The sequence below is a fragment of the Dermacentor andersoni genome, chromosome 7 (genome assembly GCF_023375885.2).
Source record: "Dermacentor andersoni chromosome 7, qqDerAnde1_hic_scaffold, whole genome shotgun sequence".
Taxonomy (NCBI): Eukaryota; Metazoa; Arthropoda; class Arachnida; order Ixodida; family Ixodidae; genus Dermacentor; species Dermacentor andersoni.
This window is the reverse complement of record NC_092820.1, coordinates 35,203,341-35,275,429: the sequence shown is the minus strand read 5'-3', so window position 1 is coordinate 35,275,429 and position 72,089 is coordinate 35,203,341. Positions and strand designations below refer to the sequence as shown.

The 72,089-nt window shown below is 44.9% G+C and overlaps 1 protein-coding gene across 1 annotated transcript; it reads right to left on the bottom strand.

The window, feature by feature from the left end:
- Nucleotides 1–28,812: 28,812 nt before the first annotated feature.
- LOC129385309 (uncharacterized) lies at nt 28,813–40,930 on the bottom strand. The gene is made up of 4 exons (XM_072289050.1): nt 40,542–40,930; nt 32,007–32,080; nt 30,760–30,901; nt 28,813–29,017 (listed from the first exon to the last, which is right to left on the bottom strand). The coding sequence occupies exons 1-3, from the start codon at nt 40,661–40,663 to the stop codon at nt 30,792–30,794; spliced, it is 306 nt and encodes a 101-aa protein (XP_072145151.1). The 5' UTR covers nt 40,664–40,930; the 3' UTR covers nt 28,813–29,017; nt 30,760–30,791.
- Nucleotides 40,931–72,089: the final 31,159 nt, after the last annotated feature.

Below are 72,089 nucleotides of genomic sequence, written 5' to 3'. Positions count from 1 at the left end.
GATATTTAACAGCACCGTGACGGTGCTTTTGCCGCCGGGGGGTAGTATTACGATATGCTCAAGCGATGCTCAAGAAATGAGCCGCCGCGAGAACGACGACGAGGTTGGTCGGTGCGCTTGGCGCGAGCGAGTGTCCGCCTGGCTCCAGTGTAAATGGCCTGTAAATAGCCTATTCTGTCTGTGTCTTTCCACACGCAACAATTAATATATATATATAAATATATATATATATATATATATATATATATATCGACTATATGAGGCACCAATATCTCCTTATGCACATTGCATAGGAAGCAAACGACATGCCAGGCTGATTGACTTATTCGCTAATTTGAACTGGTCGATTTTTTTTGTTGATTGATTTGATCGACTGAATAAATTATTTACTCTTTCGTATGGGAGGCCCCGGACTAAGCATTTCCCGAGACCTGAGCAAGGCCTTCGCAGTATTATTCATTAGGTGAGTCACGAACTAAACAAACAACTAAGAAATTTTTTTGGAAAGATAGTATAAAGGTACAAAAGTTACTTAGCAGGTCAAATTAGCGCTTGTTGGGCGTAATTAGTTCGCAAGCTTTGTCGTTCTACGTCATGACTAAATATTTTTGTCAGCAAGAATTCACTGATTGATCGATTGCTTGTATGATTCATTGGTTCATTGATTGACTGACTTACTGAATGGGTCTAACAGCCGGAAAGGACAACATGGCTATGATAGGCGCCTTAGTGACAAGAGCTCGCGGCTAACTCCGACAACCCTTGGCTATTCAACATTCCAAAACTAAGTGTGCGAGCACAATTTTCTATCCCTCTTCCAAAGATACCCAATGCAGCGGCTAATCTGAACCATGGCCTTGAGATTTGCGACAAGGCTCTGACCATTGGGTCACCGGGGCGGGTGACTCGGTGGTAATCCGAAACACTCGGTGTACTGAATCGTAGACGTCACTTCGAAGTACACCTCATACACCCCTACCTCTAGGTTTGCCTCTCTTCAGAGTGTCAAGCTAGTGATAATACTTATACCACGCCATTCTCAATTTAATAGGAGAAAGTTATTTCCCGACAACGAGCAGAACGTAAAGCGTCACTTCACCGACTCGGCGCTCGGGACGTCCGAGAAGTCGCAGCCGCTATTCGGCAACTTGCAGCTGCGCGAGTCCACGGAGCACACCATCCTAAACTGCCCGAAGTAGGGCCCCAAAAGAGCGCAGCTCTGAGCTCGGCGTCAGCGCGAACACCTACCTTAGGTGCGGATACAGAGTCTTCTCTCTCCTCTTTTTAAGCTACGGAGATTTTTTATCAATATCAATGTAGCGCCCTCTGCGTTTCTTTCCTCACATTTCCTAGGTCAGGCGCACATATTTGCCACTAATAATGTGACCGAAGGCTAATTAACGAATATTCTTGAACTTGTCATTTGAGGTTTGGGACCAGTTGTTTGTGTGACAAATTTATGAGGGAATAACATTTAAATGCAAACACATTTTTTAAAGCTTGACAATCGGACCTCATTCGATATATCTATCGTAGAATTGCAGCTCTGAGACATCGAAAGGCCCTCTTAGCACCAAAGGCCCTCCTAGCATCACACCAGACGGAAACGCCGGGTCACGACATTACGAACCGCGGGACGAATTTCGAAACTGAACGCCATGGCGAGTCGTGACAGATACTGATACGGCAAGTTTTCTCTAGAAAACGCGACACGCTATCATTGAAATGTTCTCACACTACTCGTCACGAGGCGCTCCTGTGTGGCGTAACGGAGGAGAGCGGTCTGTTTCGATAATAACCAATTTGGCGAGAGTTCCCCAGGATTTTATGAAAAAAAGTACGTTAGTGACTGAATATTAAATTATGGGGTTTTACATGTCAGAACCACGATCTAATTATGAGGCATGCCGCAGCGGGGGACAACGGAAATTTGACACGGCGACACGGCCAGTTTTCTCTAGCAAGCATCTGACACCAACACGCTATCCTTCAAACTTCGTGACACACCTCGTCACGAGGGGTTCCGTGTGGCGTAGCAGAGGGGAGCGTGCCGTTTCGATATTGCCCGATTTGTAGCCATTTTGTTGTCCAATTTTAAAAATAAAATGAGCATACATCAAAACGTCTTTGACTCCGTATTAAATTACGGGGTTTTAGGTGCCGAAACTACCATCTGATTATGAGACATACCGCAGTGGAGGATTCCGGAAATTTGGACCAGATGGGGTTCTTTAACGTCCGCCTAAGTCTAAGTACACTGGCGTTTTCGCAATTCGACCCATCGAAAGCAGCCGCCGTGACCGGAATTCAATCCCTCGACCTCGTGTTCACAGCCTAGCACCATAGTTGCTAAGTAACTACGATTTTAACAAAAAACCAAATACCAACTTTTTAAATTCCGAAACTCATTTGCAAAAACGCCATGTTCGTTACATCCACTGGCATTTTATAAAAGCAAGATACGTCTAGTCTATAATCTAAACTTATAAATTGAAAGCCGGAAACTTGGCGCGTGCCCTACAGTAGTGCTTTTCATAACCTTAAGCGTGTTTTCATTGATAGACACTTGAGCACGCCAATTACGATATGACAAATATGCTAATGAAGCTGAACTGAAGTACCATTTCATTAGTTTTTTAAGTACAAATGTGCTCTGTATGACTTCAAATGAAGGTGAACAAGTTGTTATAATTTTCCTTGACGGGAAATGGGTTCGACCGATTATACATTGTTAAGCGAACGTGAGCGTGACTATAGTGTGTGGTGACTCCTTTTTACTTCTGGGGAAGAAAGAAAAATTACCGACGCTTACGGTACTCCCAAGTGTGAAATGTGAGCGCAGCTCTTTATGTGTTTCCACCATTTATCGGCGGGGGCGGACAATATGTCCCGTACGGCGCCTTACAAACGGAGGGAATCGTTACAAAACAAGTGACACTCAAGCAAAAAGATGGCGGGGAGCCGAGTCGGCGATAATCGAAAATACGATATGCGAGTCAAGCGCTTCGGCTTTTCTACACGACTCGTCGAAGGTTCCAGAGTAATAGCTAGTTCCCGTCTGACAACAGGCAGCAGATAAAACTCTCGATAACATTCGAGAACTTTTTGTACACGCAAATATGCAAACAAATATTATATTGCGTTTTGGAAAGGTTAATAATACAACATCTTGTCATTCTTTGAAAGCTTCTTCGTCCCCAGGCTCTGAAGGTGGGAAGCGGCTATATTCGTGGAATTCTTTTCATCAAGGTTGTAGTGATGTGGCATTTCAAACGACCTCCGTTGTCCGTGATAGTTAACTCTGTATTAAGTACAAGCGTCTTCCTAATTATACCGAAATAAATATTGCTGCTGTAGAAATATATGTCTGTGTTTGTCTCTTGGGATCCATATTCCATAATTACTTTTCATGTACGAAGACGTCGGTATTTGATGGCGTTATTCTAATATTTAAATAGCTTATTACGACTGCGTAAATTTTTTGTTATCGTCAGATTCGAAATTTACAATTACAGCACGATCCAAAAGGACCCATTTGACGCACCTTTCTAAGCATTAAAATGTCCTTTGTCTACCTATTAACCCTTAGATTCATTGTAATGCGCTTGGCCACATGCTGGTAAGACGGTGATTACAATTGCCGGAACTTTGTAGAGGTATAAATACTACATTTTCGCCTTTGACCTAATTGAAAGCCACCATTAACTATTAATTGGGTCAAAAGCCGTGGCAAACGAAAGCGATTTGTTCAGTCATGCGCGGCCGAGATCAGCCGTTTCGATACTTATATCGACTGCGTAAAAAAGTCGTAAGAATTCCATAGCAATATGTTAGGGTATAACACGAAGCAACGTTTGCAACTTTAGTTGCACTATGTGTTGCAGTAAACATATGCTCGGAAAGTAAACACGTATGACGTGAAGTGCGCAGACGCACATGAACAGAAAGATGTCGATAAAGGCGAGCCATAACGGCTAGAAGTAGAGGGCCTTGTCGGTGTTGTAGCCTTTCGTCCGTCTCGTCGTCCTGTACAGCGGCATGCTCACGGCAGGCATGAAATCTATTTTGCGCTTTTGAACGACAGTGTTTTTCCAGCGGCGTAAGCCTCATGTTTCGGCAGCGTCACGTCCTGGGGCTTCCGGCGTTGAGCTCCAGCAAGCACCGCACATGCAGCAGCACGTTGTTCCTGCGTGCGAACGACATGCAGGGCGTTCTTGGCACGTATGCGGGCACTCCGTGCTACAGATGGATCAGCGTTTCACAGGAGCTTCTCGGCTAGCCTTTTGGCTATTAACACGTGGGGACATGTTTGCGCGATGTGAGAGACATGGTGCTTCCCTGCAGAAATACCCTACCGACTGGTGCTACTACACTGTAAGAAACGTTTACACCCTTTGGGGTGTATATTTGCCACGCAACAATAATCGTCATCTGTCCTGCCCGCATTTCCTTTCATGAAAACGTTGTGCTCGTTACTTTCCTGTCGACAATGATCTGTCACGCTGATGACGCGCATGCCGTCCGCTACTGGAAAGTACCGGGCTCGCAGCGTTAAGGAAAGGAAATGCGGACAAGACGAATGATGCTTATTCTTCTGTGGTAAGATGCGACTCAAATGGTGTAAACATTTGCTATAAGAAATGTTTACACCCTTTGAAAGAAAAGTTTACACTCTGAGCCGTATGTTGCCACAGAACAATAAACATCATCTGTTATGTCCACATTACCTTTCTTTAACGCTGCGAGCGTGGTACTTTCCAGTAGCGAATGGCATGCGCGTTATCAGCATGGCATAGCATTGCGGACAGGAAAGTAGGGGGCGTGGCGTTTTCAAGAAAGGAAACGCAAGCATGGCACAAAACAATTATTGTTGTGTTGCACATACACACCCCAAAGGGTGTAAACTTTTTTAGAGTGTAAGTGCACGAAGACGATGGCACAAGCTAGGGGCGTCTCTACGGCTGCGCTACAATTCATTCCAGCAAGCAACGCCGTTCTGCTTAAGGTCTTAGAGCACAGCTACTTCTGTGCACAAGTCTGTGCGATTGGAACGTGTACCACCTGGAGTTCAAACTCTGATTCAAAGAGAAAGCGTGCAGGTAATGTGAGTAAAGGTGTTTAGGAAATTCCGGTCTTCAAGATTAGTGCTAAACCAGCCCTGAAACTTGGCAAAAAAGCGCAGTCCTCGGCAAGTAGACGCCGCTGTGAACATTTTGGCCTAATTTTGCAGAGGCGGCGAGCTCGCAAGCGAAGTGCGAAGTTACATATTTCTCCAACGCTCCCTTTTAAACAGAACCCTGCTCCTCATTGTTTTCTGTACGCTTTATTTCTTAACATAGCAGGTTCACATACTCGTGCTATTGGCTAATAGCTGACATCATTCATGAATGGTGTTTGGATCAGTGCGCTTCTTCCTGCTGTTACAGTGCACATTTGTTGACGCAGTTTAATAAACAAGCTGATGTAAGCGAAAAGCTGCTTTCGAATTTCGATATTGGTTACAAACTCATAGAAGAAGCCGATTATCGTCTGCTCACGCACGGCCGTGGCCACTAGCTTAGGAATTAAACGTTGACCCCTCCCCACCCACTGACCGCGCACTGGTGTCGTAGCCATTGGATCTTGCTAATTTCGTTTAGTTGTGAACCCACCACTAGCCTCGAACCACGCGAAACATAAGGTGAGGCCACTTGCACGCTTGCCTGCGCTCGCTCGCTCCTGGCCTCTCCTTGGTCAAACTGGTGCGGGCCATTCACGGGTCAAACTGGTGCAAAACAAAGCCAGTCCACCCTACGTACCTGCACCCTACGTGACCTGCACACTCAGGCCTTGTCGTGCGGAAAGCAAATGCTGCGCTTAGGCAATACAATTGCATGTAGCTGTGGTCTCCTACGTAGACTACATACCGCGACCGCCGCGGGGTGCGGCGACGGGGCCACTGGCTAAGTGCACTGAGGCTCATTGAGGACAACTGCGTTTCGCACGCGGTAGGCGCCAAAACGAGTAGTAGTGTCAAAGCGGACATCCAAAATCAAACTTGAACTGTGCGCCACGGTGGCGTTCAGTAGCCGGAAGGTTGTGGGCACGGCCAGCTACGCCGTAGTCTTCGCAATGCGTTATCGAGTGAGCGGAAGCGCCGTGGAGGGATTTGTTATTGCTAATAACTGCCGTCATGCTGCACACTATTTATTTATTTATTTATTTATTTATTCATTTATTTATTTATACATACTGCAGCGCAATTTGCGCTATAGCAGGAGTGGGTTGAGAAAAGGTACAGAAAATGCATTGGAGTATACAGCGGTAAACACAAGTGAACACTTTTACAAAAGAGCACTGGTGAAAGGAAAACACACAACAACTTTTACAAATGCTGCGGGGCATGGGTGAGCACGATTATGCATCTAGGATGGCGGCTGCGAAAATTCGGGATGAGCATGAGCGAATGGACCCAGGTAATGAATTCCAGCCTTCGAGTGAGCGGGGAAAAAACCTGAGTTCGAACATGTTAGTACGTGCGTAGTAGGGTATCAAGTTTAGGTGAAGATGTCTTCTCGTTGATGATCCTGGTGCGAAGTTAATGTAATTATCATTCGAGAGCCTAACCGAAGAATGGACAATGCAATGCAAGAATTTTATTGATTCGACATGGTGACGAGAAGAGAGCTTGTTAAGGTTCAAGGAAGAAAGTGTTGAAGAGGGCGAAAAGTCGTGATAGTAACGATGACATATAAATCGCACAGCTTTCTTCTGTATTGCTTCTAGCTTATTAATCTCTAACTGCTCATGCAGGCTCCAAACTACAGATCCATAATCAAGAAGAGGGCGGATTAGAGACTTCGACATTAGTAACTTTGTGTCTTTAGGAGATCGAGTTAGCGTTCGCCTCAAGTAACCTAATTTTTTTAGTTCTTTACTACACATGAAATGAATGTGTTTAGACCATGACATGTTGTGCGTAAATATGACGCCAAGATACTTATACTCAGAAACTTTATCAACAGCACGGCCATTGAAATACTAACGAAAGAGGAAGGGGGAATATTTGTTGCAGAAAGAGATCAGAACGGTTTTATTGAAATTAATGTTCATTTGCCAACTATTACACCAATCGCAAAACCTAGAAAACGACTCTTGAAGGCGATAATGATCATTAGAGGAGTTAATCACTTCATATAGAACGCAGTCATCAGCATAAAGCCGGATGTTAGAAGAGCAGTGAAGTGACAAATCGTTTATATATAATAAAGAACGAAGCGGTCCAAGGCCGTAGTCTTGGGGCACACCTGATGTCACATTAGCAGTAGCGGAGTCAGTCGAACTGTAAGAGACGAACTGGGAGCGAAATGAGAGAAAGCTTAAAATCCAGTTCACGAAATGAGGATTATTCAGTACAGCATTAAGTTTAGCAATAAGTTTAGAATGTAAAACGGTGTGAAATGCTTTCGAGAAATCTATATAAATGTCATCAATCTGGTTGCCTACATCAAGATTAAATGAAATGTCATGCGTCAACTCAGCTAGCTGCGTTACCGTGCTAAAACCGCGCCTAAAGCCATGCTCCATGTTAGACAGTAAATTATTTCATTCCAGGAAGAGCATGATGTGCTTATGAATGACGTGTTCCAGCATTTTGCATGAATGTGACGTCAGTGAAATTCGCCCGTAGTTCGACAAACATTGCTTATTTCCAGATTTATAAAGAGGGAGCATTTTGGCTAACTTCCATGAAGAAGGTACAGTAGCGGATCATAAGGACTTTCTGAATATGACTGACAGATATTTCGATGACCACAACGAATAACCAACAAGGAACGCGTTGTGTATCCCGTGTGGACCGGGGCATTTCTTAACATCCAGGTTTATTATATGGTTGAGGATGCCTTCGCAGTTTATCTCAACGTCACTGATTGCTTCAGAAGAAACTATATTAGTAAGTGTCGGGATAAAGTGTGTATCGGAAACAAACACGGACTGGAAATACTTGTTGAAAGCATCGGATATCACCGCCGGGTCGTTGATGACGTCGCTATCTATTCTGAAAGAAGTGGATGAAGCATCGCGAGGTAAAATAGAAGACAAAAATTTTCGTGCGCTAGTTCTTAACAAATTGGGCAGGCGAATGCAAAAAAAGAAATCCTTGGCCTTCTGCAAATTAAGATTGAGTTCTTTCTTTGCCTTAACAAATCTATCCAACGCCATGGGATCACTGCCACTTCTGGAACCCCTTAACCTTCGAACGCGACGGGACAATTGCAAGATATCATGAGTCATCCATGGAATGTTAGAATTTTTTTTCTTAGTTTATGGGCACAACACATTCGATACATGATTTGATAAGACGCTCAAAGTAATTAGCAAGGCAGTTGACGAGCTGGTTATCTGAAAATGCACTAAAGGTATCGAAATGATCAGATAAGACATCAGTAATGAAGTTGTCGTCCGCACGAGTGAAATCAGGGAAACTACTATAAACGTGTAGGTGGATTTAGAAATTGGACAAGAGAGTGACAATAAAACGCCTTTATGGTCTGAAATAGCATCAATTACCTCGCAAGAAAAGTCACGTTCGGCTAGGTTATCGCTTAGAAAAACTAAGTCAAGGACGGAATTTAATCTAGTTGCGCTAGGAACAACCTGGGTGAGACCAAAGGACAAGGAAATGTTTATTAGTTCTTTACAAATAGCCGTGTCGCGACCGACTGCAGATAGTGATGGCCAGTGGATGCCAGGGGCGTTGAAGTCGCCCATACAGATAAAACTCGACGAAGCAATGTTAATCTCGCTCATGTAATTTGCAACAGCACGAAGGACTTCAGGAGTAGAGCCGGGGGGACGATATATAACACTAATCACAATACACCGATTATGTAAGTGAATTTTACGCCACAAGGATTATGTTTCTGGAGGAGAAGGCAACACTGAAAATCGTAGACCCGACCGGATAAGCAGTGCCAAGCCACCACCAGTACCACAATTCCTGTCTAAGCGCACGGCAACAAAACCGGGTGGAGGGAACTCAGATTCGTAAATACCGAATCAAGGTTTGAGTACGGCCTAGTTGGTATTCCATGGCATCAGTCGTCACTTACAACGCATACATAGGCGGAGGACAAAAAAAGACGACGTAGACAAGCGCTGACTTCCAACTGATTTTTATTTTCAGAAACAAACGTATATACCCAGAAACACCAAGACAAAAGCGCCTTCTATAAGCAGCGACTCGACATGAGAATGCATTCAGAATTTATTACCTAAGATGAACGAGAGCGCACGTGCGACCTCAGGAAAACCAGTTCTTTGTCGGTTAGTGCGATTGATGGCTTACTAACCGAGTCATCGGCAATCGCTGCTGCTACATTGATAATTCTGGTACTTTCATTGGAATGCCTAGCTAAGATAGTCGTCTCCTAAACAATTGGGATGCAGCCGCATTGTGCGCAGTGAACACCTAGGAAGCCTTCCCGCCCTTTGCGCACTTTATTGCTGTGTTCTTGTAACCTAACGTTAAGACATCTACACGTCTGTCCTACATAAGACCTACCACCTATCAGGGGTATCTTATACACTACACCTTCCGAACAACCCATAAACTTCTTCCTATGATCAATGCTGCAAATACTACGTTTCTTAACAGCAGGATTGGTTCTGACACAAAGCTGGGCAAGTTTTTTTCGAGCAGAGAAAACAACATTGATACCTGCTCTTTGTCCTATTTTCTTAAGTTTGTGGGATATCCCATGGATGTACGGGATAACAGCTGTTTTTTTACTTCGTTCATGTACCTGAGACTCAAAGCTGTGAGAATCGGTGCTAAACTTATTACGCAGGCTTTCCAAAACTGAGACCTGTCACAACATTCTGATGTCCCATTTAAGGCTATGTCCATAGATATAAAAGACTTGTTCTATTTTATCGAAGAAGCCATTAGTAGTTTTGGTGACATTGTGTTCCAGAATGAAAGTGGTGTGTCTGTTTCAGACTTTATTAAATTTCTTCAACTTTACCTTTCCTCAACTTTCGCCGAATGGAATGGAAATGTTTTCCTTCAAAAAAGTGGGATATGTATAGAGTCATGTATCGCCCCCTTGTTGAGCGATTTATTTTTGGCTTACCTAGGCAGGAACGTCATGTCACGGATGGGCAATATAAAAATCAAAACAGCCTTTCGCGATGTCGACGATTTTTTGGTTCTGTTTAATTGTAAGGAGAGCTGTGTAGCGGCCTGTGTTCGTCAAGTGTTAGACCTATTCGAAGGATGCTTATCTCCCCTCACACTCACTCATGAGCTTCAGGATACTGGGTCACTTAGGTGTTTCGATTTGAAGTTATCTTTTACCCGGCAACATGTATGCTGGATGTACGAGCCGCGAGCTGACAAGCCTTTGTTATCCTATGCATCTGCCCATTCAAAAATCATTGAGAGGTATCGTTCAGGCTTGCTTGCATAATGAACTAACGAAATCATGTTATCATTTCATAGAACCCAGTTTCAGTGCGCAGATAGCTCGGTTGAGTGCTGCAGGGTACCCGAGCAAGCTTCTCGTCTCAGTTTCGGAAAGCCTGCGCAATAAGTTTAGCACCGATCCTCACAGCTTTGAGTCTCAGGTACATGAACGAAGTAAAAAAAGCAGCTGTTATCCCGTTCATCCATGGGATATCCCACAAACTAAAGAAAACAGGACAAAGAGCAGGTATCGACGTTGTTTTCTCTGCTCCAAAAAAACTTGCCCAGCTTTGTGTCAGAACCAATCCTGCTGCTAAGAAACGTAGTATTTGCAGCATTAATCATAGGAAGAAGTTTACGGGTCGTTCGAAAGGTGTAGTGTATAAGATACCCCTGATATGCGGTAGGTCTTATATAGGACAGACTGGTAGATGTCTTAACGTTAGGTTACAAGAACACAGCAATAAAGTGCGCAAATGGCGGGAAAGCTTCCTAGGTGTTCACTGCGCACAATGCGTCTGCGTCCCAATTTTTTAGGAGACGACTATCTTAGCTAGGCATTCCAATGAAAGTACCAGAATTATCATTGAAGCAGCAGCCATTGCCGATGGCGACTCGGTTAGCAAGCCATCAATCGCACTAAGAGAAAAAGAACTGGTTTTCCTGAGGTCGCACATGCGCCCTCGTTCATCTTAGGTAATAAATTCTGAATGCATTCTCATGTCGGGTTGCTGCTTGTAGAGGGCGCTTTTGTCTTGGTGTTTCAGGGTATATACGTTTGTTTCGGAAAGTAAAAATCAGTTGGAAGTCAGCGCTTGTCTACGTCGTCCTTTTTTGTCCTCCGTCTATGTATGCGCTGTAAGTGACGATTGATACTATCGTAAATACCATTGTGCAGCCAAGTCCGATAGCATGGGGGGAAGGAACAGATATAAGGGAAAATAAATCGGGAAACTTTTTCACAATACTACGAGCGTTTATGTTGAAGACAAGCAGGTTCTCAAAACGGCCAGGATGAATTGAGGAAGTGGATGGAACGGAAGTAAAATGGCCAGGTTCAGAAGAAACACGTTGAGCGAGTGCCATTACTAATGAGTTTGAACTGTCATCCCAGTTATAGCGAACCTTGTTAATGAAAGCATGATCATATCTCAACTTCCCAATAAAACCGCTGTCCCAAAAAGAGGCGGATGCGTCCCAAATTTTTCAGCGAATCAACCGAACCCTAGAAGAAAAATCTTCTTTAATGACGAAATTTGAGCCCCTGAGTTTTGAGATGTTCCTAAGAACCTCGGTTCTGTCGTTGAAGTTGGAAAGCTTTAGAATGACGGGACGAATGTAACCAGTGCGTGCTCTACCGAGCCTGTGGCAGCGCTCAACATGAGGGCAGCTAGTCTTCAAGTGCTCAGTAAATACTGATGAAACTGCAGTCATCAGGATGGTAGCGTTCTCATCCGGGACTTCAAGAATACTGTGTATTATTAGATTATTTCTACGAGAATGATTTTCATGACTGTCATTTTTTAAGACCAAGTCCGTTACCTTAGTAGTTAAGGCATTTATTTCAGCGCGTAAATCACACAGTAAACTACAACCTTTGGACATTGGAGAGGATTCTAATGCGTGAACACGTCACTCTAAAACATCAAGGCGACGCGCAACTGACTGTTGAAATGACTTAATTTCCGCAACATCTCGTGCAGACTGAGTCTAACCCTCCAATAATTTACAGAACATTTCGGATACCAAAGGGCTGTTGTGGTCATGGCTATCAAAAGAAGGGCGAGCATCATCATTCTCATCGAGAGCTGAACGGGATCCACGCCTAGACTTAGACAGAGGGCCCGGGCCAGGGTTGATTTCCCCATCTCCGCTCCATAGGCGACAACTTGCGCAATACAATGCATGCGAGCAGCAGCATACAAGACTTTGTGGGCAAGGAAGCAGCAGCAGAAAGCGATCATCAGATCGGATACACTCGGCATCAGAATACTAATACAGGGAATTCTCACTTGAGTGAACTTCAAGGGACCGAAAGAAATAGTTCACTTAACTGAAAGTTCACTAAACTGAATATTCACTAGACCAACATAAGGCATGGCATACAGAGTCAAAAGTTTGAAGTGGAATTCATGGCGCAAAAGATAAGGCATCCATAGTGTTAGAATTGTGTGAAATGGAATTTGTACATATCAACAAGTACAAGGTTCATAACAGGTATAATTCTGCCTTTCTCACTTGGAAAAAAAAATCTGTAATCTTCTTTTGCACTTGTACTTTTAAAGCACAGGAAGTAAGAAAACTGTCCCAAGAGTCAATGTTTTTGTACGCTTCTTCTGGCACAGCTTGCTGTTGAGACACAAACTCTGCTTTCCAATGTACAATACGACCTCAGCCAGAGTTATAGGGCTTGAAACTGGCTCGGCAGTTGCCTCTTCTTCGTCTCTTCTTCGTCTTCCTCGCCTTTTCAGGGGCGCTGTAGCGCCTGCGGCGTTACATTGCCGCTGGAGCGGTGGCTTGATGAGGGCAGGCATCGGTTCTGATCGTAAAAATAAGCATTGGTCCTCTGAGCGAGTACGGTAAACTGAAATATTGACTGTTCCGAAATTCGTTTAAGTGAAACATTTTTCCATAGAATATATAAAAAAACTGCCGGGGATCTTTAAAAATTTCGTTATTCTGAAATATTTGATAAACCGACGTTCGTACAACTAAGAGTTTACTGTAGTAATTAAAGTCCGTTTTGCGGCAGACTATTTAAGAAATAGTCTATTTTAACATATAATTGATATTGCAGCATAATGCGCCTAGCACGTCAACGCGCTGGCTTACACGTGCGGAATGCTTAACGATATTCTATACCGCTATCGGGGCATGCGCCCGTCGTGTAATAGCTAGAGCAGCAGGCTTGTGTGCCTAGGGGTCCTCTGCTCGAATCCAGCAGCCATCGGATAGTTTCCTTTGCTTATTATATCTCTCCCTATATATACAGGTTGTCCCAACTATCACGCACCAAGATGTGAAGTTATGCAAATGTCAATTAGATGGACAGAATGAGGTAATATTTTTTGCCGTCAGTTGGAGATACTGAGATTACTTTTTGCGTTGCGGATAACTATGTATATCATCCCAATTAATTACACCATCAACATTTCAAATAATATAACCAGACGAAAAGTGTCAATGAGAAAATTGGAGAGCAACAAGAAAAACTATGGATACAGTTTGTGTTGCTCAATACTTTCTACATAAATATTTCTTTTCTTAGCGTGAAAGTAGGCCGCGAACACAAGCAACGTTGCCGCGCGACTCGCCCCTCGAGGAAGTTTGTGTGCATCGGCGGGCTCCTCTCATGCGCGCAAAAACACTTTTATGCGTAGCGCTTGTTGAGCAATGGAAAGCTGCATGGAATTGTTTCATGTCGCTCTACAATTTTCTCATTGACGCTTTTCATCGAATTACAGAAATGAGAAATGGGTTAATTAAGATTATTAATGCGATGCGGCGCGATGCAAAAATAACCCGAGCATCTGCAGGCGACGGTAAACAGTACCACCTTCGTTTTGTTCAGCCACGTGGCATTTGCGTACCTCTAAATCTTGGGGCATGATGGTTAGGACCCCCTCTATATTCACAACATCATGGTGGCTTTAGCGGTCCCAGTAGCACATATGAGTTCCGATATTTAGGTGGTACATTCGGCAGGGTAATACCATGATAAGAGTCAAGAAACATACATTATACCCAAAAGTAGTGGTAATTCGCTGAGAATGACTTTGTATTTCAAGAAATGTGATTCTGGTGTAACGATACAGCACCCGTTTCAAAGCCGTAAGAAATAATTAGCCTTTATTATTTTTCTTTCTGAGGCGCCGAAAGTGGTGAAACCAGCTGCTTTATTTTTAGAAATAAGTTTTATACTACAAGGATACCTGCATATCAAGCTCTTGCCTGCGTATAGCTCCCATAAACACCATCTTATTTGGATTCTAAGTTAAGGAGGATTGGGCGTTTTCTGTCACAATCCCTGTCATCTTGCGGAATGATGTCGATGATATTATTCACGCTATATATGAGTACTTCGAACGTTGCGCAGTCATAGACAACAGAATAGAATATATTATCTCATGGATATTTTTCGTAAACTGCAGTTTTTGTAACTTTGTATAACTGATTCGTCGAAATAAGAATGTTTTTCATTATATTGCATTTTGTTTCCTATCTTTCTCCACGAATCAAGCGATTCATGTCTTTACTGCGCAGCTGTGAGACGCATAGCATTAGAGCCTACACATGCTCTAAGATAAAAAGATCACGAAGCGTAAACGGTTACTTCTGCATCTGGTGTGCATCCTACAAGAAAAATACACAAACATAGAGTGGAATCGTTTTTTAAATATTTTTCTGAGCCTACAAAATTTGCTCTAGTTGCATCACCATAGACGAATAAACTGCGCATGCGGGCATCATTTGGCAAAGTGTTGACTCAATAGTAAAAAATTAATTATATACATCAATTTTATCGTGGTTGCGAAATTTACGGCAGATGTTTATGTTTCAAAGTTCAAAGAAATCGTCACAAAATCTAAGTGCCGTGTTCCTTCATTTGACCACGGTCAGACACAGCAAGAAAAGTCACAATTTCAACCGAAAGGCGAATAATTGATAGCGACAGGAAAGTACTACACAACTATACAAAATAAGGTTTGCGCTTTTTATCGGCTGTGTATATCGCAATAACTACTCGCTTGATGATTCATCAAACAAGCGTGGTGTTACGCGCGTGCACATAGACATGAAGAAGCCGCACTCGATGAGCGTAATCCTAGCTGCCACAACGCTGGCACCAGGAAAAGCGCAAATTATGGGGAGCGAACGCTCCTGCGGCCTGTTGCTTCAAGACCTCTCCGAAACATCAAATAACGTGCCATTCAGAATGATTCGCGCGGGAAGACAGAAAATGTGCAGTCACCAGTACGTGTACCTGTATCCCGCAGTTACGTGATTCTTGTGCCCTTGTGTGAGGTGTGGGAGAGAAATGTGAGACTGTTGTTTCTCCGAACATACCTTTGCCTAGGTATTATACGCAGTAGGATATGCTTTGCCTGGTTTGTCTTTATCGTTGAACTGGTGCCGAGCACAGCATGCAGGGCCATAGAATGATGACCAGCACAGTATCATAGAAGGCATCTTAAGATGACGATGTTTGCAATGAGCGGTGCGATGCAATGGAAAGTGGTTCTGCGCGCTAGGTGACATCGGATAGTGGACTTCTCCGTACGTGTGTCGTACCGCATCGCAATAGCATTGCCCTCGGTTAAGGTAACGTGTTCAACAGGCTTTCTTTTTTAGAGCGCCGCTCTTCCGCGCTCGTTAATGCGCCGACAGTCAGCGTTGTCCCCCATAACCAGGTGAACGAACACAGCGAATGATGAAAGCGAACGTGGAGCGCAGTGGAGATTGGAAGAAGGGGGAGCGAGGAGGAAAGTGGAGGAGGAGCCTACAGTGAAGGCATAGGACGGAAAGCGGAGGAGGAGAGTATGGCGAAAGAGTGAGAAGGAAAGTGGAGTACCGCACGAGACTATGAGATGGCGCCATACCAGTTGTAATTTGATTGTACGAGCGACGCGAGTTGCGTAGAACTTTCTGCACGCAACGAAGGCACCAGTGATTACACTGATATTTTCAACGAGTCATGCATAAAAGCCAACACGCTTGACGTACAGAAAACATTTTCGATGATCACTGACTCTTCTCGCCGCTATCACTGTGCTTCATTTTTAGTTGCAATGCTTCGCTTCGTTTTCAACGTGCCGCACACCGCAGGCTGTCCGGGCTAGCCAATAAATGGAGAAATGACAACACAATAGAGCTGCGCTCAAATTTCGCATTAGGCAGTATGGTAATAGTCGGTGAAGTTTGTTCTTATAGGTATTCCAACATTCTAATTTCACCTCTGTTAGCGCCTATTTAGATCGATGGCGGCGTAATGACGGTAATGACGCTTTACCGCGCCTGCGCAACGAGCGCCATCTGTCCGCGTTAATTTGAATTCTCAACGAGTGCGCCAGGCAGGTAAACGCTTGTAGCTGTGTGCGGTGTCTGCCTGAACGTTGGTGTCTGTGTATGCGTGTCTTCTTTGTGGCATCATACGTCAACTATATTGAACGGTAAGTTTTATCAAAGCTGTTTTGCGTCAATAGCTCATGATAAGAGGAGCGCATTTCGTAGCGCGAACCGGCTGCATATAGCGCAGGGTCTCGGGCATAATATCGGTTTGTCGTTTTCATGATTTGATAACACGCTCTTGTTCTCACTTCTACTATACAGAATGTTTTACGGCAAGCGATTGCTCACGCTGGTTGATTTTAGCGTCATAGTTGATATGCGTAAAAAAAGACGTGAACCATGTTTTACCTAGATACTGAGCTGCCACTAAGCGGGATATGTGTGTTGGGCAGCCAGTGTGGTAGATCTCATTTCGGGGCGCTCGATCCGGCCGCGATGAAAGCTGCTCCGCATGTGTAGTGAAATCCTCGTGACACATTTTATGTATATATCTCGAAATTCTGTTAGCATGAAGAATTTTCAAACAGAGATGTATAGTTGAATAACTGCTAGCGTACTCGGATGAAAGGCCGTGTTTGCGGGGCGTGCATGAGCAGTGTGTGCGCTGCCGTTTTCGTATAGTTTAAAAGTAGCTGTATTTTTATGGCTCCTGGTAACCAATCTAAATAATTTTGGGAAGTTAACGCAAGCAAAACACGATACTTGAAGAAATATCTAGATTCACCCAATCTAAATATATTCAACCACAAGCGCTTTTGGAGCATGAAGCCTGCTATAAGCTCAGTCACTCGAAGCTTCGCAACTTAGCCGAAAAACTGAAAGAACAAGAAATTAGTCGCTTCGGGAAGTACCTTTACAAGTTTCAAACCGAAAGCATTTCGTTTCAATGTAGTGTGAAGATTATTTCTTTTTGTCTGTTTTATAAACAGTTTAGCAGCAGAAGTTATCTTTCGGGCTATATGAAAAGCGTAAAGCGCCTTTTGATGCTTCGGCGTTATGCAGTTTACGTGCTGTTAATCACTAGGCAGCTGCTGGCGCAGATTCGCATTGTGCCAGTTGTGCGTGGTATGAAGACCTGGTCATGCGTAATAAGTGTTCCGGTTTTCATTACTGTTGCATTTAGTGCCGTCGTCTTGGACAGACTGCGTGGTATATGCGTTGCACAAAAAATTGTGCGCACAGCTCTCTTATTCCACGGAAGATTTTTATTCGGTTAAGACTTTTGGACTATGATGTCTCATTTAGGGAACGCATAGTTTCTCCGCAAGAAGGCGCGCCGGTACCAAAAGTGAAGTAGTTGACAGCTGAACGAGGCGGTTGTTGCACGTTTCTGTATTGCACGGTTGTTGCATGCTTCTGTCACTGCTTGTTGTTTACAGTGTTGTTAAACTTACACCGATGTTTACGGTGCGCCGTGTCACCACTTGTCACTATTTGATTGTGTTCTCTACGCAATGAAGACTGGTAGATTTCACATCCGTATGATCAAAGCAACTATATGAAAGCAATATTTTTTCAACCGCATGGCTTATTGTTCAGGTCAGGTCTGCCAATAGCAGGTGCACAAACTCGGGCACTGTGCGAGGGCTAACCAATTAGGATCAATGCGATCAACGTTTACTCAAACTGTGTTTGCGACTTACGAAGACTGCCTCTTGTGTATACAACAATGCATCACCATTTTCAACCATTTCTCGCCGTTCAGAGGGAACATAACTTATCGCGACCGCAACGTCTCACTTGAAACTCTAGCTCACGATTAAGGACTTCTAGTCCTTGCCGTCTGCCATTATTTGCCACCATGATCTGCGTTTACAACTTATTTATCTTAACCGAGAATGTTCCCTAAAACTGAAGACAAGGCAAGTTATGTGGGTTTGATAAAATTAATTTGTAAAAAATCTGCACAACTCTCAACGCAGCTGTTTTACAGACATGGCCGACCTTCATGTGAAGAGGAACATCTGCACTTTTATTCAAACATCCGTGGAACTCGAAAAATTTCCGCAGTTTGCATTTCAAGGTCTGTGGTTCAGTCAAGACGAATCAGTGAAGTTCAATGTTGAGCAGTGGCGGTATCCTTAACGCATATAGCAACTATAGCATAATGATGTTTTCCTTTTTTTCGTTAAAGCCTTGCGTCAGCTATTTCAAGATGCACTGCAGATACAGAACGAACAAAGTGCACAGTGAGAGAGGTAAACAGCCTGAAGCATTGCATGTGATTTCTCCTATACCATATGCACGCTAAAAAAGTTTACACCCTAAGGGTGTCTTCTTGTCGACTGGGGAACACACATACCATTAGTGTATAACAAATATTTATAGAGGACGACAACAGATATTTAACTAGACGTGCGATAACAAAAGCCATACTTGGAAGCAATGTAATCGTTCTGACAGCCTTCGGCACACAGAAATATCCGACAGGAGTCTTTCACACGGATGGGTATGAAACTCTTCTTTAGAATGTTTCTGTGCGCCCAAGGCTATCAGAAAGATTACAAAATTTTCAACTATGCATTTGTGATCACACGTATAATTAGAGCTCCGTCGTTGTCCTCTGAATTTTGTTAAGGTCCTAAAGTACTGGTGTTACGCGTGCGACAAGAAAACACCCTTAAGGGTGTAAACGTTTTTACGTTGTAGGTAAAGACATGAAGGCACCTCGTATAGCACATATCAATGAATGTGTGGTAAGCATTGAATAATTTATTAGGCATCTCTGTCAAATAGATTCTTCATCAAACAATTATGGCACATGTCCCGACATAAAGTTCAACCAGTGACTAGCCGCATTTACGCGGTATTCTACACCAAACCTTGCTGGGAAATAACTGCACTTAACAATGCAATGCTCGAAGAAGCCTGCGTCGAGAAATGCAGAGCAAAGTGGAACACCTGTGAAATTTTTGATAGATTTTGAGGACAAATACACAATAACTATCGCTAGTCATACAATTCCTGCTAAGGGGACCTGCATTGGCGGTGACCGTATTATCTTCTGCAATTCAGGCACGAGGAAAAAGCGAATAAGCGAGAACCAATTACTGCGTATTTGTTTTTTCTCTAGAAAATAGGAAATTACTAATAGTACACTTGTGCGAGAAAAGCTATTATTTACTTATGGCAGAAACAATGCATTGATAACTTTGCAAACTTCAACAACTGGGGTCCTTTCTCAGATTGAAAGATCAAACCTCATTACATTCATGTTGTTGGGATAGGCTTCGCGAGAAATGATAACTAGAAAACTCGAGAATGTATTCGCGTAGGTCGATTTTAGTGGATGTACACACACGCATATATTTGAAGAAGGTTTCCTTTTTGTCTACTAATTGTGGGAAAAAATGATGCGCTGTGCGACCTAACGCTTTAATAAACTACAGATCAGGGCGGATTAGGTGCTAGGAGGCAGACAGAGCACACATAGTTCCGGTATATTTAATTTACGAATAGTTTTGCGGCACCCAACCTGTAATTGAACGATTTCCTTTTGTAAGCAGTGCAAGCAGAAGCATCCGGCCTTTCGTCCTGCAAACGTAAGCTCGGACAATCACTTTCGCAGATACTCTTGGCTTTGCGTGAAGGAGTGCTCAACAAGCCAATCAGATCATCCGGTTTTGCTCATGGGGTTAAATTTGCGCGCACTGAATGTCATAAGGCGAAAGCAATTACGTCCCCTGTGTCGAGTTTTTTGTTTTATTTTCACGCTAGATGGACGCGGAACGGTGCAGTGTGCCTGCGAATGGAGTTGACAGCCAAATGAAAAGAGCACTCTTTCTACGATACACATACTCTATGGGTGCCCTTGGAACCTTAGGTAGAGAGAGAGAGAGAAAATAATGCAGAGAAAGGCAGGGAGGTTAACCAGAGGTAGTTCCGGTTGGCTACCTTGCGGAGGGGGAAGGGTTAAGAGGGATAAAAAGAGAAACAGAGTGGAAGGGGGAGATAGGAAGAAAGGGAGACAAAGTTTCTCTTCATACCCCGAACGTACTAGGCAAATGCAAAGGGTTATGAAATAATACTTACTTGAAATTCGTGCAACGAGTATCTTTACACTGAAGATTTTCTTTACTGCTATTGAAAGAATGCTGGTCGTCTCTTTTTTTTCTTTACAAAGTGTATTTCCTTCCTACTAGTTCTAGCTTTACACCGCACTAAGTTATGACATCATAAAAATTTTAAATATAAATGCACAAGAGAAAAAATTGGCTGTTGCTTAGCTAACGTTAAGCCTGTATATCTCGAAGGGAAAAGGTTCTGTGATGCTTATGGTTTGGCTTATGGTTATGCTCCATTTTTTAGTCTATGGATATGCTTACGGTTTAACTTATGGATATGCTTATGGTTTAAGTTATGGGTATGCTTACGGTTTAGCTTATGGTTAAGCTTTATGATTTAGCCTATGGTTGTGCTTACAGTTTAACTTATGGATATGCTTTGGTTAGCTTATGGTTAGGCTATACGTGTGCCTTGTGTAGTTATCCAAATTGCTTATCACTGATATATGCCATAAGTTATGCAGGATTATGAAACTTCTTTATTCATCATTGTTGGGCACATTCTCCTGCGATTTCTGTACAGCCATAAACACAGCTCTCTGTATCGTTAGTATCTCTCTCTTCTCCTTCCATGTTAAATGCGCACGCCTATTCTCTGGCAAGCTGTTATACAGTCGGCCTTCTTGATAAACACGCGCTTGCGGCGAACGTCAAACGATAACGCATAGCACGCGACAGTGGCCACCTGCACCGCGCGTGACGTTACCTGCGGCAGCGGCGAAATGTCAGGCGACGGAGCCGGCGGCGCCACCTGCGCCGACTCCGAACACGCTTACGAAGCCAATTCCGACAGACGCCGGCTCGCGCGAAGCGCGCTGTTGACTAGCGTAGTGAAGCTTTTCGCTTGAAAAATCTGTGCTACAAAACGGCAGCTCTTAAGGCACCGCCATATGTCCCTAAATTTTGGAACACTAACCCCCGTATTCAGAAATGCAAATTAAGTTGAAGCCCACCCTTGACTTGATCCAAGTGGCACCTATCGCGAACGCGCCGAAGGAAACGCAGGGAGCCCCTTTGGGCACGTTAACGTCAGGCGTCATCTAAATAAAGTCGAGCATGGGCTTCGACTTAAGTTGCAGTTCTGAACACGGGGATGTATATTCCCAGGTGTCCTTAGCTATTCTGTAAGAGAGGTGAAGACAAAAGCCTTGTAAAGCCTACTGTCATAAGCCTTAATCCACGTTGGTCCGCTTTCTTCCACCGTAATAGACCTGAATTCACATTATTCTGAATTATTACACCCTAATTCACCTTCATATCATCCTCATCTGCCCAACTCCACGTTAATCATCCTTCATCCACCTTAATCCCCAATGTTTGACATTATTCCACCCTAATTCACCTTTAGCCCCGTTAGTACACCTTAATCTACTTCAATCCGTCAGAATCCACCTCAATACATTCACTAATCAATCCTTAATAATTCTAATAATCGTTAATTTGTACATGGCTGGACATTGGTTCACACCTGGCCTTCCTTGGGTCGAGTGATACTTTCTGTACTTCATCACGCGGCCTTGAAACCGAATTCATGCTTTCGCCTTAAAAATATGATTCAAAAACAATCAGTTACGAGTTGCACTTACGTACGTACAATGGGGAAAGCTGGGTAGGGCTATTGACGAGATATCGGTACAGTCCCATGTCGTAGAAAATCTAGCATCGCCGTCACGCGTTCCTCGTCCGCCATATTTTCGGCAACAATCACTCCGAACCATGCAAACCCGATCAGGCTTACCCAACTACGCACACCTTCCGTCTAGCGTTAAGAAAGTACTGAAGTAATTGAATTTCTGAATGTAAAATATGGTAAAAAATTGTACAGTACGTCTTGCACATAAGCTACGGACATGACAGCGTGGAATTGTAAATTGAATGTTTGAGAAAACACAATTTTCCTACGCGAAAAATGAAACACAATCCCCTCTTCCAGCATTTCTACCATAGATAGACCGGCAACGACATCCAAAATTTCCGCGCGCCGGGGGCGCAAATCTCTGACGTCACGAGTGGCGCGCCTGTTTCCTTCCAAAACCTCCAGATGGCGCTCCACTCAACCGCGTCCCGGCCCATGCAAGAGGCCGCGTTTCTACAGAAATCTTGCCTTCGCGCATAGCATTCAGCGTCAGCGTTTGCCGGTAAACATTAGGGTTACATATGCTGCAGCTGACGGCAAGCGTTAGAAGCAGTCGGATACTTTTCAATGCTACCGCGTTCCACACTTAAAGCCAAAGTTTAGGCGACTTCCAAATTCTTTCTTTTTTTTCCAGGAACGTCGCAAGGCCTTTAAAATACAATTTTATCTAATTTTTATACTGCGTTAAAGGATGCGATTGCAGGCGCCTGAACTGGATCGCGCCACCGTACTAAAGGAGGCGCCGTATCACGCTGATTGCGCGTCTCGTCTGAACTGTATCTCGTCGTCGGCGCCTGCGCACCGGTGCAACGTAGCAATATGGCGGCGGCCTTGCAGCTGCTGATTTCAATGCATTCGCGCTATGAGAAGCTTTTTTTCTGTAGAGTTGGTCATTGTAAATCTATGACTAATTGTTGCAAAGTTTCTAGCGTGATACCTGCCGCGGTAGCTTAGTGCCGAAGGCGGTCCTTTGAGGCGCTAAAACCGAACAGAAGCCATTGGTGTCGCAGGCTGCATCCGTTCGTGGTTTCAGAAAAGCTGGTCAACTAGTCACAGAACGAGTAACTAAAAGAAATTACTTGAAAGAATTATTTAAGCGCAGCAGCAGTGCGTTGGGCAATTTTGAATGTGTTGAGAAGGTGCTGCGGGCAAAAATGGGGTAGCTGGTCTTTCATGGGACGTTAGCCTTAGTATAGTAGTTCAGCGTAGGCATCGTCCCGCCCGTACACAGAAATGGCGACCGCCTGTGGGGTCGAGGTGCCGAAAAGGTATTGTGGCAGGTTGGACTTTGCAATGTGTCGGTCAGTATTTATTAAAAAAAGGAAAGAAGAAAAGAGTAAAAATGAGAAAACAAATACAACGGAGGAAAAAAAGGAAAGGGTGACGGCAGAAATATCTGGCAGGGGGCATGTGTACATGGGAAGGGAGCTGGTATGTTTGATATCCGAGCAATAGCTTGGAAGAGAACATGAAATCGAGTGGTACGGGAGAAGCAAAGAACAACTGGAAACGGAGGAATAGCTGACATTACGAATCGAGGTTAGCTGGTGGAAAAATTTGTTTTATGCATTTAGTGACCTGAGGCTTGCAGGTTCGCGTTAAAGCTTCTAGCGATTCTAAGTCGCCACGCACAAAATTGATTCCTATCGAGTGTAGACATTTGAACTTGTGTATGATGTATAATTCCATTTATTTACTCTCACGAGGGGAACAGAAATTAGTTTACGATTCATATAGCCTTGCTATGTGGACTGTATGGACATGTTCACTTAAGCGGTTGGCTACTTCTTTATGTAAATTGTGATTTGTAGGTGCGCGATGGCCGTGGAGACTGGTATAAGTTTGTTGTCCTCAGTAACAAATTTATTTCATAATTTATTTCACAACAACTCTAAGGGCCCTCTAGGGAATGTATTGCATGGCGTAATGGTTACATCGATGAGGCAAACAGTGCGTAAATGTAAATACAACACCAAAACAAAACTGCGACAAATATAATTACAGTGCATCAAGTGAAAACACAGAAAAAAGAAAAACTTAAGATATTTATCAGTACAGCAACTTTAAATGATTTGCGCAAAATATGAAAACGGTACGGAGACTGTTTATCCGCGCATGAAAACAAATTCAGTTTACACATCGGAGAGTGAAACGGTATATATTAGGCATGCAATGGTAGTGCGTATAGCGCCTGGAAATTTCGAGGCATTTGTTTCCGTAACAATGTGCGATGGCAGATTATTCCACTCTATAGCGATGCAAGGAATAAGTGACTAACTAAATGCCAGGGAGCGACACATGATGCATTTGGGTTTGCAAGAATGATCCCGACGCGAAAAAATGGCTGAGGGTTCAAACATTACTCGTTATGAAGAGATACGTGATAGTAAAGCTTAAGGAATAGTGTTAAACGCGATATATTACAATGAACGGACGAGGCTTCAAGCTTGGCACGAATTTTTAAGGCTGATAGCCTGGTTCGCGGTGAATAATCTGTAAAGATGACGCATACAGCACCGTTTTACCGGGATTCTAAGTCATTTATAAGGTATGTCTTATAACTGACACCCATATGGCTGACGGTTACTCTACTTTAGGGCATATTAGTGTTGTGTATATCAATTTGCTTAAGTGTATGGGGCCATGTTTGAGGTTGCGTTTAACAACCAAGCGAACGGTTTGCAGATGTGAGGCTATGGTCAATGTGATTATTCCACGTAAAGTTAGGGGTTAGGTGTACGCCAAGATGTTTGTATATGCACTGTGTTTTAGAATTGGTATATTCAAGACAGTAATCTACGTTGCTTGATCTGGAGGTGAAATTTAAAGCTAGCTTGTTAAGGTAATTGATTATGTTTGCATTTTGAGCACCTCATGTTGCCACACGCACCGGATGTTGGCTTCGTCGTTGTCCTTAATTTAGCACGTACAAGGATTACTTTGAAGTTAGTGTTGCGTCCTTAGGATACAGTGTGCGGGTCGCGAAAGACCATAACTTTCTTGTTGCTAGTTAGAATTGGGCTTGCAAGGTGTAGTCACGGCTCTTGCAGGGTGTATCCGGTCACAACGAAGCAAATCTAAAAGATATGTTGTAATGCGGATCAGCACAGCAGCAAGAACTCGCAAGAAGTTAGCAAGAGCTGAACTCGCAACACAAGTTATGCGCAGAAAGATGATGTCGGGCACATGCGTCCATCACCCAGAAAGTTGTTTATTTAAAGGTACATCACAGGCTCTGGTCGGAGCATTCAGTGATGGGGGATTAAACAAATACGTGATGAGCATGAACAAGAACGAAGAAAAGTAACAGTAAGCAGAACAAAAGAATGCATCATTATACAGTCTCAGTCTGTAAAATGTGTGTATAAGCGCTCATAGAAATGTTCGCGGTGAGTGATTGAAACAATGGCATCTGGAAGATCGTTCAAAAGTGCGATGGCTTGTGGGAAAGAGGAGGAATTGAAAGCTTTAGTGTTACCAAATATGCGTTTGATGCTGAGGTGATAATGGAGGAGCCTGGACATACGTAATGGTTTTTCAAGTGGCAGTGGGGATGGCGTTACGCTGTGAATATATTTGTGTAATACGCATAATAGAGCAACAGAACGACGAACACTTAATGTCTGGAGCGGAATGCCTAGCTTAATTTTTTTTATGCTGGAATGGCGGTTATAGTTACATGAAATGAATCGAGCTGCTATATTTTGTACGGCTCCTAGCATTGAGATTAGATGCTCTTGATGAGGTGACCATAAGTATGAAGCAAATTCAAGCTGTGGGCGGACGAAGGTTAAATATGCCAATTTGCGTGCATGAGCTGAGCAATGAGGCATATTTCGACGTAAGTAACCCCGCGTTTGCGACGCTTTAGCACATATGTTGGGGATATGAAATTTACATTGTGCCTAATGGGCTTCGGGTATTCCCGCATGATTCGTTGTAGATTCCACCATCATCGCTGCGTCTCGCTCGCGTTTAAGAATGCACATCTCTGTTCGCGTCGTCCGTGCACGTTGATTACACAAGGTTTAAATACAACGTAGACGAGATATATAACGGGCGAGAAAGTTCTAGAATGTTCTGATACATGCATGCGCGTCATGCGCTGAGCAGTGACTTCACATTAGCTAACGGTTGAAAGACGTTCAAAGTAAAGAGATATAGAAGTACCCGCGTCAATATGCATAAAACGTTTATCTTGCTTTCATGTCATTGCTCGCACGGATGCGTTTGTCACATCACACTAAGATTTTACACCTATGACTTGATAGCAAGCCGAGTCAAAACATGCGACTTCGTAGGGTGTGAAACAACTTTTTAAAACAAACAGAGGGTCTTCCATATTAAACAACAAAAACTAAAATTTTGTAGAGGGAGAACATCATATAGTGAAGCACCAAATCATTTGAACTTGAACTTAAGAGTCTTATTAATGTCATCACTTAGTTTATGGTGCCGAAGAAAGGTATTCCGTGAGAATACAAGAGCCAACGAGATAACCAGAATATCCAATGCATTGAACAAAATTTCAATGAAATAAATTTTGCTATACCTAAGATGATCATTTTTTTTAAGAATACCTACAATGATTGTCTGCCGAAAACAACAGGGCTGAAGAACCTCAAATAATGGCAGAGATTACTTTTCAGTTGACAAAGAAACATTCCTCGCTTTTTAAACGGATGCCAATTAAAAGGGTTTTGTTCTACTCATACAGCAGAAACATTAAAATCATGGGCAATCAAAGCTTGTCTTCTAGTACACAGTCAAAACGCTTGCACAAGATACTTCTCTAATCAAACGAGGTGTCAAGGAACTTCTGCGGACATTTAGGCATTCTAGTTGTACAAAACACATACTTATCAGCCCATTGGGGATTGTCTTGATATGAGTTTGCTAAAGCTTCGTTCGCGAACAATGTAGTCCTACATACAGTAAGCGCTGGCGAGGGCCTGCAATGTACTTTGGCATTCAAGCTCCACAAGTACTTCTGGCGAGGACGTCTTGTCTAGTAATTTCTTAAACCAACATTTTACTCAGCCGTCTAAATGTCACAAGAAGTCGGTCTCTGCACACGATGCATTTAGTTGCTCACTCGTGTGAAAAATATCAGTGTTTCCCTGGACGGCTTCACTAACTTTAAAACGGCTACCAGTGAAATAGAAAGGACGCGCACACAAGGAAAAGGCATTAGACGCGGACGGACGCTGGACTTTCAACTGTATTTTATTGAAACCTACATCGCCTCACATAACCTCCGACGCATGCGCATCTTCAACTCCTTCCAAGACATGTGCAAAGATAACATTTCGAATATCCATTACTGTGTGAAAACAGCCGACGCATGCGCAACTTCTAGTCCTCCCAAGACCTGCGCATAAATGTCAGTTTTTTATTAATAACATTTTACCTACTCGATAGGTAAGCGCCTATCGAGGCTTATATAGGCTTACCTATTGAGTAGGCAAAACATGATTGATCAAAAACTGACATTCATACACAGGTCTTGGGAGGAGTTGGAGTTCGCATGCGTCGGCTGTTTTCACACGGTAACGTATCGCCGAAATGTGATCTTTGCGCATGTCTTTCGAGGTATTGAAGATGCGCATGCGTCGGAGGTTATGTGCAGCGATGTAGATTTCAATAAAGTACAGCTGAAAGTCCAGCGTCCGTCCATGTCTAACGCCTTTTCCTTGTGTGCGCGTACTTTACGTTTCGCTGGTACCCTTCAAGTTCATCATGCAGCAACTGGCCCAAGAGCTTGCGCTAATTCACTCTCACGTTGTTATGCGAATGCCGCGGGCGATTTATCTAACTCGCGCATTAGACAGAATATCGCGGCTGCACATCCCTATGTGTCACGAGGTGCGTAAGCAGTTGAACTTCGTCACCAAATGAATCTCCACATAAGTAGCACGTATTACTGTGCCACAGATGCTCATCGAGTGTTTCTCTGCGAAAATAAATCCACCCTGCGTACACTCATACGGCGTTTTATCTCCGTGCTTCCTTTGTCGGTGACATATTTCGCAAACGAAAGCTTTATCACTACTTTGCCAGTAGAGTTTGAATGGTTTCCAGCATGTTTGACAGACACGGGGTTTTCCGTCTGTGTGAGTCTGCTGGTGTCTACGGAGACTCGCCAACCGCGTTAATGATTTACGACATGTTTTGCAAATGTAGGGTGTATCGCCTGTATGCGTGCGCATGTGGTTATCTAGATGAGTAGACTGCCGGAACGATTGATCATATATATTGCAAACGTAGGGTTTCTCGCCTGTATGTGTGCGCATATGGTTATCTAGGTGGACAGACTGCCGGAACGATTTATCACATATATTGCAAACGTAGGGTTTCTCGCCTATATGTCTGCGCATATGGTTATCTAGGTGGACAGACTGCCGGTACGATTTATCACAGATATTGCAAACGTAGGGTTTCTCGCCTGTATGCGTACACATATGGTTATCTAGGTGGACAGACTGCCGGAACGATTGATCACATATAATGAAAATGTAGGGTTTCATGCATGTATGTCTGCGGCAATGTGCAGCGAGATTAGCAGCCTGGCCGGACGATTTGCCACAAGATTCGCATTTGTGTGGTTTGCCTGTTCTATTCCGGCAATGTTTTAAGAATTTCGAATCCTTGACAAAGGTTACATCGCTTGTTTCGCAAGTGGGGGCTGTATCGCCCGTGCGTTCGTTGGCGTGTCCATGTAAGGCGTCCTGTCCGCTCGAAACATTGCCACAGACACCGAACAACTCTTGTTCTTCCTTTCCTCCGCTTCCTGTAGAATTCCTGAAAGCAGACGGTCAATGGGGTTCAATATGGGCGACTCTCGTTACGGTACGACAGAAATAAATTTTTGCCAATTAAGAGTTCGACAAACTAAATCGCTCCTTTATGCCAAGGCTGTTTGCACAATCTAAGCGCTAACTTGCAGGCAAAGGTCCAGAAACATGCCCTCGGAAGTGAGACGTTCGGCACTGAAACAGGTCGTATTGGCTGAGATAAAATACATTGGCTATTTTAGAGGACCCTTTGTACGTGAGGAGGAGTAACATAATTGGAAATGCTTCAAAGGTGTACTGTACTACTCACGTTATCTCTGTCAAATACAGGGGGGGGGGGGGGGGGGTTGACGCCTCGTCGGACATATGTCAATACACACATATCAAATAGATATCGAAAAATATGAAATATTTCAGAGCATTCAAGCACAATGGCTAAAATCTGCTGCCGGAGAGTTTCTTTAAAGATCCTATTGCAGAAATATAAAACAATGCTTATGGCAATGTTCGTCAATGTAACATTAAACACCTGTATTTTCTTTCTCTTGATTTCTTGGCCAGAATATTTTTTGTGCGTTAATGTCATGAAGTTCGTATGCGAGGGGTTTCGGCATTGTTGGCGCACCATCGTTCCTACCGTTTATGGCCAGAAATGCAAAAACAAACAAGTATAGACAGAATAGGACACATGCAGAAGTGCCTCGTGTGTGTGTTCTTCCCTGCCTGTTTTTTTTTTTTCCAAATTACTGCCCTATATGCACTGGATGAACAACGTTTGGTATATTGCTGTTGATATGCTATTTATTTGTTTGCTTTTGTATATGCTAGTGATTGTTCACATGACTACTGGAATGTTATGGAGTGCTTGGCCCGTATCTAGACCAGTTTACGTACTTAATTATTACATTGTAAAACTTAATTAGGTAAACAAATAAATAAATATTTACAGGAACAGGAATAAATGGCCACAGCAGCATTTTTGGAGAACCGGTGTAGGCTGAAGAAAAGAGGTATACAATGCCTTCCGTATGAATTCAAAATAAATTATGGTATTTGATTCAAGCATTCCAATTCCAGCAGCTGTATCAAGCACAATTTTCATCTGGGTCGTCAACTTGGAAAAAAATTGAAATCGCCAAGTTACGAAAAAAGAACACAAATTGTACTAAGTTAACTACACTAAAAAAAATATACCGCAGTTATATTAGCAGAATCTCTGACAGGATCCGAAGCGGACTGTTCTTTGTATCCATTTGCAGTTTGCGTGAAGTGTGCGTTTGCCTGGGTTTTCAAAAGATCTGCTCATAAGATTTCAGTGCGCTGTGTAAGACATCAATTTTGTGCACTTCATATGTGTCATTAGGTGCAGTTTAGAGAATGGTGGCGCTGTATTTTTGGCTGAATTCTTTCTGTATTTTTCTTAGGAATATGTCACAAATCGAAAACGCAGCTCCTTCAATTACAATATATTCACATTTTTTTAATGCCAGAAACTTAAAGGTTGGCGCAGTGTGTTGTCCAGCAATTTGGTTTCTCATTACCCATGCACTTCGGTCCTGAGCTAAAGCTTCCTGTTTACGCCAGCGCCATATTGTTTGAACTGCCCATGACGTTTCGCATTTCAGGCAACAACATTTCCCTCCATCGCACTAGCTAGTCAGTTTAAGTATAATTTAACCATAGCTAGCTTTACGTGTCGTCTGAGTGAGTTGATTCATCGAAAGGAATTCATACAAAAGTATGGCTCACCAAGCGTCGTTTCCGAAAATGCCGGATGGCTCCTACATGCGCGCATAGCTTGTGCTGGCCTCTGCATTGTAGACGCCGCCACTGCTGCTGTAAGCCAGAAGTGTGGAATTTGTGCTTCCGATTTCTGTGCTGTGTGTATGCCCTGAAAGCAGAGGTCCCGATTTACCATTGTGTGGCGAGGCTGGAGTCTTCCTTGATAGGAACGTGCAGGAAGCAAGAGGAAACCCTGACAGCAGTGCGACCGTCTGAAGTGATGCTCTAAGTTCAACCAACAGAAGTGGGAAGCCACAACGTGATGCTACTAAAAAGACCCACATGTGTTTAGGGAGTTGTTTATTGCTGAATTCCTTCGTCTTTTCTGCCTAGAGCGGAACTTTGTTGACTTTGAAATGTCTGATTTTTGCTCTCTCGCTTCTTGTCGTGCTTTGATAATGCTTGTGCTCTGTGGTAAGCGACTCAGTGCCACACGCCGGTGCTGCATGTCATAAAAGAAAAAGGAATATGCAAATGCATGTATTGAAGCATCGCGGCAAACTAGTTTGCTGCTGTTATTGAAAAATAAAGTAAACTTTCGATCTTTTACCTTTAATATCGCTAGAACAAAATCGGGCTTACGAAAAAATCTGTTAACCCTGAAAAGTGGTGAATGATTGACGAAAGAGAAAATTGTAATTTGTTACGATGGAACCTGGAACCGTACGCTATAACGAAACCTGAGCCTCTTGACAAATTTATGGGTGATTCTCATCTCAGCGCTGGGGTAAAGGTAATACTTTGACTTGAAATAACGAGCTTTTGTCCTCCGATTAGATTTACATTTACTTTAGGAGAGCAAGGTGATTAACGCGCGTGCGGATTCCAGGTGGCTTGGTTTTCTCAGGATAAGGGCGGTTACACTCCGGGCTACCAGAAGGAGGAGCTTCGACTCAACTCTTATGTCGTCACAGTATATTGAATGAGCCAAATAATTTTTAGCAGTAAAATGACTTAGGGGAAGCAAGAAAAGCCAGCAGCGATTGTATTTAGCTTTGGTGGCACGTTAAATGTCCTCTGGTGGTCAAAATAAATTGAGAGTCTTCCACTACGGTGTGCCTCATAATCAGACCGTGGTTTTGACACGTAACAGACCACAATTCACTTATTCGTGTTGTTTAAATGTGTCGTATGCGATAGCAAACGTGAGCTTCCTCAATCTCCTTGAAGGGGAGTGCTGGTACACTAACGGCCGAAAGGCTTCGTGCACCTACCGGAGACGGTCGATACCGCACCAGCCGGGTGGTACTGCGTGTTCCATTCGTCAACGCCGGTGGTCTCAGGAATTCTGCAACACAACACCTGTTCTCATGAGCACCGATTCAACAGTGGTTAGACAAAGATTGTAGCTGAAGCCAATGTTTCGACTAGTGGATACATCTGGAGAAGCTCCCTTGTGGATACGTTTGCCTCCAAAATCCTTCAGGCACGCAGGCATATTGCACTGAAACAAAATGCCGCGAGCTTCAAGATTGGAATGAAAGATTTCTTGTGCCAATATACGCGCAGTCTTTGCGGAGGGGCGAAGCTGATACGTCTATAGTATATTAGAACAATAACAAAAGTAAGGCGAGTTGTATTTAGACACTGTATACTCCAATAAAGGCTCGCTTATTTACTGAACACAGGTTGTACCACGTGCCCAATCACACGCATAAAACGTAACCTAATGACCTCTAACATGCGCGGCCGAAAGATGGTGTGATGGGGAGGACGGGCAAAAGAGACTATAGGTGCTCTTCCCAAGGCGAACGTTCCCAGATACCGCTCCCCTTAACACGTGGTTTCCAAAGCAGAGTACAGGGTAGCAGGAAGCTAATGGGTATTAATGCACAAGACATTTCTGGCCACCGTCTCGTGGCCACCCTCCCCGTGCGGAAGCTCACGTGACTTCCAAATTTTCCCGGGCCGCATATGTGCCGTGACACTTAGGATAGAACGCTGGTAGCGATGATGCAAGCAGGCCTCGAGAGTTCCTATCATTATGTTTCCCATAATATCCCCTAGAAAGAAATCTGGCACCACCGTCTATGCCAGTTTCCTGACAGGCATCGTGCTGCGATGGTAATGCCGAGATATGGGTGTCCGAGGCACGGTCTCTAAAGTGGCATGGCTGGAAACATGGTGGAGACTTTTTAGGCACAAATTTATTAAAACGAAATATTCGCAAAATGTTTTCATTGACTGGCACAACATCTTCTGCTAAAGTTTACTCGCCTAGAGTAGATTAGCATACGCTAACAAAATGTTGCACTGCGTACGCAAATCATGTCCGTTCTCCAACTTCAGTGTCTTGCAGGCACCATATGCATTTCATATAATTGTATTCGAAGCAGAAGCCCTCATGACTGAATATAAAAACAATTGTAACAATAAAGAAAAAACTGTTCATTACGTGCAATTGCAGTGCTGGACACTAGCGCCTTCGAGGTTTCCTGGCTCTGTGAGAGCGATGCCGGTCCTAAGTCTCCACATCCAGATTTCCCATGCATGCAACACTAAAGGGCGGGGGGGGGGGGGAGATATTCTACGTAATGTAGAAAAAACTGACATAGCTCCTGTATTTACAAGCAATAGAGAACGCTATGTTATAAGCGCCTACTGCGAATTGTATCCCGCTAAGATAGTCCATTTACACAACACGCGCATACGGGAGCACTTGCCCACGCAGGTGCTTTTAAGGCTGTACATATTCCGTGGATGTGTGCCCGAAGGTAAAAACTGATGTATATCGTAGAGTCGCGTCAAGACAGCCGCCTTTGCGGAAGGTGCACGGGAACCCTCTTTCCATTCGGTGAGCGAACCGCAGCAATGTGTACTGATTGACGGTTGCATCAGGGAAGCCAAATAATATTCCTCGGCACGCAGCAATTAGCCAAGAATGTAACACTGGATATAGATCCCTCACCTGCAACTTGAGAGGCTAATTGCAATATTCCACCGATGATCTAAACCTCTCGAAAGAACGCAGTGGCGCTTGCTATTTAGCGATTGTTCATACCGGAGTCATGCGCACCCATCTATAGCAATCTTGGAAACAGAAGCTTCATTTGTCAACGCGTCCCGACCGACCTGTCAAGGCTTGTTCTGCCGCTCTATGGGAGGCTTGTTTTTTTTATTTTTTTATTGCGATAGCAAGTATGGGGACTCTCCAGACGCAGTTGTGCTGCTGACGTCACCGGGATGTTCCGTATAAACAAGGTGCATAACGCCATCTCCAGTCCCCCAACACTGTATGTGCGAGTAAAAGCGTGCGTGCATGTCACAGGCCACACACGTCTTTGAAATCAGACCATCGCCTTCAATGCCAGAGTAATGGACGCCTAAGCCTTTGAAGAATTCTGGTACAGGGCACACCTGCACAGTTTCATAATATTCGGCGAAAGTCCTGTGTAACTGAGTGTAACTGAGCGCTGTTTAACTGAGTGAATCAGTGGAACAATCGAGAACGTGCTGGCGCATGCGCAAGGGGTTGCCCAGAGCAAGTGTCCTCCGTCAGGCTGTCCTTTTACCATTTATTCCTTGCCCTCTCAGTGGAACGAAAGAAGAAAGCGCGAAATGTGATCAAAGTGGGCGCTCTGGGATAGCCAGTGTGCTGCCTCTTTTTCACATATGCATTGCACGTTGCCGTCTTATATGTACAAGGGTCGCATGTGCAGTCGGCCTAGAGTTTGACCTACCACAGTTACATACCAAGCAAACTGAGAACCACCTCAATGACACGCGGAAGTACGACAGGGTACATTTAAATAAAATCGTACGACGAGATTATCAACTATAGGGAAGGGCTATTTGCCACAAAAAAAATGTAGGATTACGCAATACATGCCTTGACATTCTGATATATTTCATGTTGTCTATTGATTATGTATGCTGTAGTGTAGGAGTACGGATTAATTTCGTCGGCTTGGCTTTCTACATCAGTACCCACGCTATATTGTCTCGGTAAACTAAGACATCCTCAGATTTATTTTATGCCCATTCTTTTAAATGAGCACCTTTCTCCTCATTATCTTGATATATTCCATAAGGGGGAGTGAGTAACCACGTAACCAACCTTAAAGTTTGCTTTCACGTGTCACAGGAGTGCAACATGCTGCCTAACCTTTTTTTACTCTGTCCGTGTCGAGTCGCCGTCTTGCAACTATTAGGTATGCCAACCCAAACGCCACCGGTAGAATGCTCCAATGTGCTGATGCAGTCGTAGTTCCAGGCATCAGTGCTAGCACGCCACCGAAAAATGAGTACAAGCATAATTTTTCCACGGGTAGCTTTCCCTGTCGTCTTCGGTAGTGAGTTCGAGTGTTTGAATTAACTCTATATTGATTACCTGTGATTTTTATGGCATGATTAGCGGCAGAGATGGGGCAGCGACGTGGAATAAAACGACGCATTCTGTACAATCACAACGCGATCTCGAAACAGATCTAATGCTTTCACCTTAAAAGTGTCCGATGCCAGATGCGATGCACAGCATGAGTGTAGCTGAAACATGACGTGCTACTGCGATTTTTCACAAAAGCAAAAAGGTACCGTAGAATACTATGACGTTCCACTTGTTTATCGCTGTAGTGCAAAGCCACCCAAGCTTGCTCTACTAGAAACGATTTGGAGCCCTGTAATCTAAATTTCAGTGGTAAAAGTACGCTCACATAAAACCAGAAGTGGGCTCATCGACCAAACTACTCCGAGCGGCAAATGGGTCAGCTTGCGCAACTGTGCGTATCTTCTTTAACACGTATTCGTGGCGCTTAGGCAACACAGGCAAACGGACACGCAATCCTTTTAAAGGAACTTATGCCTTTTCCTCCACAGGGCTTATGTTTTCTAAAAATAAAGTGTTCAGCGGGAACTACCCACTTCGTGAGGCTTCAATTTTATGAGGCAAATTACAGCATTTTTGTAGACTTTGACGTCCGGCCGGAAAGTACTATCGTGAGCAATTTTAGCGAGAACAGAGGAGCGCGTGTCAGACAGCCTCGAACCGTGCTATGGGCGATACGCGACGGCCGTGGTCGGAAACAAAGTGGAGAGGAGGACGCTGTTGTAATTACTGTTGGCACTCCCACCATTGGTCTCTCTATACAAAGTGCAGAACTTCACACGTCACCAACGCACATTGATGCAGCTGTTTCATATTGCGGTTACTGATAACTTTTCACCGAAGCGTGGCCAATAGCAGCACTTTTCTGACGCGTAAACATTCCAGAGCTACTTCCCTGGGAAATAAGCCTGCGCCTGTAACTCGTCACACGATGCGCTTCAGTGGCCAAAGTGAGTGATAACGACGACCCACGAAAGCTGGTGGAATCTATTGCAACCAAACTCGAACTTCCTAGGCCTAGTCACGACGACATTGAAGCCTTGCACAAAATCAAAGGCAAAGCTATCTCCGTCCCACCTGTTCTGGTTCGATTTTCAAGGAGTGAAATAAAAGAGTGTTGGATTGAAAAGCGGAACAGACTGAAGGGTGAAAAGATATACTTCAACGATAATCTAACTTCCCGAATGAAGAAACTGCTATGGATGACAAAAAATCTGGCGAAAGATAAACAATATCGCTTCGTCTGGGTGCGCAATGGCAGAATACTTTTAAGAAAACGCGAAGGAACGTCAGTGTTACGCATTGACAATGAACAAGGCTTAAATAAAATAATCTGAAATGATTGACCAAATACACTCAACTGAACAATGGCTATCAATGAAAGACGAGTGGGCGTCAGATGTTTCTAGCAGCTTATTGCTTCAGCTAATCCATGTGAATGTGAGGAGCCTGCGCAAACACTGAGACATGTTAAAGATTCACCTAGCTGAAACACTGCCATCATTACATGTTTTAATTTTAACCGTAATCAATATTTCAAAAGACAAATGCGCTCATTTTGCGCTGTATGATTTTCAGTCTTTCTTTTTGCGCAGTGATAACAAAAGAGGGGGTGGCATAGCGGTCTATGTAAGAAGTGATTGGCACTGTGAACGAGTGTCCTTTGATTTTCAATATGCTGAAGTAGTTACTGTACTAATGACTAAAGCACACCTGAAGTTTACAGTATGTGCTGTTTATAGGCCACCAAGCACAAACCTAAATATATTTTTAGACGATTTGGCAAGCTTCCTTAAAAAGTACGCAGACAGAAGCAGCATTATTTTGGCCGGTGATTTTAATATAGACATTTTTACAGCAAATAAGCCTGCAACATCTGAATACTTAACACTTTTGGCAAGCTACGGACTCGAAAACAAAATTCATAGTTATGCACGAGAGGAAATTCTCGGTCATCGTTGAACAAGGTCGTGTGTAGACCATATCAGCACAAAAATGTGCAAATATTTTTTGGCTGTGTTATTAGGGAAAAGTAGCGGACCACTACTTTATCGCTACAGCAGTTTCAGGAAATGCTGTTGCTCTGACTGAAACAAAGACTGTAGAGAAATATGTTTTGAATTCTAATGAGGTAGATAAACGTGTGAGAACATTCAACTGGGATTCTTTAACGCGGCACAGCCACCTAAAGGCTTACGAACTGTTTGTAGAGGCCTTTAGAGAGATTTACCTTTGCTCCGAAAAGAAAATAAAGCTTAAAAGAAGAAATAAAAATAGCCCCTGGATTGATAAAATATTGGAGCTTTGCAGCGTTAAAAGAAACTCCTCATAAAATGCCAAGATAAACCCGGGGACGCTCTTGCAAGAGAAAAATTTAGGCAGATGAGAAACAAAGTAAACGGTAAAATAAGACTAGCTAAGAAGCGCTACCACTCAGGCAAGTTTGCAGCTTGCAGTCGTAATGCCGGTAAAACGTGGAACTTGGTTAACACCCTAATAGGGAGACCTGCAAAAAAGAGTATTGATAATACTCTTGTGGACGCCTTTCTTGAGTCACCTGCTCTACAGATAGCGAATGATTTTAACAAATACTTTATCGAATCAGTAAACACCATTACAAATGGGTGCATACCAGCAAATTTTCGAAATAATGGTACGTTGTCTAACATTCATTCTGATTTTTTGCCTACTGTTGATGAAGCAGAATTGTGGGATATTATACGATCCATGAGTTTAAAAAAATCCCCAGGTTTTGATAAAATTAAGATAAGAGATATAGCAACGAATTTCCATGTGCTCAAATCAACACTACTCTACATCCTAAATGAAACATTAAAAACCGGTCAGATACATGAAAACATGAAAGTTAGCATTGTGAGACCTCTTTATAAGAAAGGATCTCGAAAACTTTACGAGAATTACCGACCAATTTCAATTCTTTCGTCTTTGGCAAGCATATTGAAAAAAATACTCTACGTTAATATGGCCTCATTCTGTGAAAAGTTTAGCCTTATTAAACCAGCGTAGTTTGGCTTTAGCTCAGGTCAGAGTACTGTGGGTCTGTTGGAAGATTTTAACGACTATATCTGTAACCAAATCGATAAAAACAATGTTGTTTTGACTCTTTTCGTTGATTTAGAACGAACATTTGACACATTAGATCATGAACAGTTACTATCAAAACTAAGCAGATGTGGTTTCAGAGGCCCGTATTACTCATCTTTTAAAAATGATTTAACAGGCAGGCAGCAGTGTGTCCGTGTGGCGGAGACCTATAGTTCTTTGTTGCGTGTTAAATCAGTGGTACCGCCAGAGTCCGTATTGGGACCGCTTTTGTTTAACATTTAAATGAATGATCTTGCTTGCTTACCACTAAAATTAAAAACTTATTTGTACGCTGATGACACGGCTTTGGTTGTATCGAACAAACTTTCGAACGAAGCCGCTAGAGTGTTACAGTATGATGTCTGTAAACTACTTGATTGGTTCATTAATAACAAAATCTTCATTAATAAATGGAAGACTAATACGATATGTTTTGACAGCCCATATAAAGCAGTCGCGGATATTTCCCCTGTTTATCTCCACACCATTGACTGCCTTGCATGCTCATGTCCTCCGGTAACTCTGCTAAATAGCACAAAATACCTGGGGCTACACTTCGACGACACGTTGTCATGGAATGCCCACATTTAAGAGCTCGCAAAGCGCTTACGTGCTGTGTGCGCTCATTTGTATGCCCTAAAATCTTTATGTGATGTAAATGTTCGCAAAATGGTTTACCAAGCACTTGGGAAATCGATCATAAAGTACGGAATACCAATTTATGGATTTGCTTCTTCTAGTAGACTTAGGATAATTAACCGCATCCTAAAAAAATTGCCAATAGCCTCTCGTATGCCACACTTGGTCATGAGGAAGATGTCTTGCTGAGCATGTACCAGTCAGACATGTTTGTCGAGCAACACGTTTTGTTCAACGCCATGTGTAAAAGTTATTTTTCTACTAAATTCAAAAACTTCAACGTGAATTCTCGCAGCTTATGTCAGACAGAAAAAATATGTGGTAACTCGTGTGTACACAAACTACGGCAAGAGAACTCGTGCTTTCTACGTGCCGGCTAATTTTAATAAATTGAATGAGAATGATATCGCGGGAACACTTAAACAAATAAAATAGTCCATATTCTTTGAAGTTTTCTTCGGGATTTGAAGCATGCGAACCTGATTGCGAAGTCATCTCTAATGTCAATGTGTTTTTTTTCCCTGTTGATGCAATAATATATTTTGTTCAAATAATATCTTTTGTGCACTTTTTGCAATATCATTTGTTCATATATTTTTTTAATAATTTACTTATTTGTACACATATCAGTGCTACCAGTTGACTGCCCAGCCTCGCACACAAGCAATGTTGCTTATGCGGGCTGGATGTGTAACCATGACATCACTCCATGTAATAAAGATTATTATTATTATTATTATTATTATTATTATTATTATGTATGCATCAGCTCCTAGGGGGTATATGCGAAAGTACGTTACGCAAAACACACGAACGAGAGTCTAAGAGCGGCGCTCTAAAAATATCAAAAGCATGAAGAAAAATATGACCAGCTGTAAGTGAGTGCGACACATAACCGTCTTAACGGCTGACGGCGGCGGTGAAGTGAAGTGCCGTCTGCTACCGTTCTCGAAAAAAAGAATCAGGTGCAGCGGGAGCGCCAACAGAGCATGAGCGCCCTCCTGTCTCCCCTGTTTGGGACAGCGCCATTCTTGTATCGCTGTAGCTGGGTTTCGAGGCTATTTGGCACCTAATCGGCAGCTATTCGGCAGCTATTCTTCTTTGCCCGTTCATATTGCTCGTGATAGAACACACCAATGTGGCATATCTAGTGAGGCAGTGCGCTTAAAACTAATAAATCCCTACATTTCTGCGCCAGAACCGGGAGCTGATAAAATGCATCTTACTGTGGAAACTGCATTTAGTCTTTTACCACCGGGGCTTCTGTAACGAGCACCTAAATACAGATAAACACGAGTCTTTATACAATGCGCTTTTATCGAAATACAGTGGTCACATCCGGAATGGTACCCAGGACTTCGAGCTACAGCACCCAGTGCCGCGTGTGGAGTGCAATCATCATACATAAGCGAAAAATATTACCTTCGTTAAGTAAATTCATTTTTCGTTGTGATAAGTTTTAACCCGAGCGCGAAACATCTGCGCTGAACATAACAATGCTCCCACCCCGCCCGTGCATCGACGCGTCTATAAGAAAGTCCCCGATTTATGAGCTCAAGTTGGCCGTCAACAAAGACTCGGTATAGGTGGGAACATCTGTACAGATGTAAAAGTCTATTACCGGGTTCATGCCTAAGGATAACAGTATTCAATGAAAAATGGACAAGCGGTAAAAGCTCACGTTGGGTAGGCGCTCAAAGAAGACGAAGCGGCCTGGGTGTTTTCACGGCTTGAACTTATGGTTGCTTCGTCCATGAAGCTGAACACAGGAGGCGTGTATTCGTTGCTTCTTTCTTCAGCCATGCCTGATGTTTCGATGGGAACGAACTGGCGTCTACTCAGGTATGCGCGATGTTGAATCTCCGCGCATGCGCACTCAATGCCCAATACAAACGGAAGCAATTACAGCTTTTCGAACTGCGAGATGTAGAATAAATTGAGAGTGTATGTCTGGGAAAAACGAGACGATAGAGTGCGCCGCTAGCTTGACGTTAAAGTAGAATTTTTTGAATGCTAACGGAGGCACCGCTATAAAACTGGCTATCGTTCTGCCAAATCATCTAACCAAACTAACCCTCATTTAAAAAAAAAAAGCGTTCATGTGACGACATCATTGCCCTTTTTCATGCTCTTATGAAAGTTAAATGCACAGTTGGCAGAGGAGAAATTGTTGCTCTTGTAAGGACTCATGAAATTTTAGGAGGTATACAAGTTTAGTTATACCTAACAAGCTTATGGTTACTAGAGGCGACAATTCTGCTGACTAGCTCGCTCTGTTCTAATGAAGCAGATAGCGCTTGTCGCCTGATGAGGGAAACTCCCTTGGTTCCATTGTCTACAAATTCCAGTGCTGCCTTCCCCCCCCCCCCCCCCCCCCCCTCCAGTATAGAAGTGCATATGCTTCGCACTTTCTGCACTTCTTCGGTGACGAACGCTGATGCGTCGTGAGTAGCCGTAGCTCAGTCAGGCCTCAAACACTAGGAACAGTTTCGCGTCCCGGCCACTGTTTAGACCACAGTCAAATATTGCGTTTATAGCCCATTACGATGAGCGCTGGGGTCGTTAGATTAAATGTGCTGCTGCCCACTCTGAACCTCATAGATTTGTGTCGCACATTAAACCAAATATGAGATGCACCGAACCAAGCGTGAGCGCTTTATCACGTTCCGAATATGATGCGGCATAATGATGGAGCCGCTAACACAAACAAGCCGAGTCGGTAGTCGACTCATTTTTCCCTGCGCTCTCGCCGTGCGCGCATTCAAACCTACTGCTCACGCCGTCGTTTGAACCACACTCACTTACTTAACTTACCACGCTCACTTACTTCACTTACTCCAACTTTCACAGCAATATGAAAATGGTGGCGGTATAGAAGAATTGCCACCGTATAAAGCATGAATGTATCTTGAGAACAAATCGAGCTAAGATGAGACTTTGATAATTTCAAACTTGTTCTACAGCATTTAGCGTGCCATTTCTATTGGTAGCAGCTACCCGATACTCTATTACAAATGCAGTATAGTTAGCATCAATACGCGATTTGAAAATGCTTACAGCTCTGGTAATGCTTATGTATTTGCATCATGTGCATGCGCTGAAAAGCTCACTAATTAATATTTTTAATTTATTTATCATTTTATGTAGGCAATTGCGTCTGTATTTATCGCTTAAGGAAGGGTTAAAGTATACTGCCGGCACGACATATGACGTTCCCAAAAAGTCGTGTTCCCAAGCCGGCGGCGCTTCGCCTACTTCCGGCGCAGTACGAAAAGTCACGCTCGTGACATCACGAGCGAAAAGCAAGCAGACTTTCAGTTATATGTTGAAGGTGTGGCTTTGTACACGAGAAGGTTAGGCACATGGCAGTAAACACTGCGCTACGCTCTACAAGAATGCTTAGCATTAAAATACAGGCGCGCCATGGCGGCCCTGATTCCTTTCTCACGTTGCTGTAAGTGCTGCAGGAACTGTTGACGAGCTAACTCTTGCATGCATCGATCATGGCGTAAACGCCTATTTATTTTGTGCTCAGAAAGATGCGCACTAGGGGCATGTTATGAAGAAAAGCAGCAGCACAGCAAACATAGTTACGACGCTTTAAATGGGAATGTCTGGTTATAGGCTATTTTTCCGCCACGAATAAGAGGCACGATCCCGGCACTGATATTGCCTCTTACCCATGTGCAGGCTTTAGGCTTCGAACATTCTTCGCAAGCGTCAGACGCTGTTGCGGTATGTGCGATGATCGTCATCGTACGCGAGGCGAACGGTCCATCGCATTGCTCGCATACTCAAGTCCTCTTGGCGAAGCACGCGACAAGATGTATTTGCAAGTCCGAGGAACGGAAGCAAACTCTTATCCACAGGTCGCAGGCCCATTACTGGTCTTCTTGGCATTCCTTTGTTACTGCAACCCTCCTAGAAGTAAATTGAAAGCGGGGTCCTAACACACAGGCTACAGAGACAGGATGACCGGAACCAAGTTTATTGCCATGAGAAAGTTCGGTGTAACCATTATTACCACATTAACGTGAAAGAAATTCGCGGCTTATTACATCCTAAACCCAGGTGCATAATTTGGGCAAACAGGAGATAAGCGAATTACAGTTTTTTTTATACTAGAATTTCTTGTTCTACAAAAGCTGTATCGTAACCTGTCAGAGTAATACTGGTGCGGATCGTCCTTCTTGCACTGGAAGTTGCATTGTCTTGTGTTGAGCTTCGTGTTGATTCACTAGATTGGACAGTGGCTGACGAGAAAAGAATTTTTCAAAATTGCGCTTGCGTGCGTTCTTTCGCATAATGAAACAAGCTGGGTTTATTCAATACAGTCTCCTTCAATGTACTGGAGGGAACTCGGCCGCGGTAGTGGTTGAGCCACAGTGGGAAGGGATGTACATGGATTTGTCTGTTCATGGTGCTTTGGGATTCAGACTATCTTGAGAATTCGTTTATTATGCTTCGTATGCCTTCATTATCATAAATTTCAGAGCAATCTATTCTTCTCTAAGTGGAGAAGATGCTGCGAAGACGGACAATCGCTACTGATTGCAATGGTTAAGCTTGTCGAGATAGCCGAATCGAAACGCGCCAAGGAATATTAAGGCACTAGCTTGTCCCCTATAAATTCATGTTGATGCGTGCGTGGGTGACGTAATAGTTTGATTATCAGGCGTCTGCGCTTGAGGTCCTGTGTTCGAATCAAGTGGTTGGACAATTTTGATAATGTTGATTTAATAATTTATCATGCAACACATTATTAAAACTGACGAGCTTACAAAGTGACGGAGTCGTTTGAAGGCAGAAGGCCGAAGTCTAGTCAAACCCATGCACTTCGCACAATCTCCATGCTGGCTGAACCACCCCCATTGCAGCTCCCGTAGAAGCTGGCACCCTAGTAATTATTGCAATAAGCTTTACTGTTTACTGGATACTTGGTATGTACAGCTTACTAGGAAATTGCTGGCATTGTGTAGGTGTCTTTGAAGGCAAATTTCTTGCATGAAATCGACAACCAAGAAACACTCAGAAATAAAGTGAATGTTTGGGAAAAAGTTGCTTTAAAGTTGACGTGCTGTAACCGTATCTTAGATTATGGAAGAAGGGGTTGAGAGTATTATGTAGTCCCATTTTTCTACAGGAAAGCAACGTTTCAGACTCACAGGATTCACAGGAATGGCTACTACGTAGAGTGTGCTCTTAAAAGTTATTTGAAACATGAAGAGTGTGGTTTAAAAGGAAACAGCAAGAAAAGCTGTCCGAGAAAGCCTTGCGACCGTTTAAGTAGGAGGACTTCGTCAAAGCGGCTTTGTTATTCTTGGCAGGTTTGGTATTAACAGGTTATAGAGTGATGTCATCTGTGATTGTTGTTGGTGGTAGCTGGCTGTAAAGCAGAAACTGAAGAAAATAAGCGCTGTCACTTGGCGCCTCCAGGCGTGATATCTAAGAAGAGGGGAGAATAGCAGGAGACTGGGAAGGCAGGAGAGAAAAAAAGGAGAATACGAAGACACAGAAAAAGAAGGACATAGAAGGGCTTTTGGAGGACGGAGAGATTACGCAACATTCAGAAAACCGAACAGAAGCCATGGTTGTTGCAGGGTACATCCGTTCGTTGTTTACTTCAAATTACTTCAAAGAATGATTTAGGCGTAGCAGCAGTGTGTCGGGTAATTTCGAAGGTGTTGAGAAGGTGTGGGGGGCAATGGATGGGGTAGCTGGAAGGCAGCGGCTTGGTCTATCATGGGAGATTAACTTTAGTATAGTAGTTCAACGTAGGCATCGTCACCGCAGTATGCAGAAATGGCGACAGCCTGTGTGTTCCATGCGCCGAAAAATGTATTGTGGCTTGTGGGACTTTGGAATCTGTCGGTGAGTATTTGATAAAGAATGTAATGACGGAAGAAGAGAGTGAAAGTAAGAAAAGAAAAACAACAACGGAGGATGAAATAAAAGGGTGACCGCCGAAATATCTGGCAGGGTGCAGGTCTCTGATGACTGAAGGAGTTTGTGATGCGTTGATAGAAATAATCATTGATGAGGAAGGATGTAACAGCATAAGCAACAGACAAAACACATAATTTTAAAAATCGGATATGTTTTTGGGAAAGTGAGCAAGGAACGAACAATCCACAGTGCAACTGTGAACGCTGAACTCACCAATATAGTTGCAATAGTCGAGGAAAACTTGCCAAATGGGCAAGCAATGAGTATGAATATAGTTAGCTCTGAATAATAATGACCAGAAAAATGGGGACAGATAGGCAACATGCTTGCTGGAAAGAAATTCGTACATGCGTGTATGCGTAATGTTGCGCTTTCGTGGTTGTTCGAGTGAAATTTTCTGTCAACCGTGCAGTACTGCAGGAGTAGCGCTATGACGACAATGCCGTGGCTGGTGCTTCTGATCGCACAGACGGGGACACGTTTCGTATGTCCTCCAAACATGTGCGAAAACACCAAGTGCCCCAATGTATCTGTGGAGACCTACCACGGTCGACTCAACACTGAAGGCAGCCTCTGCGGGTGCTGCGAGGTCTGCATGCACGAAGTAGGTGATTATATTTGGGCAAGGTGTTTACAGGAGGTATTCAGAGAGCTGGATTGGGAAGAATTGGGGATAAAAGTTAATGGAGAATACCTTAGTAACTTGCGATTCGCTGATGATATTGCCTTGCTTAGTAACTCAGGGGATCAATTGCAATGCATGCTCACTGACCTGGAGAGTCAAAGCAGAAGAGTGGGTCTAAAAATTATTCTGCAGAAAACTAAAGTAATGTTTAACAGTCTCGGAAGAGGACAGCAATTTACAATTGGTAGCGAGGCACTGGAAGTGGTAAGGGGCAGGTAGGTACGGGGCAGGTACTTAGGGCAGGTAGTGACGGCGGATCCGGATCATCAGACGGAAATAATCAGAACAATAAGAATGGGCTGGGGTGGGTTTGGCAGGCATTCTCAGATCATGAACAGCAGGTTGCCATTATCCCTCAAGAGAAAAGTGTATAATAGCTGTGTCTTACCAGTACTCACGTACGGGGCAGAAACCTGGAGGCTTACGAAAAGGGTTCTACTTAAACTGAGGACGACGCAACGAGCTATGGAAAGAAGAATGATAGGTGTAATGTTAAGGGATAAGAAAAGACCTGATTGGGTGAGGGAACAAACGCGAGTTAATGATATCTTTGTTGAAATCAAGAAAAAGAAATGGGCATGGGCAGGACACGTAATGAGGAGGGAAGATAACCGATGGTCATTAAGAGTTACGGAATGGATTCCTAGGGAAGGGAAGCGTAGTAGAGGGCGGCAGAAAGTTAGGTGGGTGGATGAGATTAGGAAGTTTGCAGGGACAACATGGCCACAATTAGTACATGACCTGGGTAGTTGGAGCAGTATGGGAGAGGCCTTTGCCCTGCAGTGGGCGTAACCAGGATGATGATGATGATATGAATATGAGGCATGCTCTAATAGGGAATGGTGGAGTAGCCCTAACAATTTGGGGTTCATTAACCGACATGCAACAGTGTCGGAGGAGAACAGCAGTTTAGGATAGGTAACGAGGCACTGGAAGTAGTAAGGGAATACATCTACTTAGGACAGATAGTGACCGCGGATTCAGATCATGAGACTGAAATAATCAGAAGAATAAGAATGGGCTGGGGTGTGTTTGGCAGGCATTGTCAGATCATGAACTTGGCTCATGAACATGGGCCCATCATTGGGCTGCCATTATCCATCAAGAGAAAAGTGTATAATAGCTGTGTCTTACCAGTACTCACGTACGGGGCAGAAACCTGGAGGCCTACGAAAAGGGTTCTACTTAAATTAAGGACGACGCAACGAGCTATGGAAAGAAGAATGATAGGTGTAACGTTAAGGGATAAGAAGAGAGCAGATTGGGTGAGGGAACAAGCGCGAGTTAATGACATCTTAGTTGACATCAAGAAAAAGAAACGGGCATGGGCAGGACATGTAATGAGGAGGGAACATAACCGATGGTCATTAAGGGTTACGGACTGGATTCCAAGGGAAGCGAAGCGTAGCAGGGGGTGGCAGAAAGTTAGGTGGGCGGATGAGATTAAGAAGTTTGCAGGGACGACATGGCGACAATTAGTACATGACCGGAGTTGTTGGAGAAGTATGGGAGAGGCCTTTGCCCTGCAGTGGGCGTAGCCAGGCTGATGATGATGATGATGATTTAGTCAAGGAGGGACGGAAAGGTAAAAAGTGAAAAGGGCAGATCATCATTCCGTCTTATCTATTTTACGGTTCAGGCCTTTAGACATTACGGAGGAAGACAGAGACGAAAGCCAGAGGGCATAAATAGACATTTATGTACAAACTTTTGCCGTTAGCATCACAGTGCCCCTCATGACAAATTAACGCACAGTAATATAACTGTGCACATATATTCATTTTATGCATAAATTTCAAAGTTCTGTGAGGCTATATATATATATATATATATATATATATATATATATATATATATATATACATATATGTATATATATATATATATATATATATATATATTGTAAGGAAGAAGAAGTGCGCCGTGCCGAGCTCCGCAGCCGGATCGCCAGCGCTACTGAAGTGGGGCTCGGGCTAGACGCTGTTCCTGGTGTGTGACTGGCTAAGCCTACGCTGCTGCGTCTTCTTGTCCGCGTCCTTCGTGTCGTCCACGGCCGTGTCGGACTTCTTTGCCATAATTGGTGGAGGTGCTGGGTAGCCTGCAATCCTGGAATTGCGCAGCCGGACTCTCCCTGCCATCATGACCACCGAAAGCGCCACGAGCTTACCACCACCTGCTCCCCAGTATACCGTATGCCCCGGCACGTTCCGCCAGCGGGACCCTCCTATCTTCAGCGGCACTGACGACCATGACGTTGATGACTGGCTCTCATCATACGAACGCGTCAGTCGGAACAACAAATGGGATGACATTACTAAATTGACCACCGTCCCTTTCTACCTCACCGGAATTGCCCACTTGTGGTTTCGGAACCACGAAAGTGAAGTCCCAAGCTGGGCGATGTTTAAGACAAAGTTCAGCGAGGTCTTCGGCCGCCCTGCTGTTCAAAAGCTTCGTGCCGAACAGCGTCTGCAGTCGCGCTCTCAGCAGCCTGGTGAGAACTTTACCAGCTACATCGAAGATGTCATCGATCTCTGTAAACGCGTCGATGCATCCATGACTGAGTGCAATAAAATCAAGCATATTATGAAGGGTATCGACGAGGACGCGTTTCAGATGCTCATCTCAAAGAGCCCCTCTACTGTTGCCCAAGTTATTGAACTGTGCCAAAGCTATGACGAGCTCCGCCGTCAACGCCTCCTCACCCGCCGTCCTGTTCCCCATCAGGAATCGTTGTCCGGCTTGACCTCTCCTTTTCCTGATGCCACCCTCCTCTCGCAAATCAAGGCTTTCGTCCGGGAAGAAGTTGCTCGCCAGCTCTCCCTCATCTCCAATCCACCGGAGTCAAGTTCGTCCCTTAGTCCGACCCTACGACACGTTATAGAAGAACAAGTGTCCGAGGCCCTTCCTCAGGAACGGGCGCCTCAACTCACCGCCCCATTGACTTACGCCGACGTCGTCGCACGACCACGACCACCGACCTTCCGGGCTCCGCCTCCAATGCCTAGCCCTGTTTTTGCCCCCACGCCGCCACGACCTCCAGTCCATCGAGTAATGAATCCCTGGCGTACAGCGGACAATCGGCCCATCTGCTATTCGTGCGGTATTCCCGGTCACGTTGCACGCCTGTGCCGCCGCCGTCCACTTCATCCACGTGACGACCCACGCACAGCCGCGCACGACCATCCGTTGCCTTACGCTCCTGACCGCGATTTACCCCTTCCCCGCCAAAGCCTTCGTCAAGTTTCTGACCGCCGTTCTCCTTCTCCTCGTCGTCGCTCGCCCTCCCCGATGCGTCGACGTCCCTCTCCTGCTGACACGGAAAACTAAGTGGCGCAGTTCCTGAGGCAAGAACTGCGTCATCGCCGCAACGCTTAAGCCCTCTTCTTTCGCCGCCTAACGTTATTGATGTCGCTGTTGAAGGTGTCTCTGTGCTTGCCCTCATTGACACAGGTGCCGCCATATCTGTAATGGCCGAAAAACTTTGCCGCTCAATACGAAAAGTCACGACGCCTTTCTTCGGTCCTTTACTCCGCACGGCCACAGCACAGCACGTCCAGCCGGTGGCTGCGTGTACCGCCAGACTTGAAATTCAAGGTGTGCTCTACACAGTCGAGTTCGTCGTTCTTCCCCACTGTTCCCACGATATTATTTTAGGTTGGGACTTTCTCTCCCGTCACCAAGCTGTTATTGATTGCTCCCGTGCAGAAGTCGCCTTCTCTTCGCTTGGCAATGCCATATTTGATGACGTTTCGCTTTCCTGCACCAAGTTGTCCCTCACTGACGATATCCTAATACCTCCACACGCATCCGTTCTGGCATCTGTATCCTGTTCCGTTGCCTCCGACGCCACCGTACTCTTTATACCTTCAACTGCTTTCGTTCATCGCCACCTCTCACCACTCCCAACTGCGCTGCTTGGCCTTCAAGCTGGCGCGACTCACCTTCCTGTATACAATTACTTCCCGTTCCCGATTACGTTGCTTCGCGGTGAATCTCTCGGCACTGTGGAGCCTTACGACACGATTACCACGTTGCAACTTCCTATTGGATCGTCAGAAGTCAGCACCCTCTACTGTAGTCCCGTGACTGCCACATCGCCTGAGGACGTTTTCAACCATGTCATCGACAATGCCTTAAACCCCAAGCAACGCCATGACCTTCTTCGTCTCCTCGAGAAATTTCGTCCTGCTTTTGACAGCCATACCACTTCTCTGGGCCGAACGACGACTGTATGTCACCGGATTGACACCGGTTCTCAGTCACCGCTACGGCAGCGACCATACCGCGTATCGTCGACCGAACGGCGCGTCATTGACGAGCAAGTAGGTGACATGCTAAAGCGTGGCGTCATTGAACCATCCGACAGCCCATGGGCATCGCCAGTAGTCTTAGTTAAAAAGAAAGATGGCTCGATCCGCTTTTGTGTAGATTACCGTTGCCTAAACAAAATAACCCGAAAGGATGTTTATCCATTGCCGCGGATCGACGACGCCCTAGACTGCTTACAAGGCGCAGAGTTCTTTTCCTCCCTCGATCTGCGCTCTGGTTATTGGCAGGTGCCTATGGCTGCAGACGATAAGCCTAAAACTGCTTTCATCACACCAGATGGCCTATACGAATTTCGTGTGATGCCATTCGGACTTTGCAACGCGCCCGCGACTTTTGAGCGGATGATGGACACTATTCTCCGAGGCCTCAAATGGAACACGTGCCTGTGTTATTTGGATGATGTAGTCGTGTTTGCACCCGATTTTCCTACTCACCTTCATCGCTTGGAGCAGGTTTTACGCTGTCTCAGTGACGCTGGCCTCCAACTAAACCTGAAGAAATGCCACTTTGGCGCACGCAAGCTGACAATTCTCGGACATGTCGTGTCGAAGGACGGCGTTCTCCCTGATGCCGCTAAGCTCCGTGCTGTTACAGAATTCCCGAGGCCAACGTCACTAAAAGACTTGCGCAGTTTCATTGGCCTCTGCTCGTATTTCCGCCGCTTTATTCGAAATTTCGCTTCGATTATGGCACCACTGACAGAGCTTCTTCGAGGAGACCCCAATCTTTCCTCATGGTCCCCGGCTTGCGATCATGCCTTTGCGACGCTACGTCGCCTCCTCACAACACCACCGATACTACGCCATTTCGACCCAACTGCTCCCACAGAACTCCATACGGATGCTAGCGGTGTTGGTCTTGGCGCTGTGCTCGCCCAGCGAAAGCCCGGCTGCCAAGAATATGTTGTTGCTTACGCGAGCCGCACTCTGACGAAAGCTGAAGCCAACTATTCCGTCACGGAAAAAGAATGTCTCGCGATCATCTGGGCCATCACAAAATTTCGCCCATACCTGTACGGCCGGCCCTTCGATGTCGTTACCGATCACCACGCACTTTGCTGGTTGTCGTCTCTCAAGGATCCCTGCGGCCGCCTAGCCCGGTGGGCACTGAGGCTCCAAGAGTACGATATCCGGGTTGTCTACCGCTCAGGCAAGAAGCACGCCGATGCCGATGCTCTTTCGCGCTCGCCTGTCCACGCCGACACTGTCAGTGTGTCCGTCCTAGACGACCCACTTCTCCCATTCGCTTCTGTCGACATGGCTTTGGAGCAGCGCAAGGACTCCTGGATTTCATCTTTGATTGATTACATCTCTAATTCACCTACACGCCCACCATCCCGAGCGTTACGCCGACAAGCTTCGCACTTCGCCATCCGCGACGGAATTGTCTATCGCCGTAACTACAGTTCCGACGGCCGCAAATGGCTGCTTGTAATACCTCGGCAGCTCCGCACTGATGTATGCGCCGCTTTCCACGCCGACCCTCAGTGCGCGCACGCTGGTCTCTTCAAGACCTACACCAGACTACGTCATAGGTTTTATTGGCGTGGTATGTACACATTTGTGCAAAAGTACATTCGCTCTTGCACAGAATGTCAACGCCGGAAGCCTGATCCTTGCCGCCCTTCTGGACCAATGCAACCTTTGCCGTGCCCTTCGCGACCCTTTGACCGGGTTGGGATAGACCTCTACGGGCCTCTGCCATACACAGCTGCTGGCAATCGCTGGGTCATTGTAGCTGTAGACCATCTCACGAGGTATGCAGAAACGGCCGCTCTGCCAGCCGCGACGGCTCGTGACGTTGCCTCCTTTCTCCTTCAACGCTTCGTTCTACGTCACGGCGCTCCCCGCGAACTCCTGAGCGACCGTGGCCGCGTCTTTCTCGCCGATGTCATTCAAGAACTTCTCGCTGAATGCCGCATTATTCATCGCTGTACCACCGCATATCACCCGCAAACAAACGGATTGACAGAGCGCTTTAACCGAACTCTTGGCGACATGCTTTCGATGTATGTCGCCTCCAACCACACCAACTGGGACCTCATCCTTCCCTATGTCACGTACGCCTACAACACGGCACCCCAGTCAACGACGGGCTTTTCTCCCTTCTTTCTTCTATATGGCCGCGAACCATCATTTCCCATTGACACTATTCTCCCTTACCGTCCCGACTTATCAGAAGGTACACCGGTTTCCGAAGCCGCCCGGTATGCAGAAGAATGACGGCAACTAGCTCGCTCCCTTACAACACAAGAACAAGCGCTCCAGAAATTTCGTCATGACGACGGGTGCCCCCACCACCAGTTTTCGCCTGACGCTCTTGTTTGGTTGTGGGTGCCTCCTACTTCGACACAAGGTGTCCCTTCCAAGTTTGTATCCCGATACCATGGACCTTACCGGGTTCTACGCCAAACTTCTCCGGTGAACTACGTTATCGAACCTCTGACGCCCCCTACGGACCTGCGTCGCCGAGGCCGTGAAATTGTGCACGCAGATCGGCTCAAGCCGTATCACGAGCCCTTCGTCCTCACGACGCCTTAGGCCTCCTGTGCAGCTCCGTCTTCAGCGAGGGGGGAAGTTGTAAGGAAGAAGAAGTGCGCCGTGCCGAGCTCCGCAGCCGGATCGCCAGCGCTACTGAAGTGGGGCTCGGGCTAGACGCTGTTCCTGGTGTGTGACTGGCTAAGCCTCCGCTGCTGCGTCTTCTTGTCCGCGTCCTTCGTGTCGTCCACGGCCGTGTCGGACTTCTTTGCCATAATATATATATATATATATATATATATATATATATATATATATATATATATATATATGTCTAATTTCTTTATTCTGATGCAAAACACTTGGCTAACTCATCCGCGGTACTCGAAATACAAAGTGGAACCTGCTTCCATTCATTAAAATTTTTTAAGGAAAATGAATTTGAAAAGTTAGCAGTCTTGCCTGAGAGATCGAATACCTTACGTGCGTGGTCAAGGCTACGTGATGCCAAATGAGGGTTCGTATACCAGATTATATCAAATGTTATTGCGGAGTTTTGAGGCACACAGTACAGACAGGTGATAAAAACAAAGAAAGGCAACGACGGAGCAGGCACTGGGAACCTGGCCTGCAACTTTATGAAAGCAACACAATATTTACACGCACAACTAGTCACGTGTGCGCTCACAACACTGAGATCACAACGCGAAAAAAGAAAAAAAAGGCATATAATGCAGCCGGAATCAGCGTTGTGAAATCAGAACTACCATAACACCCTTCGTAGACGCGTACTCAGGCTAACGGACGTTAAAAACAAACGCACAATGTAGGATTAGGCCTTATCCCGAACGTGACCATGTTTGCGCACAAAAGTTGTGCTGCCCCGACGATGTCCCGACTCCCAACTCAGAACGTCATGCGGCCCATCATCAAGTGCGGTTTCTTCCTCGAAAGCCAAGCGGTACACGCCTACTGACAGCATTCGATTGTTGATGGCTTTGACTAGGTGTTGGGATAATCGAGGTGTCGTTGATTGCCGATTGGAACGGTTGTTCAGCAGCCGATACTACATGATGATGTTACATCGACGGCCACAGCTGCCGGATCCAGTGATGTCTTGCGCATCTGGGAGTAAGTGCTCCCAAGGGAACAGAACAGAACACCAAGTCTACTAAAGGTAAAGCAAGGAAATCTCCACTATACAATGCCCATCGCAGCCAGCGTATGTGCCTGATGTCGTGGGACCCGCATGGAGCTCAGGTTAATCGGTTAGTTATCAGCCACAACTGCAGAAGAGCGCGGAAAAGTTTCACGAGTAGTGTTAAATTCGTGTTCTATGCCGCGCAGTCCGTGCTAGCTGATTTGTGAAGTGGAGGTTTTTAAATACCGTGTTTTTCACGCCACATATACTGCTGCCTCTTTCTGGTGAGGTCTACCTGGGGCACTTCAAAGAACCCAAGTCGCTTCAATCCTTAGCCAATCCAGAATACAGGGTGCGCATATGTGTTTTTGTGTCAGTGACGCCTGTAAGCTATTAAGAGTAAACAAACGCACCTACACAATAAGTTCAGTTTCTTACTGAGCCTCCTTTTATTTTTACTTAGCGTGTTTTCGATACAGACCTTCCATTGCCATTGTAAGGCTGAGCATGAGCTCGAAGATTTGATGGGAGTGAAGTACAAAAGCGCTTGTGTATATGGGTACTGGGGCAGGTTTAAGAGGAGCCTTTCCCTGTGCGCAAACGCGAGCTTTCTGTATCCCTAAAACGTGACGACACAGAATAGACGCGCTTATTATGAGTATCAATTTTTGCTCGTTGTCAGGATGGCGAGCGAGAGGGCCGTATAAGTACGGTGACCACAGAATCCGTTAACATCAGTTCGTATACGTGCAAAATAGTCGCACGTATATTTTTGTCCTATACGATGTTGCAGCCGACAGTAACAAAGGTGCAGTAGCTGCGTGGCTAGCACAGCTGTCAATACGTTCACAGAGGTACGCTGTAAACGGTTAGAGCCTACAACACAGGTAGAACCACGACAAAAGCGACACCATCTTTAGGTAACTCATGACGACCCAACAAAAGACAAAACCGGACTACGTGTAACATAGCTGTAAGGCGTTATTAAAAGGAACTTTGTGTGTTTTTTTCAGTAGCAGCAAAAGTTAAAATCTAGAAATTTGTCCGTCACCGACTGTGTCAAGCCGGGACTCGGGACGTATACTCAAACGTCGGCAATGTCCCGCTAAATTCGGGATGGCTTGTGATGTGTGCTCAAACAAACAAAAAAACGTGTCGCTGGAGTCCCGTTTGTCTCACAAATAATAAAATTATCCCTAAAAAAGCAATATGGAGCCCGAGGTACCTGTACATTTTAAATTGTATGGTGTAATTGATGAGGAATTAAACATGTATACGAGCGATGATCTGGCTGAGATCATTGCCCGTATACTTTGCAAGTAGCGTGTATAAGTGCGTACGTCACGAAACGGAAACTTCAACGACGCAGTTGTTAGAACTGTCCCTAACGCAGTTAGAAACAGAAACCGCACATGATCACCCGGACATGTGCCACGTCGTCGAACAACTACGCTTTTCGAATGCTACATCATCGCTTACCACGCCTGTTAAACGCACTCATGCGCAATAATATCGATGTTACCTCCTGCCCTGTTTCGCGTTTGTGTGAGTTTTTCAAGGAAATTTGACCATGACCGTATTTACTGTTTTAGGCTGCTTATTGGAATTTCCTAGCTTTTTTCTTATGTGTAAACTGCGGATTGCTCGGTCTTTTGCAGTGTTTCGTCATAAATTCAAATTTTCTTTTTTTGCAGGCACAAGTTGTGCCAACATTGTATTGTACTGTAATGTATTGTCTGTGCTGTCGGTCCTGAAACAGTGCCTGCCGCTGCTACCCTCAGACGCTTAAGGCCCGTCATATTGTCGTGTTCAACTTCTTCCTTAAATTCCCCATAATTTGTACCTATATGAAAATAAAGGCAATTCAATTGATTTCAATTCCATTAAATCAATAGATAGACACGCAGTTACACCACACCCGCCGCTGCGGTTTTCATCACACTGGCAACGTTTAACGAGAAGAAAGGGCGTTAACCGAGGGGCCCGATTTTTATTAGTCATATCATAAGAAGCCAACAAACACTGACACCAAGGATAACATAGGGGAAATTACTTGTGCTTAATAAATGAAATAAAGAAACGATAAATTTATCGATAACAAAACGATAATTTATCGTTTCTTTATTTCATTTGTTAAGCACAAGTAATTTCCTCTATGTTATCCTTGGTGTCAGTGTTTGTTGGCTTCTTATGATATGGCAACGCTTAAGGAATTCGAAGCAAAGTTTGTAGTGTGTCTGCACCGAATCTGCGTCATTATATAAAACTCGAGCTGTCTGTTAGTAGCATTGTGCACATATGCCACGTGGCGTGCTGCAGGTTGCTTGCACATAATTTTATTTGGCAATTGATTTCATGCCAGCAGGGAGTAGTCTTCAATGAGAGAAAGGAGGAGAGGTTGGCCCGGAAAGCGTATCCCTAGCCTGCTACTCCTCATTGGTGAAAAGAAAAGTGGGAAATACAGGAAAATGTAGGTGGCTTTCATGCCAGTACGGCAAATTAAGTAAGGACACAGTGACAGACCCACTTATAGGACACGAAGCGAAGAAGTTTTAAGGAAGATGTATTTTTTCACTAAATGTATGCAAGAAGTTGTTGGCGCCCTTTGCAAACGCTGGCTCCTCCTGTACTCTTACGTGCGACAAAAAAAAATTATTAGTGCCCTTACACTCTGTGAGGAAGGATGGCCAGCGAAGCTCTGTATGTAGGCCCCTTAATGGCGAACTGTACCTCCGCCGCGGGTCGGCCACAAATTCCACCATCTTGGGGATTTCTTATTTTCTACACGCGGACACAATAGTGCGGGAAGTAGCCCTTAACAGCTTCATCGTAAAGAATAAACGAAGCATTCAACGAAGAATAAGGCGACATGCAAAAACCAGGTTCAGAGGGATGCTGCGATTAGTTTGCAAACCTTCCAGTTCACGTTCACAATTTATCAAAAGCCGAGCCCTTGTTTTCGCAAATTGCTCTGTTCTAGCAAAGTTTACACGGTCACCTTACCTGCTGGATCGCGTTCGTTTTCTCTGCTCCGCTGACTCTAAAAATTTGCTGATGTTCAGAAGACTTCCATACAACATTTGGAACCGCTGTGTCACGTAATCTATGTGAAGGTCGCATGCAGAAACTGCTGTCGACTGGTCAAAGGAAAAGCCAAATTCTGAACCATGCAAACAAAACCACTCTTCTGCCACCAATGTTGCTAATATCTAGTCTTTCATTGTTTACATTGTTATTTCTCGAAATTTTGAGAGCGGCAGGCCACAAACAAATGTAATGAAAAAAGAACGCCTACAGCGTATCCTTTATGTTAGATTTTCTCACACTTCAATATTAAAAGTGCGAAACAATAACAGGAGATGGGCCCATGCTAGAGGCCGCGTTTCAACCTGAATGTTCCGCGGCGTGCATAGCGTTCGCAGCCAGCGTTTCTCCGTAAACGTTACGGTTATATAAGCTGCAGTTGCCGGGAAGCATGAAAAGCAGTAGGTCTTCCAAGGCTACCGCGTTCCACTCTTAAAGACGAAGTTTAGGCGTCCTCCAAAGCTTTTTGTTTCTTTTCGAACATAAATGAAGTAAGCTTTATTTAAAAATTCTGAATGACCTTCAGCAGTCCTCCAAAGGGTTTCTTCGTGCACACACAACAGCGAAATAAGAAGTGGTACATTCAGATATTCATTTCGTTTCTTCGTTTTTATTTACTTCTGTCACAATTTACTGAACTATTTCTCTCCCCGTTCAGGTCTCCCGCTGTTTAAATGACTAAAGGCTAAGTAATATTGGCTTATATGGCAGCGTTTATTCAAAACGCGTAGCCGTGTTCTTTTGCTTCTGTGATGCTGCTGCAAAGGGCGCCTCCGTGCTTCTATCGGACATACGCTTATTAGCGCTAACTAATTCTGGACATTAGTGAGACAGCCTCAACAGGCACTAAATATGGTTGGCTGTTGCAGTTGACAAAAACGTTGGAGCGTCTTGCGCACCTCTGTATATGTCATAAACACATCTGTACGGACCTGCGCGTCTGTAAGGGTCTTGTGTACAGTAGTTGCGCTGGTTCCGCGCATGCGTGAACGTGTGTTACTACAACACATGGTCGAGGCGCCGTTATAGGACAGGAAACGAGTGTTACAAATAGGCAAGTATGACTGCCGTATTGTCTTCGTCGTCGTCGTGCTTGAAGGGCAGATTGCGGGTTCTCTCGCACTTGGAAATCGCTCTGTTGCACTTTAAGCCCTTCTGGCACTCCCCCCACTTTCGGAGACCGTACACGGTGAAATCAAAGCACACGTCGCCTTCATCTGAAAGTATAAAAGAGAATGAAATGAAGAGAAGCGGTCCGGGGGGGGGGGGGGGGGGCCGCGATGGCTCGTTCAGAGCCCATGTTAACCCTGCACTACGAAGGCGCTCAACTACACTTTCTTTGACGAACTCGGAAGGACCGCTGACATTCGTTTGCCTCGCGAAAGGTTCGTCTTTAGAGAAGCGATTTACGGAAACTCGGCATTTGATATTCTTGCTGCATTTATATATCCGCGGCATAACGTAAGAAATGAAACAGCACTGAAACCAGAAGGCACGCAGACTCACGTATATTTCATTGCTTGAGACAAGGTACGAGTAGTCATTTATGTTCTCACAGGCTCTTCACTAAGTGTTCCATTTCGGCGGTGTGCAATTCCTTGCGCCTACGCAAAAGCAGCTATTTTGCCTAGCTGTTTGAATATTCCTCAGTTTTGTCAAGCTTTTTGAGGAAACGCAATAAGGTATTGAAGAAATGATCAGTTGCGTCAAGTAAAAACGTTTTTTTCTTGATTTTTTATTATTTAGAGGGGAGAGGGGCTCCTTGGCAGTGTCTTCGCATAAGTATCTGCAGAGACGCATCACAGGTCCCCTCAGTTATTTTGCTATGGCAGCAGCAACAATAATTGAAGAGGTCTGATGTATCTTCACTGAAATATTGAGAACAGGTCAATTGCGGCAAATAATTTTTAATGCGATTATCGTGATGAGGATACTCTGAGGATCACTCTCGAACCGTTCTCCCGCCAACTTGGATCACTGGGTAGTCCACTGTTCAATGGACGGCGCATCGGCATACACTGCTAACGAAACTGGGTTCGAAACCAATGGTCGGATCAGCTTACAGTCGGAACACTGGTTACGTATCGTTCTTCAATTAAGTTTGACGCCTACTTGAGCCCCTGGGCATGTGGTCCCTTTTAATTATTCTGTTTGTGTGGCTCATCAAGGAACATGACGTCAGTCTATCCTAACTGCTATGTATGCGCACCACCGCTTTATTATAATCTGCGGCAGCTTCGGCGAAGTGGCTATCTACTAAACCCCTAGATGCCAGCCTGTACATTTGTGTGTTGAATGTCCAACTCCGGAAAATAGGAGAAAAAAAAACAGAGCGGTCGGAAAGGGGATGCGGAGGAAAACGGTGTGCTCGCACCACCGGTCGGTCGCTTTTGCACGCATGCACGCCTTCAGCCAGATATTCCCTATGATGAGCGCGCTCGCCTAACGCACCTTTTAAAGAAATGCATGGGCGCGCACGCGTACTGCCGCCGGAGCTTTAGCCGTGGACTCCGTGCTCTAACGACACAGTTTGGCCACACACGCACTGACCGTCGCGTCGGATGTACAACATACGGCGCCCGGTAGCTTCCGGGGTTCTGTTTACCCTGCGCAGTAGCACATGCCTGGCGTGTTTGCTATCGCCGTCCCTACTTTTGCCTTCGCGAGCGAAACCATAATTAATAAAGGATTGTGTATTTTTACGGAGACTTGTATTTTTGAATGTGCAAGAAAGCTGCCACTAATCCTCATAATACGCGTTTCATCGTGTTATGACTGATTCCTTTGAAGGAAGTGTCAACCAATCTTTATAAACGTCTCGGAAAACACATCGGTATCGCTTTGATGGACATCCAAATGACGAGGGTGGTGATAGAATAACGGATGTCACTGTAATAAGAAAAGGTAGTGTGCATTCTGTCAAAACACCCACCGGAGTGGAAAGGTGCAATTCAAAAAAAAAATATCTCACCTACAGGTATATTAGTTTCCTCAAACACATTTTACTAAGGATGTAAGGGTGGGAGTTATAGTCACAAGAAAACGTCTTTATATAGCGCCCCCCACCAGGTTTGGCCATTTTAAAAAGACAAGCGCAATGTATACAATGAGCGCTGACGATCGTATCTAAAGAGTATACTACACCACTGCGCGCCGCGAAAGCCGCTGAAATTTCAACCTAAACCCTCGCGCCTTTCTTCTAAGGGAGCCGCCCTCCAGTCGGAGAGTTGACTTCAAGCTAGGAAACTAGTGCGCTTACGTAATTCTCATTGCTGAAACAACACTCCCCTCGACACTTCGAGAATTATTCAAGGCTGTATTAGTTTTTGTTTCAACTATTGCTCCACTAGACAATATGATGTTTAGGGAGACAACCATGCCCTCATACCGAATCCTTTACTTTTTGCAGTAGCAGAGAGGGACGTTACATCCGTTTCGCCTGCTTGCTAACCACGTCATGCACTAGCGCGTTCAGAAAATGAAACTATCTGCCGACAGCGTTAAGGAGCTCGTATCGCAGGAAAGGCGCTGTCGTTGGCGTCGGCGACGTTGGCCGTGAGCGAAAAATGGTGGAAGGCAATTCATAAATAAAAAGAACTTGCAAAATAGGCTGGGTGGGAATCGAACCAGGATCTTTGCAGTGAGCGACGGAGACGCTACCACTCAGCCATGAGTTCGATGGTTGAAATGGGACAAAAGCGCCTCTAGTGAATGCGGTGTTGCCTTAGAAACGTGCCGTAGAAAGTTCTACTACAGTGCATATTGGTAATTATGAGCATGTAAATTACAGAAGAGGCAGTTAAACGAATAGCAAAGTACGCTTCCGGTAAATTTCTCCTGCGCTTGGCGCACACGCTGAACCCTTAAACGCTCTGCGCACACGTTGAGCGTTTAATAAGTTTTCTTGCTCACTCCCCTTCCAACTTCCAGCGTGCGTCCCTCAAACCCTCGTGTTTAGGCGACGCCACTCTTCCCTCCTGCGGTGGCGCGGTGCAGCGGTGGCGTAGAGTAGAGCATCCGCCTCGCGTGCAAGAGGACGGGTCTTCGAATCCCGGTGCCGTGCAATTTTCCACCGTATTAAAAAAAAATCCGCGTGTTGGTAAAATTCCATAAACAGGCCTGATCACGGTGACCAGAACCGGTAACGCACTCTCACCAAAGCAGGATTGGCCACCCTGGTGCGGTACTTGGCCACAACCTCTTATATGAATACAACAATCAAACCCCGGCCCTCAGTCCCCAGCAGCTGTGAAGCAACTGACCACGGCGGCGGTTAGACTTGTGACGCAGCAGAGGGTGCTAAGAATCCCTGGATCCGGACAGACCACTATTTCAATCTGAACCTGCCAACGTTGAACGCTAGAACGTTATCTGGTGAGGCGAATCTAGCAGTGCTATTGGAGGAATCAGAGGGCAGTAAATGGGATATAATAGGGCTCAGTGAAATTAGGAGGACAAATGAAGCATATACAGTGCTAAAATAAGTGGGCACGTCCTTTGCTACCGGGGCTTAGTGGAGAGACGAGAACTATAATAGTCGGATTCCTGATTAATGAGAAAATAGCTGGTAACATACAGGAATTCTATAGTATTAACGAGAGGGTGGCAGGTCTTGTTGTGAAACTTAAGAGGTACAAATTGAAGGTCTTACAGGTATACCCCCTACATCCAGTCATGATGACCAGGAAGTCGAACGCTTCTATGAAGGCGGGGAATCGGCGATGGGTAAAGTCAATGCAAAATACACCATACTGGTGAGCGACTTCAATGTCAAGGTAGGAAAGAAGCAGACTGGAGACAAGTGGCATAGGCACCACGAAAAGCAGGGCAGAGTTATTAGTAGACTTTCCAGAACAGAATAATAGGCTGATAACGAATGCCTTCTTCCACAAGCGGGATAGCCGAAAGTGGATGTGAATGAGCCCGAATGACGAGAGTAGAAGTGGAATAGAGTTTATACTCTGCGCTAACCCTGGCACTTACAAGATGCGGACGTACTCAGCAAGGTGCACTGCAGTGACCATACGATGGTAGGAAATCGAATTAGCCTAGACTTCTGGAGGGTACGGAAGAAACTGGTGCATAAGAAGCCGATTAATGAGTTGGCGGTAAGAGGGAAAGTAGAGGAATTCCGGATCAAGCTACAGAACAACAACTCGGCTTTAACTCAGGTAGAAGACGTTTGTGTTGACACAATCAACGACAGTCTAATGGGCATCATTAAGGAGTGTGCAATAGAAGCCGGTGTTAACTCCGTTAAACAGGATACCAGTAAGCTATCGCAGGAGAGGAAACATCTGATCAAGAAACGCCAATGTATGAAAGCCACTAGCCCTACAGCTAGGATAGAACTGGCAGAACTTTCGAAGTTAATCAGCAAGCGTAAGACAGCTGACATAAGCGAGTATAATATGGATAGAATTAAGCATGCTCTCAAGAACGGAGGAAGCCTACAAGCAGTGAAGAAGAAACTAGGAATTGGCAAGAATCAGATATATGCGTTAAGAGACAAAGCCGGCAATATCATTACTAATATGGATGAGATAGTTCAAGTGGCTGAGAATTTATGCATAGATTTGTACAGTACAAGTGGCACCCACGACGATAATGGCACAGAGAATTGCCTAGAGAAATTTCAAATCCCACAAGTAACGCCGGAAGAAGTAAAGAAAGCCTTGGCAGCTATGCATAGGGGTAAGGCAGCTAGGGAGTATCAGGTAACAGCAGATTTGCAAAAGGAAGGCGGGCAGATTGTTCTAGAAAAACTAGCGTACCGGAATCTTGGAAAAATGCTAACATAATCCTAATCCATAAGAAAGTTGGCGCCAAAGACATGAAAAATTATAGACCGATCAGCTTAGTGTCCGTTGCCTACAATGTGTTTATTAAGGTAATCGCAAATAGAATCAGGAACGCCTTAAACATCTCCCAACCAAAGGACGATACAGGATTCCATAAACGCTACTCAACAATAGACCGTATTCACGCTATCATTCAGGTGATAGAGAAATGTGCGGAATTTAACCAATGCTTATATATAGCTTTCATTTATTACGAGAAAGTGTTTCATTCAGTCAAAACCTCAGCAGTAATGGAGGCATTACGGAATCAGGGTTTAGACGAGCCGCATGTAAAAATACTGAAAGATATCTATAGCGCCTCCGGAGCCACCGTAGTCCTCCATAAAGAAAGCAACAAAATCCGAATAAAGAAAGGCGTCAGGCCGGGAGATACGATCTCTCCAATGCTATTCACAGCGTGTTTACATGAGGTATTCAGAGACCTGGATTGGGAAGAATTGGGGATTAGAGTAAATGGAGAATACCTTAGTAACTAGAGCTTCGCTGATGACATTGCCTTGCTTAGTAACTCAGGGGACTAATTGCAATGCATGCTCACTGACCTGGAGAGGCAAAGCAGAAGAGTGGGTCTAAAAATTAATCTGCAGGAAACTAAAGTAATGTTTAACAGTCTCGGAAGAGAAAAGCAATTTACAATAGGTAGCGAGGCACTGGAAGTGGTAAGGGATTACATCTACTTAGGGGAGGTAGTGACCGCGTATCCAGGCCATGAGACTGAAGTAATCAGAAGAATAGGAATGGGCTTGAGTGCATTTGGCAGGCTTTCTCAGATCATGGACAGCAGGTTGCCATTATCCCTCAAGAGAAAAGTGAATAACAGCTGTGTCTTACCAGTACTCACGTACGGGGCAGAAACCTGGCGGCTTACTAAGAGGGTTCTACTTAAATTGAGGACAACGCAACGAGCTATGGAAAGAAGAATGATAGGTGTAACGTTAAGGGATAAGAAAAGAGCAGATTGGGTGAGGGAAAAAGCGACTTAATGACATCTTAGTTAAAATGTAGAAAAAGAAATGGGCATGTGCAGGGCATGTAATGAGGAGGGATGATAACCGATGGGCATTAAGGGTTATGGACTGGATTCCAAGGGAAGAGACGCGTAGCAGGGGATGGCAGCAAGTTAGGTGGGCGGATGAGATTAAGAGGTTTGGAGGGATGACATGGCCACACTCAGTACATGACCGGGATAGTTGTAGAAGTATGGGAGGGGCCTTTGCCCTGTAGTGGGCGTAACCAGGCTGATGATGCTGATGATAATAATAATGATGATGATGATGATCCTGCCGCTCACAGCGCGATTCTTAGGTGCAGCGTCCCAAGCGGGATGTCTCTGACGTGATCGCTCCGCCGTAGCGCGTCTGGAGGGAAAGCGTCTCGTGCGATGTGTGCCGTGCTCCTAGCGAGGAGTCATGCGCCTGCGTGGGGCTCCCAAGCGAGATAGAGGATAATCCTATCGAGGCATCAGCCTCATGATCGCGTCCGCCTTAATGGCGCGTCGCGGTCCGGCTGTACGTGCCGATCACGATGTTTGGCTCGCGTAGATCGTTTCTCCCTCCGTGACACCGAGTTGTTTGGTTCGTTCCGCTTGCTCAGGCGCAAGTTTCGTTGCCGCGCCGAACGCTGCATTGCTCAGCGCTTACCGTGTGTCTCTGCGTGACTCAAGAGCATGCCGACCGAATGAGTGGGTGGTGCGAACGGGGTGCGTTTACGCTATCGCGTTCCACTCTTGAAGGCGAGGCTTAAGCGTCCTCCAAATTTTTGATCCGCTTCCGCCTGCCTCAGTGCTCGTTTGGCACTGACTTATTGCGTCTGACGGAAGGGGAGTGCAATGCGGAGCGAAAAAGAAAATCATGGGGTTTACGTGCTAAAACCCCTTTCTTTATAGGTATCCTCCTGCTTTTCTTGTGTAGAATTAAGGTAGCTGTAGAAAATCTGTAGATATTTCCAAGGTATTTGCGTAAGCCTTCTGTATAGCTATATTACGTAATGCCGCTATGACGGTTGGTATCTCTATTGAAACAAATGCCTTTTCGTAATCTATGAAATGGCGTGCCGCCTACCTCGCAGCAGTGGGCAATCCACTCTCTATACCGTCACTTCCACCGAAGGTATTGACACGGCGAGAGTCAGTCTTACTTCGGAGAATCCAGACAAGCACCCTCCTTACTCCTCACTTATTGAACCGTTTCCACAAGGGTGGCACACCACCACCCGTAAGTGGGTTCTGTTCCATGTGCACATGTCGTGCTGATCTAAACCACCTTTGTTGGGAGTGCCCCCTCTACATCCCACCAAGGCTTCGTGCCCTGGCCACCATACAGCGGGGACTCTGGCCTTCTTCTCTCCGGTCTTGGGCTTGCCCGGATACCACGTCTCCGCACCATGCCATCGAGCTCTGGCAAGCACTGCTGCTGTTCCTTCAGGACCCTGCAGCACCACCCGTCGGTGATCGACTCCGCGACAGCCACAAGCGTCATGCCGCCCCCACTTAGCTGCCTCCAGGACGTTCATTAATAAAACGGAGGCAGCCTTACCCTTCCCCTTTTCCAATAACACCCCTCCTCTTTCCACCGCAGCGTCCTCGGTGCGGCTGGTGTGACGTCACGCTAGTCAGATGTGCCGGGCAGTCGACGCCGTCGGCGTCTCCGCGCCTAGGTTCGTTGCGCTTGCAGGGTGTCTCTTTGCGCGTCGCGGATACTATGGCATGGGAAAATTAGTGCGGTCCTTAAAGTGCCAGCACCTTATAAATGCATATGCTTCGGTTCGAAAGCAAGACACGTATAGCTGACGCAAAAAATAAGGGGGAGCCGCTGGTTCACCGCAGTCAACACCACCATAGAAAGCAACATTATTTCATACCTTCCTTAGATTACTTGCCTGGAGACATTTCTTTTTTGCGTGTATCGCAACACGACCTGCCTTATTGTGCTTGTGATGTTTGGTCGGGACTAAGACAAGCAAACTGCATGCAGCTTAGTCACTTTAACCTTAGACGGAAAGAAAGAAAGAGGAAAACTGCATATTGAAGACACAGAATATACTTTATTCGCAAATGATAAGAACTGCATTCAGAAACAAACATTTTAAATCTTCCATATACAATTGTCATTCTCACTCTTGCATTGGGTAAAACAGTCCTCACTGGACTGGACACACGAATATCGAGGTTCATTTTATTGTTAAAATTTTATTATTATAGAGTCACGCACAACCAATTCTCAAATAGAATAAGCTTCCGTCTTTGTTGTAGCATTTCTTGTGGTTATTTTATTTCCACCCGCCTTGTTTGCAGGCCTTATTGGTCTTTATAAAATACTGAGATAATTGTGAAAAGTAAGTAAAAAACGAGAGGCCTACTCTCAGCCCTAAAGGAAAACATGCAATTAATGGATTGCGGTAGCATGGAAAGTTCGAATCATAAACAGGCAGCACAATGCACTCAAATAACATCTGAATTTGCCAAAATGCAGGGTTTAAATTTTAATAATGTAGGCAAATAAGTCCTAGTTACGCCACAGGTTTCTTTTTAGAAGGGTTCTGTCAACCCAAACATACGTAGATGTTCAACAAAACAGAGCTTGATGAATAAAAAAATAATGAGAAACATCTCAGGCCTTCAAGGTCTGCAATTTTCGGTCGTTCTTGGCGTTGCGTAATTTGTCGTTCTAATTTGTCGTTCGTAATTTGTTGTTTCGCTGCAGCACTTACAACATGCCCCATTACCTCCTGTGCAGCATGATCGAAATCACACACATCGACATCCTCAAAGTCATGAAGGGTAGCGTACAAAAGGCCGACAAGAGTATCTTTCTGCCTAGGAAGGCTGAAAAATCGTACGGTATATTCTGGTGTCCTGAGCTTGTCCAATATAATTTCAGTAAAGAGTACAGCATTAACTACAACTGCTCGAGGAAACTTCAGGCCACCCCTTGTCATCATCGTGATTAATGAATTCTCAGGGTGATCTAGATCGACGTCTTGCATCAGAAGGCTTTCACTGCAAGATGCGCATGTCAGCTTTTTTAGAGCTACATGGGCACAATAGCCGGTAACATAGGTTAGTGCCGGTAGCCTTGACGTTTTTTTCTCAATGTTGGAGTCCGTCACAGTGACTTGAAACTGGCCGTTTCCTGAATCTACACTTGTCTCCAACGTGTTCGCGCTCGGTGGTAGTAGAATGTCCAAATCTGGCAGGTCCAGAACCGTCTGCAAACGCAATTTGTTTTCAGATTAATATATCTGCCTTATAGACACGTGGTAATTGGCACCAGACAATTGCCGGTACTTTCCAAAGCGATACTCTAAGCTATCAGTTTGAAATTTGCCCAAAAGAACATACTCGAAATGAAGCCCTTTGAGACAGTATATGGCAAGTTCGTGCAAGGCATGGGTAGTGTGGCTGAAAGCTATGTGCCTTTCACGTGTCAAGCGGCCATTGTCATGTTCGAGGCTTCTCCAGTGATCAAGCCATTGAACTATTCTCTCTAAGAATCCTAGTTGAGGACATGACGATGAAACTATTGGACCTTGCAATTGATCTCGCAACCGCTGTCCTTTCCTTGGCGTCATGACGTTAACAATGCTCCACCATGTCAAAATGGTGTCGACATATTGAGAAGTTTCCTTTGCATGCTGGAACGTTGCAACACTGAGAGCAGCAACAGTAGACGAGTTAAAAATCTTTAAGGCCAGTTTAACGTTCTGCCGTTCCATGTTTGAGGGGTTCAGTGCCTTCAAAGTGAGCGTTGGTGCTAGCTTCAAGAGCTCATGCTTTTCAGCTTCGTGCAGCTGGCATAATACCTTGAAAGATGCTGTAAGTATCTTTCGTTCAGCCTCATCGCTCTTCGGTTCAGGAAAGTACATGCATTTGCCAATGTTTCTTTGATTCAGCCAGTTATTTCTGATACACTTTAGTATGTGAACTGGGTCCACCACAAAAAACAGGGGTCGTGATGGGTCAGCAGGATGCTGGTAAACAATGCTGACAGATGCCGGCTTAGCGAAGTAGGACATGGTTTTTCTGTTTATGGAGTTATTGTCCGAGATCACTGTGATTATTCTAAACCCAGATGCCTCTAGATCAAGAACAATCTTCCGAAGGAAGTCGTGCAGCGCCTTAGCATCGATTTGTGCCACAGGAATGATGTGTACAACATCCTTGTTTGAAGAAAGCAGGCTCTGTATCATAAATACGTGGGCAGTTTTTGCTGCAGTCGGTGAATTTACTGCAGCACCATTAACCAACCCAGCTTTGTAATCAAAAAAATGATTGAAGGTGAATCTCATCAATCATTAACGTTACAGTCTTTTCATGCTCTTTATGTGCTTACAATACGCTTTGCATAGGAGAGAAAGCTACATTCTTGCTGCTCCGTTTCAGGGCGTACATCGTACGATGAACACAGTCTTCTGATCGTATCAGGATGCGGCATCCTAAGCTTCATCGAACTTCTCAGGAACCTATATGCATGAGGTGAAATTGTGAACAAAAGGCTAGCAAAAACCAATAAATCGGGGGTATATCGACCAACATCATTCAAAACAAGATCAACTTGACTCTTCAAGAATTTAAGCACTTCCAAATCCCATTCTTGCAACTCGCATGCGAAATGTTTTCCACTTACTTCCTCTAGCAATGTCAAAACCAATGTCAGTAGATGACGGGCCTTTTCAGAACGCTCAGTGCTGATATCCTTACGTGTCTGTTCGATCATGTGTAACACACTTTTCAAACCTCTCAAGTCGCACAGCTTTTCAGGAACTAAAACATCACCACACTTCCTCACGCCCGTTTCACCAAAAAATACTTCGACGCGCAGGTCTGTGGACACGATCACCGAAGTGCGGACTGCAGGAGCAGATTGAAGTGACAAGTCCAAAAAGAAAACCTTGGAGCCCTTGTTCAACACTGTCCAGTAGTCCGAACACTGAAAGCTTGGCAAGGCCTTCAGCAAGTCCGCAAAGCTACCAACCAGATTTTTGGCGTCTTCTTCTGCTTGGGTTTGCTGAGAAAGCATTATTGCTTTTTGCACATATGTGGCTTCCAATGTGGGTTTGCTTCCAATGCAATATGTGGCTTTCATATGTGGCTCTTTTGGCAGCCGGCGCTTCTCGAACGCACACTTGCGGACGCGATAAATAGGCAGGGCATTAGGGAAACAAGCTCGGAACTGCAGTTTTCTTCAGACGGACGTTTTTCATGGACATTCGACCACTTTTCCTGTCTTGACGTCCGTGTAAGATGTCGTCTTCAAAGTAATCCGATGGCAAGAAATGCTTTTCACAGAGCTGAAATAAAAAAGAAAAAACAAGCCATTACAGGTATGAAGCTCGACGAAAACGTTGAATTTACAAACGCGTTGTCAGGTGCAGAGACCCATCTATTGTGCACGCGTGCATGAATGCATTGCGCAATATGCTGACGAAACTTATGTGTCTGGAAACCCAGAATAACAATAGAGAGAAGAAATACTTACCACTGTGTACTTCGTTGGCGAGACGTCCTTCCGAGGAACTGCTCTCGTACATGCTTCCCGAGTGGCTCGGTCAGATGGGAACTTGTGCACTTTCTCCTCCGTCATAATTGGACTTGCAGTTTGGTGCGCTACAACAGCCAGGCATCGTTGCGCTTCCGTGTACGACGAACCACGCACAATCGAAGAAAAGCAATCGCGTTTGCGGTGCAGCATGCCCCGCCATACCACCAAGCAAATGCTCCACGCGTTGCCGCTCTAGCGTTGCAGCCACGGAGAAAATTTGTTTTCAGAACGCGCGCCGCGTTCTAGAAACGCATCGCTCCCCCATCCACCGCTACCATCGTACCATCCGACTCTCATGACGTATTGACAGGGGAGAGGAGGTGATGCGGAGGCCTTACATTTTTTTCTAGGTGGCTTTGGCTCAACTCTTGCAAGATGGGCTAGGTGGGAATCGAACCAGGGTCTCCGGAGTGTGAGACGGAGACGCTACCACTGAGCCACGAGTACGATGCTTCAAAGCGGTACAAAAGCGCCTCTAGTGAATGCGGTGTTGCCTTAGAAACGAGCTGTTTCTAAGGCTCAGGCGTGCGTCGCTTGCTCAGGCGCACATTTCGTTGCCGCGCCGAACGCTGCGTTGCTCGACGCTCACCGCGTCCAATGCGGGGCGCGTAGTCGCTGCGCCGTAGCCCATTGTCTTACACCCCTTGGCAGGTAGACGGGAACACTGTCCGTTCCAATCTTGAAGGCGAAGCAGAGTAACGCATGAGTTGTTTCTTCGTCTAGCCGAACCAAATATAGCCAAGCAACAGCAGTTCACCAGGCTAAACAGTGGTTCAACAACTAAAATAAACGCTAGTATGCTTCGCATCCTGGGATTAACCTTAGCTAAGCCACAGCCCTTTTAGCGCGACAGCGTTAAGGAGCTCGTGTCGCAGAAAACCCGGTGTCGTCGGCGTCGGTGTCGGTGTCGGCGGCGTCGGCCGTGAGCGATAAATCCCAGCAGGCACTTCATGAATAAAAAACAACTTGCAAGATGGGCAGGGTGGGACTCGAACGAGGGTCTCCGGAGTGGGAGTCGGAGACGTTACCACTGAGCCACGAGTTTTTTTTTTCTTTATTGCCGGAAGTTTCACCAAGCTAACACAAAGGGCATCATTTCTTGAAATAAGGTAAGTGATACATAAACATACACAAACACACATTCAACTTTGTGCGCATGCATATTGTGCGGTCTGTCACATTGTGGCTGGCCATGTCCAGTTTAAAATTCCTTTAATGTGGCGAGGGGCTCAATCCTCGCCAGCCAATCCGGAGGACATTCTTGTTGTTTAATTACATCAATGAACTTGGAAATATCGTCCCGGAAGAGCAGCCGCGCAGGCCGGCTGTCAGGCTCACAAAAGAAACCGGCCATTCGAGCCCTCCATAAACAGTGGAGGCCCATTAGCATGATTAGGTCCAAAGGCAAGCCGTCCTCATTTTCTACTGTCAGAAATCTAATACCTAATGGACTTAAAGACAATTCTTTCTGTAGTGTTCTTTGAAGAACGTCCCAAAAGAAAACCCCTGCCCAACAATGCAAAAAAACATGGTCAATTGTTTCTAATTGTTTACATATAAGGCAATTTGCTCCCCATGGTAAATAAAAACCCTTCTCTTGTAAAAAGGCCCGTACCGGCAAAGTTCCGGTATGCAACTTAAAGAAAAAGGATTTAGTGCTTGGCTGCACCTGCATTTTCTTAACACGCTTTAACACGTCGTTTCCTTGTCCTCCACTGTTTATGGCTCTGTACATCGGAACCGGCATAATTATGTAAACTACATCCCTGTACAATTTTTTCCGCGACACCGAAAAGAGATAATCATTACAAAAACGTACGGACAGAAAACGGACACTGTCAACGACTTCCCTTAGGTACCCTCGAAGAGCACCAGGCATACTTAAATTGGAGACCACGTACATCGGCAGATGCTTGTTCAGTCGTAACTCGCACATTGTGCGCAGAAAGGGGTCATGCACGCCTCGAAAAAAAGAAAACCGGTTCACTAGCTGCTTCACAAAAAGATGTGACAGGCCTAAGCCCCCGTCCTTGACTCTCCTAAATAAGTTCGTGCGGCTGCACCTCTCCCATTCTGATGCCCAAATGAACACAGCAAAAACTCTATGGAACCTTTGCACATTTAAACGAGAGCAACAGAAAACTTGCATAACGTACCAAATTTTGCTTATTAAAAACAAGTTACATACAGTAGCTCTCGCAAACATCGAGAGATGAGCACCTTTCCAATTCGTCGTTTCTTCCTTGAGTCGTTTGGCCTCTTCTAGCCAGTAGTCCTCATTCCGCCGGTAATGTTCGAGCGGAACGCCCAAGTATTTAGCTGGCGCTTTAATCCATCTAATGTTGGCGAACATTTCCGGTGTGTACTGCCATTCACCATGCCAAAAACCGAGACACTTATTCCAATTTGCGAAGCTCCCTGTTGTGTTTCCGAAATGTTTAACAATGGTTGTTACCTCTGTAATGCTTTCTTTTGTTGTACAGCACACCGCTACATCGTCTGCATATGCCAGGAGGTTCACTTCGGCTTCCATGAGTTTTAAGCCCTTTATGCTACTATTTTGAATGATTGCCAAACAAAAGCTTTCTAGATAGATGGCAAACAAAAGCGGGCTGAGAGGACACCCCTGGCGCACGGAACGCTCTATTTTAATGGGGGCCCCCAGTGTCTTATTAATAATCAGCCGTGTTGAGCAGTTCCGGTACGCCAGAGCTACCCCATCAGCGATGATGGATCCTACATTCACGAGCTCAAGAACTAATAACAAAATTTCGTGTGGGACAAAATCAAAGGCTTTTTCTAAATCTATCTGCAGGATCGCAACGGCATATCGAAAATCGTCACAGCATTCAAAGATGCCTCTCATCGTGTGTACATTTGTCGCAATAGTGCGTCCCTTTATACCACAAGTCTGGTGCGGTCCTACAAGATCCTTAATTATTGACTGTAATCGGCTAGCAAGAACTTTCATTAAAACTTTGTAATCCGTGTTGGTCAATGAAATGGGTCTGTATGCTGTGACTAGCCTCAGTATTGCTTTTTGGTTCGTCTTAGGAATAAGGACGGTATGGGCTTCAGAGAAAGACGGTGGTAATCTGTTGATAGCAAAAACTTCGTCAAACAACGCTTTCAACAAAGGCACCAACTCGTTCTTGAACGCTTTG

Bases quoted from the DNA above. Each gene is read 5' to 3' on its own strand.
- LOC129385309 (XM_072289050.1), bottom strand. From the start codon at position 40,663: ATGGCTGAAGAAAGAAGCAACGAATACACGCCTCCTGTGTTCAGCTTC. The intron at 32,081-40,541 runs GTGAGCTTTTAC...GTTGTGTTGCAG, and splicing joins TCTTTGAGCGCCTACCCAAC to AATTCCTGAGACCACCGGCG. The intron at 30,902-32,006 runs GTAGGTGCACGA...CTCTGCTTTCAG, and splicing joins TGCGGTATCGACCGTCTCCG to GGCATACACACAGCACAGAA.